General features: G+C 43.9%; 1 protein-coding gene across 1 annotated transcript; it reads left to right on the top strand.

Moving 5' to 3' along the window:
- Nucleotides 1-223: 223 nt before the first annotated feature.
- LOC108924108 (ribosomal protein S6 kinase alpha-5-like) lies at nt 224-19,083 on the top strand. Its single transcript, XM_018735281.2, has 17 exons — nt 224-485; nt 5,236-5,307; nt 5,560-5,778; nt 6,394-6,509; nt 7,027-7,128; nt 7,520-7,603; nt 8,969-9,072; nt 9,201-9,351; nt 9,727-9,888; nt 11,345-11,470; nt 11,999-12,132; nt 12,824-12,917; nt 14,034-14,204; nt 15,500-15,691; nt 16,347-16,506; nt 16,743-16,906; nt 18,105-19,083. Exons 1-17 carry the CDS (start codon nt 428-430, stop codon nt 18,399-18,401), a joined length of 2,406 nt encoding a protein of 801 aa, XP_018590797.1. The 5' UTR covers nt 224-427; the 3' UTR covers nt 18,402-19,083.
- Nucleotides 19,084-60,948: the final 41,865 nt, after the last annotated feature.

Here is a 60,948-nt window from a genome sequence, read left to right as displayed (position 1 = left end):
GAAAAGAGCTGTCAACCTTCTCCTCCACTTCCATTGAGCGCCGACAGCTCCAGTTAGTACGACAATTAACTCAAGTTACAGGTTCAGCCAATAAGAATGAACAAAATCCAGCGACCCGCACTGAGTATGTCCATCAATAGGAGTGACAGCACCATTGTCCAATGATGCGTTAAGTTTGGTCAGCCAAACAACCAATCAGCGCACAGAGAGGGTGTTCGACAGTGCAATGTAGTGGTGTAGCTAGTTGTAGTAGTAGGTTGTACAATAATAGTAACATTAGCAAATAGTTAGTAGTTTATGTAGATGGGGTTCTGGTTTTGTAATGCGTCGTATTGACGCGCTCAAACCAACTACTCGCCCGAGGTGGATTGCCGACGGGGCGGCGTCTCAGATTTCATAATCGAGCGCCGCGATCGTGTCGCCCGCGATGGCAGAGTCGTCCTGGGAAAGCGACCTGTTCACGGTGCAGCACGAGGTCACGAACGGTGAGGCTCCGGCGGAGAACGCGAAGGGAAGCGGGACGCGGCGCGAGGGGGGGGAAAAAAAAAAAAAAAAAAAAAAAAGCCGCACGCGCGCGGTGAGATTCGCCTGTCGCGGCGCGCCCGGCTCCGCGCACGACGCTGCGGGAGCGGCGCGCCCCGCGCGTCTGTCTCCACACGTATGTGGCCAAATTTTGTGGCAGCGTTATTTGTCACGAAAGCGTAGTGTGAGAGTGAAATTGGCGCAGAATTCACACAGTGAATGTATGAAAGCAGAAACGAAACAGAGGCCTAGCTGGCTTTGGCTTGTCTTTTTTTATATATATATATAGTGAGCTACCAGTACTGTACTAAACACAATTTTTTCCTAGGTGTCAGAAGAACAGAGTCATAGCATTTTGAGTGTTGCTGTGTGTTACAGTTTTTAGACACGACTTGTTTTCGAGGTGGCTGTGTATTTGTTGGGGAGGGAAGCCGATGGACTGCTGTGTTGCCAAACTTGTGCGCCGCCTTGTTAAGCACTAACTAGCCGGGCCACTGCGCGCGCACGGCTCGCGACGCGGCGCTGCCCCTGATGGCGCCGCTCGTGCCTTTTCGTCACAGCTAGTTTATTAACAACCTCTTGTTGACCTTAACTGTGCGCTCCGGTGTCCCCCTTCTTTTTTTTTTTTCTTTGGAGGGGATTCATTGCTTCAGATATAACGTGTTTTTACACTTACGGACGCTAATTAATTTCTCTAATCATGAAAAGCGCGGTTGTAAATGGTGGACGGTTAAGAACTTCTGACGCGGTTTTCATGTTTCCTGTGTGTCCTTCTACTGAAAGTGCTGTAAATTTTTTTTTTTTTTTTTTTTTTTTTTTTTTTTTTTTTTTTTTTTTTTTTCCCCCCCCTCCAAAAAAAAAAAAATAAAACCATGACGTTGGATTTAACACACTTTGGGTTATTTCTTATAGCTTTGGGACTCCTCTCAGAACTTGGCAACACTGTATCTCGAACCTGAATTCTGGAGAACAAGTGTTGGCCAAAAAGAGTCTTTCTTGAGGACCTCATTTTGGAGGTTGTTTAGCAGAACTGTTACACAGCTGTCTCTCTTTTTTTTTTTTTTTTTTTTTTTTTGGTTCCCCCTAACATTTTTAAACCAACTAAAGCCATGATGTAGTGCAGTGGTTAGAGATGCTGGAGCCGAAGGTTGCAGGTTTGAATCCTGCCTCCAGCTGTAGTACCCTTGAGCAAAGTGCTGACCCCAAATTGCTCCAGTAAAATTACCCAGCGGTTGTACATGGGTAAATAGTTAGGTAACTTAATGTTTCTAAGTTCCTTTTGTGAAAAATACCAGCGAATTGAATAGCTGTAAACACCCATGGCTGCGTTCACCTCGGGGTGAACTGGAGTGGGAGGGGGAAAAAAATGAGAGGAATCCTGCTGTGCGATGGGAGAATGCGGCTCCTCGGGGGGGACAGCTCCCTGTTTTGTAATTTGACCCCATCAAAATTCCCTTTTTTGCTTTGTTGTGGGGTGGTGTAGTGGATTTGGCTGGGTCCTGCTCTCTGGCGGGTCTGGGGTTCGAGTCCCGCTTGGGGTGCCTTGTGATGGACTGGCGTCCTGTCCTGGTTGTGTCCCCTCCCCCTCCAGCTGTGTGTTGTTGGGTTAAGCTCCGGTTTGTCGCGATCCCACTTGGGACAAGCAGTTTCAGTCAGTGTGTGTGTGTGTAAATTAATTATTCTGATGTTTTCAGGGATTCTCTGACTGTTTTACCCATGGACTCAACCCTTATAGAACAGGTGTTATGAAAAGCTGCTATCATGCCTTATGTAAAGATACACCTGTTTTCACTCAGCAGGATCATTACTCGGTTCAGTGCCATTTTTGCTCGGTTAGCATTCATTTTACTTCCGAAACAGGTATTTTATTCACTGCCTTCCATGTGTGTCACTGCAAAGCACATGGACACTGTGCTTCTTCCATAACAAAAAGTACTGTGTATGCTTCCTACATCTACAGCCTTTGATTAATGTCTGTATGTATTCATTTATCTGACGCTTTTCTCCAGAGCGACTTGCACTGTAGCTGGAGGTGAGATTCAAACCTGTGTTCTCTGAATCATTATAGATAAAAGTTTAAAAAAAAAAAAGGAACTATTAACTAGTTTAAATTTTAGAAAGTGCTGCCAGGCTGTTATGAGTGGATAGTGCACAGGTTGCCCAACCACACCTGGACACAGATAATTCATCAGACAGTACAGTGTCTCCTCGGTTGGACTGAATGCACCAGACCTGGAGCTCAACCTGGAGCTCAACCTGGAGCTGAACCTGGAGCCCAGAGGGTCGAGTCGTAATATTCCCCAGTCTGCTCATGTGCACAGCAGCCAGGAACATCTCTGTACAGCAAGAAATCACCAATAAACATACCTTGATTCTTGCCCTGTTGCATCCCATAGAAGTTTGATACACATATACAGTAAACAGTTTTTTTATAAATGAGTACCTTTACACTATGGTAAATAAAGCCTTAGTCTCAGGATCAGAGGAAGATCATCTAATGGCATAGCGGCCATGTGTTTTGCAAAGTAAAAGATATATTCGGTGCTCTTCTTGACTTCTTTATTCCATAGACATCTTTGAACCAAATTATGACCGCTTCTTTGTCCTTCATGACCAGTGTGTCCAGAATTGGCTCTGCCTTTCTCAAGTCCTGCATTATAGTTATTGATAAAGCATAAATGAGAAATATAACACTAAAATCAACTAGACATAATTTTGTATTACAAATATATTAATGTTATTAACTTGTATGTCTATTTTGCTATTTTAATGAACTCTAAGAAACTTATTTTTCTGTAAGTAACCTATTTTCCCAAACAAAATGGTAATTCAACCTTACTTACAATGGGAATTTGCCTAATAGGTTCACTTCAGAGAATGAATTAACCCGTTATGGGAGGAAAGGGTGTATTTTGAACTGTAATTCATTTGTTTCCTGTAATTTTAGTTTTACAAATGCTTGAACGCTTGAATTTATGAGGTTGCTGCCTGCAGAAAGAAAAGGACTTGCCGGCTGTTATATTTCGCTAGGTAAGATACGTCTGATAAGTGATGTTGCTGTCGTGTCAATATCGTAGTTTATGTTCACTTAGTTAAATTTAACAAGCCATGCTTTCTAAATACTGGGAAAACTGCTCACTTTGTCATAACGCAACATTTTCCCCTGTCAGAAAATGTAGTAGAAGCAGTTTCTAGTGCATCCAAAAAACTATTTTGTTCTGCGACGTGCAGCTTGACTGTGCTTGTTTTTTTTCCTGAAATGTTGAGTGTATGCTTTGACTGTTTTGTCCACTGCTTTGAGTTGTTTTAATGGTGTTAATGCGAGTGCAGTGCTTTACTGTGGATTTAAAATAAATGTTTTATCCTGCTTTCTCTTTTGTGCAGTGTAACTTGCATGTTGGAGTTTGGAGATCAGTTAATGAAGGAGTGGAAGCGAAGCTGGGTAGGATGCTATCACGAGGAACTTGAAGGATGTGGTCTGCTGAACTGAGCTCATGGCGCTGTCCAGTGACAAATGTGACTGCAGAAGCCATGAAGGAAACCATTTGTAGGTTGCAGATGTGAGGCACTGGAGACTTACTGACACTAAATAAAGACTGAGTCTGTAACAGACCACCAGTAATGGCCTGTCGTGACCCATGATTCCATGCAGCTGAGTGCAGCACTTCTTCTTAGTGAATGAACGAGTTCTGAGATGGCATCGTGTGGTTTGCCATGCAGATTGTTGACTTGCAGTGCAACTGTTTCACTGCACCGTGCACCTGTTTTATGCACTTGCTTTGTGTGCGTTGAGAGCTCAACCTCTTTGCTGTGCCCAGGCACGCCCTGCGGTAACTAATCCTCGAAGGGTCCTGGTGCGTTCTCCGCTCACCTGCTGATAGGAATTATCCATTTTGTGCAAAAACGCTGCTGAGCGGAGAGGCCCTGCCAGCAATATATAACCCCATTTCCACCAAACACCGATGTTCTCGTTGTGCAAGGAGTGATCTGCTTAGCTGTATCCCTCTGGGAGAGGCAAGACGGACCACAGGAGTTGTCTCTCATTTCTCACGGCACTCTTGTCCAGGTCCTCCAGGATATATTAAAAGTGTTTTCAAAATATTTGTGCCTGATGGGTAATTGCCCTGTCTATGTATTCTGCAAATACTGTATATATTTGATGTGAAAACCTGTAAGGTGATGGTGTGAAGCTCTAAACCTGAAACAGCCTGTACTTTCCTCCCTAAGACGGTAATGGGATGTACTGTCCTGTATATCTAGGGATCTGTTTCATAGCTATCCTCCCTTCAAAGATAGTAGTGCTTATGGTTCCTCCGGTCAGCTGGATGATGGCGATGTGAACTGGGTGTTCACCAGCTGTTCTGGAATCTTCTGTTTGTCTTCCTGTGTTGCTTGAAGTGCATCTTCATAGTTAATCCTAGGACAAGGCTGTCTCATCTGGAACGGGAAGCGCATAAATCCTGTTTTGGAAAACGGCATTAGAAGAGCTCGCCTGCAGCCTGTCCCTAGGGGGATCTGCTGACATTGCCAGACTGAAAGAGGAAAGACTAGTGGTCTGCCTTGTTCCTTCGTTGTCCGATGTCTGCGTTTTGCCTCCCTGCCGTCGAGCAGTGTGTATTGGGTAAAGAGTATTTGTTGAACACCACTGAGAACGGTACTCGGGGTCCTGCCAACCTTATTAATAATTTCTCCGGCTCTTTTCTGTTCTCTTAGCCAATTTAACAGGTCATGTGGAGAAAGTGGGCATTAAGAACTTCGAGCTGCTGAAGGTCCTTGGAACGGGCGGTGAGTTGTTTTCTGGAGTAGGAACTTGCGGGGATCTAAAGTGAGGTGTTATATTCAGACATTTTTACTTCCACTTGTTTTACTTGTAAATGAAGTGTTGATTCCATTCAATCCATCTGGAGGGGGTCAGTTTCACGCTATAATAACGTAGGCTAAATAGCATGTGAAGGTCCAGCAAGTATAAGAAAACAGCAGTAATGTTTGCACTGTTCACATGCACCACTGTTGCCCCTTCACCCCCAAACTCACCAGCTTATGGCAAGGTGTTCCTGGTGCGCAAGGTGAGCGGGCATGACTCTGGGAAGCTGTACGCCATGAAGGTGCTCAAGAAGGCCACCATCGTGCAGAAGGCCAAGACGGCAGAACACACGCGCACCGAGCGCCAGGTCCTGGAGCACATCCGCCAGTCGCCCTTCCTGGTCACGCTCCACTACGCCTTCCAGACAGACACCCAGCTGCACCTCATCCTGGGTGTGTGCATCTTGCGCCATTTCATGTGCTGCTCTGCAGACATTCTCACCTAGATCCACTTGCATTAATCTTTTTTATAACCTTTTTTTTTTTTTTCTCTTAGCTTGTTTGTCTTAGTGGTTAACTGCAACACACACACACACACACACACTTTCTGATCCGCTTGTCCCATCTGGGGTCGCGGGGAGCCGGAGCCTGAACCGGCAATACAGGGCGAAAGGCTGGAGGGGGAGGGGACACACCCAGGACAGGATGCCAGTCTGTCGCAAGGCACTCCAAGCAGGACTCGAACCCCAGACCCACTCGAAATCAGGACCTGGTCCAACCCGCTGTTAACTGCAACGACCAGTGGTATTTCTTCTCTGGCTTGAACCCGTGACCTTTATCTAAAAGAAGCATCTAGAACCACTGCAGCACTTGCAGTGCTGCTTTTGCTCCCTGTCCCTGTTGTTACCTGTGTGCTTTTAAGGACGAAGTGATGGGGTGCTTGTGCTGCTGTGATGGATTAATGCATATTTCTGTCTCCCCCCCATTCCCCACTGCAGAGGTGTGTCAGTTTGAGTGTTTCTCCTCCCTTACACCTGGTTTGTGCTCAACACCTGTTTGCCTCTACAGATTACGTGAACGGCGGGGAGCTCTTCACACACCTGGTGCAGAGGGTGCGCTTCAAGGAGCAGGAGGTGGTCCTGTACAGCGGAGAGATCACATTGGCACTGGAGCATCTGCACAAGGTTGACCAGCTGTGCTCTCAGCCAGCACAATAAAGTATGGACTAGGGTCCAGGGCACGCTCCTTAACTGAGGTGTCCATGAGCTAAACTTTAAGACGGAAACAAAAACATTTAAGCAAAGCTAATTTTCCTTGTGAAACACGGTTACAGTTTGGAAAGAAGTCATCTAATCAGTCGAATTTTGTTTGCTTATATTTCAACATCTGAGATGCTTGTCTGTTGTCATATACATGTTTTGCCCATGTAATTGTGTTAATGTGGTGTGTGGCTAGAATTTGAAAGGGAGACTTTTGGGGGGGCTTTTAGAGCCAGAGGTTGCAGGTTCGAATCCCACCTCTAGCTCTAGTACCCTTAAACAAGGTACTTATCCAAAGTTGCCACAGTACAGTTACCCAGCTGTATAAATGGGAAAATTGTTGTTAACATCTTATTGTAAGTTGCTTTGGAGAAAAGTATCAGCAAAATGATTAAATGTAAACTTGGAATAAAACTAAATGGAGACCTCTGTCTTGGTGTAGCTAGGTATCGTCTACCGAGATCTGAAGCTGGAAAATATCCTGTTGGACTGCGAAGGACACATTGTCCTCACAGACTTCGGGCTCAGCAAAGAATTTGACGAGGTGAGCTTTGAAGACTGTTCCTCGGACAGTTTCGCAGCTGTCCGAGGCCATCTTTCTGAGTGGGAAAACGTCAGAAGAGAAACAAATCCTCACTTTACATTTCACATTCTCAGAGAAGTCAAAAAACTCTCCACAAGAGGGGGTCAGCAAACACCTAGGTAGGAGCACCCCACAGTCAGCTTGGTCCCAGTCAGTATTGTAATCCCCTGGCTGTGTTGTTGAGTCCTCTAAGGCAGTTTGCCTTAACGCTGCGTTAGCTCACATGCCGAAGAGCGTTTAGAATTCAGGTTATCAGACTTGGGACAGAGTTTTTCTGGTTCCTGCTCCTTTTTTTTTTTTTTTTTTTTTTTTTTGAGCTTATCCGCTCTTGCTGTTTGCCATTGTCTTGTAGGGTGAGAGGGCGTATTCCGTGTGTGGCACCATCGAGTACATGGCCCCCGAGATTGTGGCTGGGGACAACGCAGGACACGACAAAGTGAGTCTCCGCGGTACCTCCGAAGCCCAGTCGCAGCACGTTAGTTACATGTGAAACTTGCTGGTTGGCAGCATGTGTGCCTGCTGGTTGTCACTCATAGCCCTTCATCTCCCTTAAATGTATGAGTTAGTCTTTAGTTGTGTGTCCTGCTTTATAGGCTGAGAATACTTTTCATCCAACACATAGAACAGTTGTCATATTATAACATTCATAATATAACAAATTAACAGTAACCTTTAACTTTAACTCTGTACCCTCGCTTCTCATGTTAGATGTAGAAATTTGTGAGTTTTCAAACATTTTAGATATTTTTACTTGCATATCGTCAATTTGCATGACCGCAACCCACACTTGGCAGTGAAACAGGTGATTGGCATTAAAACTCACTAAAACAGTAGGAAAATTTGGGAGCACCTTAATGTAACTCACTTCCATTTTGTTCACAGCTTGTGGTTGAGTGTTCGTAATCCGTAACAAGGTGAAGAGCTTTGCATGTGTTGATGGGATGAATCTTGTTAGCAGTCGACATTAAATGATATTTTTTTTTCAGTGAATTTAATTAGTTTTCATGTATGTAGAATTATATTACAGACTATGTATATAACTTAAAATGTTGAAAAGTCAGAAGTATATTTTTATATATTACAGCTTTTTGCAGGACTCTTGCAGAACCAAACCTGTAAATAAATTAAGGGATGTCTATATTAATTTTGAAATTGTGCATCTAATTGTATTGAAAGTGGTCAGATGGACATTGCACACACCTTGAATTGCTCAACTGTCAAGATTGGTTAGGAGGTTGTGGAAATGATAGATCTTTTAAATAGTTTTAAATCAGTGTTTCTTTCTAAAAAGACCATTTTTTCTTAACTTTATTAAAGCTTTATCATAGCTGAACATAACCAGCAAATGAATTGAAAAACATGTATTAAGTGTAGGGGGGTGCGGTAGTGCAGCAGGTTTGGCTGGGTCCTGCTCTCTGGTGGGTCTGGGGTTCAAATCCTGCTTGGGGTGCCTTGTGATGGACTGGCGTCCCCGTCCTGGGTGTGTCCCTTCCCCCTCCAGCCTCACGCCCTTTGTTGCCGGGTTAGGCTCTGGCTTGCCGTGACCCCGCTTGGGAGTAGCGGCTTCAACCAGTGTGTATGTGTGTATTAACTGTGTGTTCTGACTGAATTAGTGCTAAAAGTTACTTTGGATGAATTATTTTTTTTGAGGAACCGGTGTATTTATTTTAAAATATGAAAATTAAGTTAATTAGCCATTTAAATGATAAGATGGGGTCAGTCCAAACCTTGCATTGGCATGGCCTCCGGGTTGCTGACTTCTGCTGTGAGCTGAGGATCTCTAACGCGATGTGTATGCCAGGCGGTGGACTGGTGGAGTCTTGGAGTGTTAATGTACGAGTTGCTGACGGGCGGTTCTCCCTTCGCTGTGGACGGAGACGGGAACTCCCACTCGGACATCTCCAGGTAAATGCCCCACCCCCACCCCCCCCAGCACATCGGGAATTAGACCACATGTTCTTGGTGCTGTAATGGGCAGCAGCCTGTGGAAGCCGTCTCTTCTCAGTGAGGTCCTTTCGCTGTCCCCTGTCCAGGAGGATACTGAAGAGTCAGCCTCCATTCCCTAAGGACATTGGACCCCTAGCCAGAGACATCATCCAACGCCTCCTTGTTAAGGACCCTTCGAAAAGGCTCGGCTCTGGGCCCTCAGGGGCCGATGATGTGAAGAAACATCCCTTTTACCAGGTGAGGTGGAGAGAGGGAAAGCAGCTTCTGTACTTTTGCTGCAGTCTTGCAGGTCTTGAGAATTTTTCATTAAATATCAACCTCAGGTAATAGTTATTGTCCGGGTACTTACTACAGTAACACAGTTTAGTTCAAAAAAGCTCCCGTAGTGGCTCTGGAGGCCTGTCTTAACCTGTCGTGTCTCTTTTAATCTATTATGAATTTTTCAGTGCTTTTTTTTTTTTTTTTTTTAAGTGATTGGTTTGTTGGTCTAATATATTTAAAAAACCTTCATTACAGTTTGTGTGGAAAAAGTCTGCAATAACTCTTTTGAACTCTTGTGTTCTTAGATGAAGTGACCTTTTGCGCTCATGTCTTTTGGTTTTCTTTCTTCAGAAGATAAACTGGAAGGACCTAGCCGCTAAAAAGGTCCCGGCACCTTTCAAGCCCGTCATCCGGGGCGAGATGGACGTGAGCAACTTTGCGGAGGAATTCACTGAGATGGACCCCACCTTTTCCCCTGCCGCTCCACCCCAGGACTGCGACCGCATCTTCCAGGTAGGCAGACCTGGTCCTCGGTCCTCAGCATGAACGTACCTGTTAAACAGGTTAATGGTGAAGAGCTGCACCAAGTCAGGGCTGTCGGAACACTATATGTTCTTTGCTGGTGAAAAAAAGTGAAAAGGGAAAAACAATTATGCAAATGAATGGGGAAATCTGACCCTGTTTTTACCCGGGGACAAGAGTGTGCCGAAAATGTGCTGTGTTGCAGCTGTGTTGGGAGTTCTTTGTGACTTCAGCTTATCGAAATGGGATGAACCACTGTGCATTGCCATGCATTTTCTGTACATGAACCTGCAAGTGAAGGGTTGCATGGCTGCATTTGAAGGGATTTTTAATGTGATTTTTATAAGGAAAAGGTGACTTTTTTTTTTTTTCTTTTTTCCCCCCTCCTGTTGATTAGTGGTTATCAGTAATTCAGTGTTATGTCTCAACTTTACCCTCAAGTTGGGTTGTTTTGTTGCCTTTAGCCACGTCACAGGGCAGAATGGAAGAGGTTAAAATGTTCAATGATGTTGACATACGGAGAAAATGGCTGCAAATAACTGCTTTTGATGGTGATTTTCTGTGGTTTTGGGATTTCGCCAGCCAAAGCCAGCAGAATGGTATTTATTTATTTATTTAGATCCCTGTGCTTGCAAAGCATCTGCCAGATCAACAGACCCATTCCAAAGTCGTCTCGAGCAATTGCTGGCGCTCTGCGATGGCGGCCGTTTAGTGTGTCCCCCCCCCCCCCCCCCCACCCCAACTGATCGCAGACCTTTAATTGCCTGCTCTCCGTGTCGCAGCCACCCTTTCAGCAGCCATTGAAATAGATTCTGTACGCATAGCAATTACACCCGCAGCCTCATCCTGCGACTAACTTTTTCTTTTTTTTTTTTTTTTTAAACTGTGTTTTTCTTCTTGGCGGCACAGATGAAATCCCGTCAAGATGGGCTGAGATGGAATATCAAAGCGGGGCAATTGCATTTTTTGAAGACGGGCAATTAGGAGCGTCTGCCGAGGCGGCAGGGCCCGGCTCGCACGCATGGCACAGCTGCTTGTCGAGGGGGAGGCTTGGCGCTTTCCAGACGCGCCTGCTCGCGCGAGTAATGAGAGGCTTCGGAGAGAGCCGCAAAGAAAACTGCTCGAGGGCTGGATAATAACCCCAGATGGACAGCGAATGCTACTTTTTTAGCGCATAATGAAACGCGCTCCGAGAAGACTTTAAAACCCGGTGGCTTTATGAGGCAGGAAGAGCCCGCAGATGAAAGGACAGGATGTATGAAGTCAGAATTAATCCATAGGAGTTCTTAGCCATTTTGTGCAGCTACTGTCCAGTTATGCATATGATTTGTGAGGGGAAGGACCTGTCGTGATTTCTAGGTGTTTAAGTTGTCATTGACTTTGATCCATTTGTGCACTGCTGCAGTCTCTTTTTAACGGCCCAGTCCCGTGTGCTTTGGGTGTCCAGGGATACTCGTTCATGGCACCCTCCATCCTGTTCAAGCCCAACGCGGTAGTGGGAGACCTGTCAGAGCTGAGCAGCGCCTCGGAGCGGCCTGGTGCGGCTGCAGTGGCTCGCAGTGCCATGATGAAGGTGAGACCCTGCGACCCAAGTATACATATGTAGTGGAGTTCGTGATCCAGGCAAGGGTGCTATTTGTGCATTGGAAAAGTTGTTGTTGATTATTATTATAGTATTTTGCACACACTTCTGTCCAAGGTGACTTCCGACATTAGATACACTACACTGGACTCACTGCAGTCATTCACTCATTTACATAGCGGAGCAATATAACCCACTTACACATTTACACACTGTAGGCAGTTTAGACTGTGGGAGGAAAGTACAGCGAGAACATGCAAACTGAGCAAAGTCCAAAGCCACGCCTGACCCCATAGTCAAGCAGCTGCGTGGCATTAGTGGTCTGTATCGTGCGGCCAAGTGTAGTCGTCGAACACAGTTGAATTATACATGTAAACTTTGTAGAGACCTGCACAGTTGAGGTGCTTGGGAAGGCCAGTGGCAGGAAAATGGGTTGTTTATGTTGGTGGTTATAAGTTGTAGAGAGTAAAATGCTTTACTCTGCGTTTGAAATGTTAAAATGTTCACCTGTTTCCCCAGGACTCTCCATTCTACATGAACTATGAGCTGGATCTGAAAGACAGTGCCTTGGGAGAGGGCAGCTTCTCCATCTGCCGGAAGTGCGCCCACAAGAGGACGGGCCAGTCGTATGCAGTGAAGATTGTCAGCAGGAGGTATGGATGGGAGGAGTACCTGTCCCTGTGGCCTCCCGAAGGTTCTAGGTGTTGGCCACGCAATGGATTGAGCTCGTAGGTGTCTGACATAACCCACGCTGCCAAGTTAGTATGGCAGCTCCACCCAGCTGAGTGAACAACGGCAGTGTGTACTTGTTTTCCCTGAAGGACTACAAATGTTCACACGCCAGCAGCTGCTTTGCTTTATACATTATCTAAAAATTTATGGTGATCTTATACTTTCTTCAGACTTGGGTTTGTTTCCTTTCTTAGTCTTCCAAGCGCACCGTATTGGCGGTTCTGCTGAGGTTTGTCACCTGTGAATTATGTAAGAACATGCCCTGTGACTGTCAGCTTCCTTTGAACAGCAGATGAAAACCCAGGAGACACAATCACAAGCAAACTAGCAGGTGGCAGAGGGAAAAGCCCAGCGGTGAATGATCTGTTGAAAGCAGTGATCCAGAATGAAAGCTCAGACCAGAGTATCAGATAAGGCTGCAGATATTGCGTAAACATGGCACAGAGTAGGAAACGGCCATAAAAAGATGCACAAAAACTGCACACCAGTATAACAAGGCAACAGTGTTCACTCTTTTTTTTTTTTATCTCATCAGGATTTAATTGGTTGTAAATAAATTTGAATCTGTCATTTGAGCACAGTAGTTTCTCTGTCCTTCTCTTCCCCCACTAGAATGGAGTCGCAAACACAAAATGAGATCGCAGCCCTTAAACTCTGTGATGGCCACCCCAACATCGTCAAGTGCCACGAGGTTTACCACGACCAGGTGGGAAACGGTCGCGTGTGTTGTTCTTTGTGGTGACATTGTGTACTTCCTCAAGTACATACTGCTGCTGGATCGATGCAATTGCACTTATGCCCCTTAGACCGGAGTATAGATGCATTTTTCACCTCTCTATGTTCACACAAGCAAGGGAAAGCGCTGGCCATCGAGTCAGTAAACTCACCTTAAGTCAGCTGAGCGTCGGGATGACTGAGCATCGTGTCGTAGCAGTGCACTAAGGCACAGGCTTCTCTGTGACACTCAGTGCTCCATCTCAGGCTGGGCAGTGTTTGCACGCTGTGGGTTTGGCCAAGGAAAGTGGTGTCACTGAGTAGGCTGCCATGTACACCATTATGCTCTTGGCATCCAGTGGGAGGCCCCTTCTCCCAAAAACCTCCTTGTCCAGATGAAAGGCCCATGTCTACCCCTCCCTTGCCCTCAACGCCGCAATCCACTTTGTCCCCCATGTTGCCGTGCTAATTAGAGATATTACTTTGCTCGAAGAGCACTCAGCGCTGGTTCGCTGGGCACCAAACAGAGAAGCTGATTGCTTCCTACCCAGGTATTAATGCGGTCGCATTATAACGACAATTTTCCCAAGTTCTGTATCCGTCCCCATTTCTTTGCACTTTTTCTGAACATTTTAAATGTATAGCTGTTCTGAACATGTTAAATTCTATGAGTTAGTGCTTGTGTGTTGAGAAAGGAGTATAAATGACTATCAATAGTGGACACTTTGTTTCACTCCGTCATCCCCCTGACATTTTGTTTCATCCCCAATTTAGCTCTAGAACCCACTGTCGGGCCCTCGGAGAAAGGGTGTTCTAGTGTAGATGGGTGCAGAATGAGATGATGGGATTAGAAAATGCATTGACTCTATATATATATCCTTAGTGCTGCTTAAGTACAGAAATGCTATTATATAGAAGTTAATCTTTTTTGATTGACTTTGTCTTAGTCAGTGGTGGAACCCATGGTGTTAAACCTGGTGCTAATCGATGTGGAACCCCATTAGTATGTTTAACACTTTGAGGTCCAAAAGGTGTATATGGGCAGACAGGCAGGCCTGTGCCAGTTTTGAAAGGTCCACCAGTCTGAGATGGGCTTTCCACCCCACAGCTGCACACATATCTGGTCCTGGAGCTGCTGCAGGGCGGCGAGCTGCTGGACCGCATCCGATGCAAACGCCACTTCAGCGAGACGGAGGCCAGCCGCATTATGCGCAAGCTTGTGTCCGCAGTCAGCCACATGCACGATGTGGGGGTAGTGCACCGCGATCTCAAACCAGAGGTATGCTGCTTAGTCACTTCACCTACATCGCCAGACCCCTCTAAGCCATATTTTAGAGTGCCAAGAAACTATAGAATTTAATCTTAAGCACATGTTCCTGCACAAATAATATCTTCTAATGTTTTAAGTCAGTGAAATGTGTTTATATTTATTCATTTAGCTGATGCTTTTCTGCAAAGCGAGTTGCAATGTTAAACTACTTACAATTGCCCATTTATGTAGCTGGAAAATTCTACTGGGGCGCTTTAGGGTAAATACCTTGCTCAAGGGTACTACAACAGTAGGTGGGATTTGAACTTGCAACCTTTGGGTCCAAAGGCAACATCTCTAACTACAATGTTACCAGCTTCCCCATGCACTATAAATGTACTCTATCCCCTTTTATCGCCTCCTGATAATCCAGTTTTTCCACATATCCCGTCCGCAATTATTAATACCAATAACCGTTAATCAGTTTTTTTTTTTCATACATCTCATCTGTGATATTCGGTCTGTGATGGTTGCATTGAGTCTAACGTGATAAACTGAGCCCTCATTTGCAAGTTGTGCAAAGCACTGGCGTGAGAGAGAGACTGTGACGCACTTTAGTTTTATTTATTTATTTTTGTATACGTGACCCTTCATGAAATTGCTGTGCATAGCTCATAAAACCTAAAAAGCAACTATAAAATAACTCTTTAATTTCTGCATTTATTTTATAGAGTAGAAGAAGAAGAAAGTTTTAATTTAAAATGAATTGTTCCTGCTTCCCCTCTACACGTAGACATAAACTGTAGCATGTTGAGGAAACTTTTTATGCACCGGCACATGGTTGCTAATACAGCTGTATGCGAAATTCAGGAAAAGCTCTCCTCATAGGTGTGCTGTTTAAAAAAGGAAAAAAAAAAAAGCTCAGTGGACACCTGCACTTAAGCTTCATGGACATGATCAGATGAAAAGTTTATAGTATTTGAATGTGTTACACAACTTCCTTATAAGATTGGACATACATTATTGTGGTGTTGGAGTGAGCTTGGGACAAACTGAAATTTTTCCTCCAAGAAATAATGGAATAAATAATTTCATTTTTTTTTTTTTTTTTTTTTTTTTTTTTTTGATATGCTTTTAGGAACAAATTAGAAACTGTTAAAGGTGGAGAGCTGTGTTTCTGTAATTCCTTCTGACGATTTAGAGTCCAGTTATGATTTTGCCATGAATTTTCTCAGCGATATAGTGCAAGTGTTTTAATGGTTTTCATGCATCTGTGCTAATAATGAAGGATAATTTAGTGTGAATTTTAAATGCTTTCTTCTCAGAATCTGTTATTTATGGACGAAAGTGAGGCCTCAGAAATAAAGATCATTGACTTTGGTTTCGCTCGGCTGAAGCCGCCAGACAACCAGCTTCTGAAAACCCCGTGCTTCACGCTGCATTATGCAGCCCCAGAGGTACTCAAGTACGATGGCTACGATGAGTCGTGTGACCTCTGGAGCTTGGGTGTCATATTGGTGAGTGAGTCGGCACCCAGGTACTATCCCGTGTGTGCAGTAGGGCCCTCTTAATGCTTTTGCCAGGCAATTATTTCTTTGTTTGCATAACAGCATTTTTTTTTTTTTTTTTTTTTCCCCCCCTCCAAATATCAAATCAAGTTTAGCCATGAAGTCAAAGTATTTGTATGAGAAAAATTTAACTTCATCTGTCACCAATTGAGTTAGGACCTGTTAACCAGGGAGAGCTGAATTTTTTAATTAATTCATTACAACAGTTTAGATCCCCCCCCCAGTGATTCCAGTTATGTTTTTGCCATGGAGTTTCTCAAAGATATAGCGCTGAATTTACGGACTGAATTTCCCCCTGGGATCAATAAAATACTTGTCTACATAGTTATCTATCTCCGAAGCCTTAATGTGCTACAAGTGTTTCCATCTGTTGCCTCCTAGAAGCACAGGGGAGCGTCACCGTGCTACGTTGCGTCGTGCTGATCTCGGAGGGCTTTTGACGACAAGTTGTGCAAGAAGCTGCTTTACCAAGACATAATATATAATCAGAATGACAATGTTGGCTCTGTGGTGCTGTAAAGGGATCTCCGATTTTGGTAAACAATGAAAGTGCAATTTGAACATTCAGTCCTAAATGGCTTATTGATGTGATCTTTTTTTGCAGTACACCATGCTGTCGGGCCAAGTTCCATTTCAGAGCCAGGAGAAGAGTCTGACCCACACCAGTGCGGAGGAGATCATGAGGAAGATCAAACAGGGAGACTTCTCTTTTGAAGGGGAGGCCTGGAGAAATGTCTCCCAGCAGGCCAAGGATTTAATAAAAGGTGCAGATGAGTGATTTAAAATAGAAACAGGACCAGACTTGCGTTTTAGAAGTACACCAAAAGTTTTTGAATAGCGGGATAATGGCTTTTTTAAGATGTGTGTTAAAGGCACATGAAAGTATAAAGTTTTCCTTTTGAATGTAACACAAATGCAGGGCTGATCTTCAGCCCATAGAGTACATTGCATGTGGTATTTGGCCATGGTGTCATTTGTCTCCATATTTGGGTTCCCACAGAGCTGTTGACAGTGGACCCCAGCAAGCGGATTAAAATGTGTGACCTGCGCTACGATGCTTGGCTGCAGGCCCACAGTCAGCTGTCCTCCAACCCCCTCATGACCCCCGATATCCTGAGCACCTCCACGGCCTCTGTGCACAGCTGTATTAAGGCCACATTTCAAGTAGGACTAATAACATATTCTTAATTTTTCACAAAAAATCCAAAAACTGATTTAGAACTAGTTGCATATAGAATTGGCGATATATTTTAAGTTCTGTATTACATTTTCTTGAGCTGTGTAACTAGGCGTGAGATTGAAATGGTAATCTCAGAGTGGTTTTAATCTGGTGCAGATATTAAATGGGGGAAAATTTTCTCTCCCAAAATAAAGCAGGTAAAGGAAGGAAATGATTTCAACCAAATGTTTATAGTTATTTTATAGAATTGAGGATTTATTCTGAATAAATTGGAGTGTAGGTGAACAAAACAACAAGCGTTTAAAATGATACGAAGATATGCATGGGTACTCGTCACAACATCTTTAGTCCTGAGAATCCTGTCACACAAGTCCTGAACTGTATGTAGTGGAATGCTGCACCATTCTTGAAGAAGAAAAGTCTCCAGCTCTTCAAGGGATGAGGGAAGCTGAAATCTACTCTACATTCTGTGCTTCTGAACTTCCCTTGAACTTCCCAGACTTCATCCTAATGTTTCTCAAACCATTATTGACCTGGAATACTGGAATATCATGAGACAAGTCTTTGCACTATAAGGTGCACCTGGTCCTGTAGAATGGCCTTATATTCCTTGTCTCTAAGAAAACATGCAGAGCAGTCATTTGACCTGACTCCCATGAAATGGCCTCCTGTACGATTTAGCTTCAGACTTTAAAGATCACGACATACTTTCTGTTGAGATTGAGCCACACAGGTGCAGATTTAATTTTATTGGAATTTTTGAGGTTGTACTTTTGTGGCATTGAGCTTCAACTTCCAAGCTGTAGTAATGATGGAACTATGTTGTTATTTTTGAGACTATTCTCCTTGACAAACTGAATAATTTCCTTTTGGTGACTGATGCACCTGCAGTTTGAGCGCAGACTATTTAACCCCTTTAGAATTCAGCTACTTGCCTTGTGTTGCTTTGAAAGCTCACATATCAACGTACTAATTGTTATTCCTCTTTTATAGCTGACACATGCTTCTGAATGTGATAAACCTAATATGATTCACTTTTCAGCTGCATTTGTAATTGTCATTATTTCAAAGCTGAAGCTTTTTTTATGTGGTTTTTCTTTTCTCCACTGCCTTTATGTCCACACAGTGCTGCAGGATCTCAAACGCATTTCTTGTTGTTGTCCCTCTCCCCGATTTCGTCAGGCTTTCGGCAAGTGTAAGCGACAGGGGTTCCGCCTTCAGACGGTCGACAAGGCTCCACTAGCCAAGAGAAGGAAAATGAAGAAGACGAGCACAGGCACCGAGACGCGGAGCAGCTCCGGCTCATCCTCGTCTTCTTGCTCACAGTCGCAGGACAAGACCCCTCCGTCTAGTGACACCCACCCGGCGCCCAGTGACATTTCACCCTCCTTGAACGTGGACAGCGGTGAAGCCCCTGTTCACCGCTCCTCTCCGCCCATCTGCCCCCCAGTGCAGATGAGTGCAGCAAACCTGGATTAGAGGTGGGTTAGAGAAACACCAGGCTGGATAGGTTTGCCAACAGTTGCAAGAGGACACCTGGGAAAGGCCAAATGAATGCACGGCCGGCACACGGCATCCTTCCCAACCACACTAAAACAGCAATAAATGGCCTTCCCTGGGTTTCGAGCGATCAGATGTGCCCATGTGGCACGTCTCTGCGTCACATGCTTAACACCCCTGTGGCCGAGGAATTTCTCCTTGTCTGCAGAAGCTCGTTTCATGGATAAAAAGGAATGGTGTCCTTGTGACGTTTTGGTTGCGCCCACCTGTTTTTCTTTATTGTCTTGTGGTTGTTTTGGCAACTGATTTGGACAAACTATAGGTAAAATATTTATTAATGTTTGACAAAAGTAATATATTTTCAAGGAATTGGATTTTAAAAATGTATTGCAATTGCTGACGTTTTAAGGTGAAGGAGGTTGTCATTATCTCAGTACAGCAAGGCTGTGCAGTGTGCCAGCACACAAGATGAGGACAAATGTTAAAAAATGTGGCTCGGGTTTTTTTTTATAGTTCATTTTTAAAATATTATTTAAAAATGTTTACAAATGTATCATCAGTTTTATTGTGCACAGTTCATATCCATCAGCAAAGCTTTTCTCCATGCAAAATGGTAATGCAATCTAGACTTTTTAAATTTTAAAATTTAAAATAATCGAAATTCAGGACACATTAGGTCACAAAATTTTTCTGGGTGAATGAGATTGTGCTTAAAAGAAGAATATTTTTTCAAATTTTTGACCATACTTTAAACATCGTTATTAATGAGTTTTTGAAGATCTAAACATGGGTGGCATTTTTGCTTTTATGGAGTCCATCCTGTGACAGTTTTGAGCATTGACAGGTCTCAGGTTTGACCCTTCCCAGTTCAAGTTGCCTGTATGTTGTTAATTTCTTAAAGGAGAAATATTTTACTTATCGGTCGAGTAAGAAGTTTCAAATAATAATAATCTTTCATCATTCTTGAAAACATTCTCAGAAGTGGAGAAAATGTTTGGGGATGGACCAGACATTTTATTTATTTTTTTTTTTTTTTTCTTTTTCTTAATTCACACTATTATCCAAAATGACTTACAGTATTTGATCCATTTACACCAGCTTTTTACCACAAAATTCAAGGTAAAAATAAAAAAAGTACATTTTATCCATTTATACCACTGTGTTTTACCACAAAATTCAAAGTACAGACCTTGCTTAAGGGTCCTACAGCAGGAGGGATGAGTAGAGTTTGATCCCGCAACTTCCAGGTTACAGGTCAGGACCTGTAAGTTACGCTGTGTGCCATACTCATTATGCTAACTGATGAGCAATCTTTTTTAATATGGAAAGTGCACAGATGGAATGTACCTTAATGTGAAACTGAATTGGACTCCTAACATTAAGTTATGTTTCTGCAATCTGTGCATCTTCAGTGGACTGACATCTCCCCCAGGGTGTAGCCTGAGCAGTCTAGTGCACTGTGTACCTGGTATAAGCTCTAGACCACTTTAAACCAGACTTGGACAAGTGGTTAAGGACACTGAGTGAGTGACATTGAGCAATCTGTGCATTCAAATGGACATATTTTTGATTCTGCAGTATAGCTGTGGAAACAAACATTCAGGAGACCAGAGAGGGGGATTTTCACAAAGGTGTTACCATGGTGGCTGACTAGCAGATGTGCAAAAAGCGGAACGCCTGATTTAGTAACTGAGTGAAGTTGCGTTGCGGCCAGTTCAGCCTCAGCGTCCCGTGGAACTTGGGCAATTCAGTAGGTCCTAAACATGTCCTTGGGTCAAAAACCCGGTTTCTTGTTAAGCGAGACGGTCTTTATCTTTAAAACCGAACGAGACGGTTTCCTGATGTTTTTTTGACCTGAAAGAAATGCTAAACCCCCCTCGCAGTGATTGGATGCTCCTGTGACCATTTTTGATGCGATAATTACCTCTGTGGTGAGATGGGAAAGCTTTTTTTTTTTTTTTTTTTTTTTTTTTTTTAAATAAATAAATTGTGAGAACCTTAAGTGGAAGAATTTTTTTTTTTAGGATTATAATTGGCATAATTTTCCAGCAATTACCATCTTAAGGGCTTGCGCAGCACCCCTCCTTGGAGGGGGTTGTGGAGGCCCTTACAGCAGTGACCTAATCAGAACTACCACTCCAGACCCAATGGGGGAGACATTAACATACATGCAATAAGGAGCGTTAGGAGAACATTTTGTACCTTACTCTACACCTTATATTTTTACCTCCTTTTCAAGTAGCTGGCTGTGGAGACGATGCTGGTAGCCGCAGTAACCAGGCGGTGAGAAGTGAACCATTGGCCAAGGAAGCCAAGCGGTACGGATTGCATCTGACATGTCTAAGGCAGCTTTTCTGAATGTACGCCCTATGCACTCATGTATGGCAGTACTGTTGTAACAGTTATCAGTTGTGGGTGGTCATGGGTAAACACTGAATTTTACAAAAAGAAATAAGAATATTTTATTTATAGGCCTTTTGAGGGTTTTTTTTTTTTTTTTTTTTTTTAAATTCAGCCAGTCTTTGGTGGTTTCCCAGCTCTGCCTGTAACCTTTATGATGTAACTGTGTGTCTTATCCTTGTTGGCATCAGTTTAGACTGAACATAAAAGTCAAGTGTGTCCTGCATGACCCCCTGTGCTGGATGGTAAGGCCTTTGGACCCTTGGTCTAAACAGCATTTTTTAGTGTAGTCGTGATGGCGGTGAGAGTCCCCTGTGCCTGTGAGACCTACTGTTTTTTGGGACATTTTCCTACAAGGATTTTACGCCTTGGACCTGTTTTAAAAATTATTTAACGCACATAAATGAATGCTAATGAATTGTGCGCTTTAAGGAATAGGAGCGTCGGGTGCGAGAAACCGTTTTTCGAAGTTGCACTTTTTCTTTTCTTTTGAGAGTTTCAGATTTCACTCTGTGAAATTGGCAGCCAATACTGGCGAAATGGAAAATGTTCGGAATTTTATTGGGGTTGATGTTTTCTTGCCTGTGGGAATTGTCTTGGTATTTCTTGACTTTTTGAATATTTTACTACTTAAAATGTGGACAATGAATTTGCTTTTAGTCATTCTTTCTACTTGGAGACATCTGACTGTTATAAGGTGACCAGTGGGGAGTTGGTGATGTAGCGAGCTGTTAATGAGTTTGGGGCGATGACTGATATTTCTTCATTTCACACTCCTTGTTATCAGTCGAGTCCTTGATGTGATGGTTATTTGTCGGTTTGTGCGTCTGAGTGCAAAAGCAGTTAATTTGCTGTAGAATTTTTACTGTGTTGAACTGAAGAATCCAACACTTGATATTTTTCTAAAGACATTACTGTAACTAAGTTGAGAGAGAATCCCCCCCCCCCCATTTAATTGGAAAGACACGCCTGTGTAAAGACTCCATCGAACTGTGTCTGGTTAAGCTGTTTGGGTGTGGTTTGGTTGTCAAGGTAGCATGAATACAGTGCTACACAGGGTAGCAGTGTATTACAGTGACTCAGCCATCCATTCAGATGAAAGTTCTTAATTTTGCATTGTAACGGAAGTGGCGGTCCATCTCTCCAGATGGCCTCAATAATGGGATGGAGGCCTCCTGACTGGAGGCTCATGAAAGACTGTTAATAACATCAGTGTATGCTCCTCTAACCATTTGCATGGGTGTGGGTAATCTGGAGAACTTTACAGCAATGATTGGAGAACATGCTTAAAACATACCGAAAAATGTTTTATTTGTCTGGACGGATGAGTTTCGGCACGAAGCCTTCTTCAAAAGGAATGCTATATAAACACTTCTGAAGTCATTAAAAATGTGAAATGACGTCAGACTCAATGGACCTACAAATATATAACATTAGTACGGGGACTGATACAAGGAAACTTAAATACGTCACTAAATACAGAGTCGGTAAGTAGAGAATGAGTAAAAGATATAGATGCAGGACAGATCGATCACTGTAAGTTAAAGGGTTACCAGAAAGGAACTTGAAAAGCCATACAAATATGAAAGGAGGTGACAGGACAACCGACTAATACGGCTGCAAAAAACAGGATTGCGAGAAATAGTGCGAAGATAGTTCTTCGTCGAGACCATTTGGGTGGAGTATTTTGAAAAGTGAATACACAAAGCCACTCCCTGTAGCAGGTGTGTGTCCCTGTCCCCAACCCTTCTTGACAGTTTGACTGTCTCAAAGCCCATAAAGCAAAGGGCTCCGATCTCACATCCAGCAGCGCTGAAGAGTCCATAAATCCTTGTTCCTAATAGTGCACTTTTGCTCCGTAATCCTTGTTTTTAACTTGACACAAATTGCAGGGGCAACATATAAAATACTGCATGGACAATCAAACAATCCCACCTTTTACTTTTATAGTACCCCCCCAACATGTCGATGTCTGAGTAAGTCACCTGTAGTAATGGTAGTACAACATATGCAGCTACAACATTTAAAGTTGCCATCACGGACAGGTACTGTATGAACCGGAGGTGGTTCAGAGTCTCCAGACAGCAGTGAAGGTGGGGCTCTGTATAGCTCCGTGCTTTAAAATGGCAAAGAAGTTCTCAAGATTGGCCTTCAAAGCTGAAGTCAGTATCACAAATACGTCGATGTTGCAGGAACAGGCTGTAAGGGAGATTATGAACCAGAGCACTGGAGATAATTTGAAGAACTGCCATTACAGAAGACGGCAGTGCCAATAGTAAGGGAGGGTTGCATCTTGGGGTGGAACATGTGCTGTTTTATACGGTTTTCTTACGGAATGAGTGGGGAAAATTGCAGCATCGCCCTCAAGAGCCTCCCAGAGGTATTGCCTTTCCACATTCCTCAGGAATGTCTTGGAGAATGATTCTTCTCTGAGCCTCCTCTGCTCATACTGCACCTCTTCAGGGCTCTTGTTGGGTGCTGCCAAACATCAAACATCACTGGGAGGTGTTTTTTTTTGTGCTTTTGTTGTGTGCAGAAGCTCTGCTGGAGCACCCAGGTATCCCGTGCCAGTTGTGCAACATCTGCTGTGCTCTCTTCAGTCTGCGCTCTTGCGTAGCCTGTGAGACGTGGAGTTGTTGTCCTGTTCCATGTATGCACACGTGCATTTCATCACATATTTAAGGGGGCCAACACTGATATGTGTGTTTTTTGTACTTGTCGGGTTTTCTGGGATCAGTAATGAACAGCCAAAAAGTTTGTTTTTAATGGAATTGCAAAGATGATGCACTTTCTGCTATGCTGTTTGTTTTGCCAAAGGGAAGAGGGTAACTGCATTGACAAACCAGCAAAGCCATTAAACTAATTTGTTCAAGCTGTTCTAGGTGAATACTATGGAAATTCAGTATTGTCAGAAGAATTCAGTCCATTATTATTTACATAAAGTTTTGACGTTGATAGTCGGACAGTTTAGAACAACTTTAAAGTGTAATATTTTGTTATTTTATAAAACATACTTGATTTGTCAGAATGATTGGAAACTGCATTTACTTTAAGAAGTTTGGTTGGTGTTATAGAATATATTGGCCAATCTTTTCAGCATGTTGGTTTCATTTCTCAGCGCTTTGAAAATGTCTAATTGTTAATCACTGGGCAGAGTTTGTTGTTCATGACTGTCTTGGGTTACTAAAAACGGGTTTTTAGATGTTAGTTGCCTGGGACGTGGAATGGAATGTTTATAAGGGTTTAAACCTTTTTTTTTTTTTTTTTTTTTTTTTTAAATAAATAAATTGAATAAATTTTGCCAAAGGGAGTGCTTAAAACATGATCTGTTTTACAGGAACCCAAGAGTATTTTTTTGTTGGTCGTAACACAGCTGAGCTCATTTTTGAATCTGGAGTACTTGATTTGGCCTCGGATGGCCAGTTTTCGTTATTTTTTTCTAGAAACAGCCTTGAGCATGCTGTGGAACATCTGGCAGTTAAGCAGAGGAACCCATAGTAAAAAGGACTGAAATGATTTCCAAGTTATACAAATCATGGTTTTTGGCATTCTAGCAGGACTAGAAAATGACTCACTGACATCAAATCTTAGATCTGCAAAATCTGATTTGAATTTGGACGCAGAGTATATGATACCAATAAATACCAATGACTGCAGAACCAGTTGAAAAAATACCTTGAGTACTCTAAATTTGCTGCGGATAGTTTGGTGGAAAAAGTGTGATGATGATCCTAATTTAAGAAAATCTGTCCTTTATTTCAATTTTAATGTTTAACACATTTAAATTGATGGCAGAAAAGTGCAGGAACAATATGAGGGACAGAAGGAACGAAGACCAGTGTTTTTTAAGTGAGTTGAATCAACTCCTTTTCTTGGTGATGAAAAAAAATGTCCTGAATGCATGTTTTTGTAAATGAGTCTTGTCAGAATGTTTATGCTTACAGATTTGTCGCTTACCTCGTCTGTTCAGGAACAAGACCATATTTATATATTTTCTTCTTGTGACTTGGATATTAGTGTGTTAATGATCATGTTAAGGGTTGAAATGTTTTGGAACATTTTTGAAGAAATAACAATGGTACTGTATCTTATCATGGTTAATAAAATTTCACACTTGCAGCATTAATCTTTTTTTTTCTTTTTTTGTGTGCAAGAACATTTTTGTCTTCCAGAAAATGTGACACACTTTGTTATTGGCACATCTGAAGAATGCAATAGATCCCCCCCCCCCCCCCCCCCCCCCGTTTGCTCTGAAGCTTTCTTGACTTTCCTGTGTGGAGTTTCCCCTCCTGACCAGTAGGGGGCAACACCACTCCATCCAGTCATCTATCCAGTCATCCATTCATTCAACCAATTCATGGGAGAAAGTGATTTGTACATGGAGCATAACCACTCGCCTTCCCTTTAATTTCTGACATTTCTGTAAATCAGGGCCCCCACACTCATTCCAAGGGGCTTTTTGTATGCAGTTTTTCAGTCTAATCAGTTCTTTGCAGTTCATTGGTTAAAAATCAGTAATGTTGTGTACAGAAGTTTTAAAAAAAAAAAAAAATCAGTGCATTAGGTACATGGTGCAGGGAAGCAGTGATATGCAAATATACAGCAGTACTTGAAAGTTTGTGAACCCTTTAGAATTTTCTGTTTCTGCATAAATGTGTGGGCAGCATGGTGGCACAGCCAGTAGCCTTGCTGTCTCATAGCATATGGGTGGTGCGAGAGGACATGGGTTCAATCCCCGCTTAGTCTGTGTGGAGTTTGCATGTTCTCCCCGTGTCTCCGTGGGTTTCCTCCCATAAGTCCAAAGAGATGCTGTTCAGGTCCCCCATAGTGTGTGTGAGTGGCACAGAGGGAGTGTGTTCCACTCATGTATGGATGAGTGACCCATTGTAAGTAGTGTATCTAGCAGTGTAAGTCACGTTGGTGGATAAGGTGTGTGGGCTGATAACACTACATAGACTTCACTGGAAGTTGCTTTGGAGAAAAGCATCTGCTAAATGGTAAATGCACTATGAAGTTTAACTCATGTATCAAGGAGGCACAATTTTACCAAGTGGACATTGTCCTATAACCTCTATGTAAACATTTCTCTGTATCTCTTAGTGACACACAGTTCTGCTGGAACCCGTATGCTTTACTGCATCTGAACTATGGCGCAAGTGATAATGATAAAATATCAGCAGGGTTAAGTATCTGGTTACCATGACAATGGAGCGTTGCAGGGGTATTCAGAATGAGTAGGATGCAAAGGGAAACAAAAATAGGCATAACCCTCAGAGAGAATTACATATGTTTTTCCTTTTCTCCTGCTATTAATAAGGATGGGGAGGACTTTGTATTAATATCTTCGAAAGGAAATGGGCTTCCAGGAAAGCTTCACGATGTCATCTTCTAAGAATTTCACTGAGGTGAGCATAACTTCAAGTCTGTCTTCCCTTCCATGTGCATCTTCTACACAAGCATTTTGCAAACATTTGTAAGGACTGTAGCTTGTATCCTTCCTTACCTCAGGCCATGTGATGCCACGATAGGCTCCGGACCACCGCAGCCCTGATAAGGACAAGGAGTTAATGAAACCGAGTGAGAACAATGCATGAAGAAATCCTTTCAGGCCGCACAGAAATTAAAAGGAACACGTGGTCAATGCAAGGCCTGCTCACACGGTAAAAAGAGAAAGGTTATAAAAATCTGGTGGTTCAGATCAATAGAAGTGCACAAGTACAACCTCCTCTGCACAGCATCACCCAGCAGAAGTGGGTTCACAAAAGGATATTCCAGTACTTTGTCCTCAAGTGAAGGTGGACATGTTCATATAGGAGTGAAGGGTCATTCAAGCCACCTTGGGTAATGGATGGAAATAGAAAGGAAGGGAAGACATAACGGAAGAGATCGAGATCGATATTGTAGACGCAAGAGTTGCAAAGGTGGCCCGGTTTGCACCAGTCGTGCTGGTTCGTAACGGTGCCGGAAGCATTTGCGTAGAAACTCTGTGTCAGTTTTAAAGGAGAGTGCCTTAAGAGCATATCCTCGATATGTCGACGCATATCAACCGGGATCCACGATGAGTGATGCAGGGAATTGGCCTGAGACCTGAAGAGGAAAGAAATTAATGATATCCACATGTAGTCCACTATAACTGAGTCTTGTTGAAAATACCCAAGATGCTTTTGCAGCCCCTGAGGAGAGGGAACTTGGCTTGTCTTGGTTCCCAAAATCAGCCAGTACAGGTAACTGCAGTTGGGCCCCTGGCAAGAGGCATCTGGTTGGACGAAAAATCTTCCTCTGTGAAAGAATCGTGATTCGCATGACGACGACACGTTCCTCCTGATCTCCCGCATGAGATAGCAGACGCGGTAAACTCTTGTAACTCTTGTCCTTGGTCTTCCACGTGGCAGGAGTACTGTAACCTCTTGCCCTTGACCTCAAGATGGTTGGATGCTATGGAGCAATGAACACATGAATTACCAGAGGAAAAAGGCAGAAAGTGGTCCATCGCTTCTCCATACAGGTCCTTCTCCTGGCCTGAAAAACCCCATTTTACAGGTCACACCCCCCCCGGTGTTGAGGAAGCTCTGGGTTGTGTCCCTCCGCTGGCAGCGAAGAACAAAATTTTAATTTCTCAACTCATGTCCTCAGGAAACAGCCTACGCAGAACAGGACTGCGATGTGCCGATTATCTTCCGGTCTTGTGTGAGCTCCAGCTCTTGAACGCAATGTTAACTGAGCTCACTGGTCAAAGAGCAGGATGCAAAGGGAGACATAAATAGCCATGACCCTCAGAGAGCAGCAAACGCGGTGGGGTGGGGTGTTCGTTGTATAGAGCAACAAAGCCCTTTGAAAAAAACCGCAGGCCAGCGATGGAAAACCAGCGTATGAATTTAACGACGTGCTTAAACAAAGATTCCGTATATAGTGGCGTATTGAAAGACCATTCATGAAGTCATATTCATGTTAATATACAGCATATGAATTCAGTTACTGCAGCCTTGTATGGCACTCATCGCTGGCCTGTGTGTTCCTCTATTAGTGAAAAACGCACCACAGCTGAGCTTAGTGAAATGGACTAACGTGTTATATGTTATATGTACATTCGCTTTGTAATAACTGGCTGCATTTTTTAATACGCACCGTTTCCCGGAGCGGAACTGAGAAGTAAAACAACCCAGTGTTAAAAGAGCATCCACTCTGGGTCCAGCTATTAGCAAGATTGTATTCTTTTAAAATGTCTCTTTTTATACGATGAGAGAAGGCGGCCAGACTATTAATTTCTTAAGATACCAAAACGTTTGTGGAATGAATGCGATAGAATATTCGTTTCTTCCTATAGCTGAATGCATCAGATTCAAGATTCTGATCACATCCTATAAGACCATCTGCTTGATCCGCTCCCCGTCATCAAGACCTCATCATTTGATGCACCTCAACCAGACAGCTGTGCTCCACCTCTGGCCACTTGGTGGTCCTGCAGTCTCCTCCTAGATCTCTCCAGCTGTTGACGTAATGCACTGTTGCATTGTTTCCTGAGATGAATGTCACTTTGGAGAAAAGCGTCTACTAAATGCACACACACACTGACTGAAAGCTCTTGTCCCAAGCAGGGGTCACAGCAAGCCGGAGCCTAACCCAGCAACACAGGGCACAAGGCCGGAGGGGGAGGGGACACACCCAGGACGGGACGCCAGTCCATCACAAGACACCCCAAGCGGGATTCGAACTCCAGACCCACCAGAAAGCATGCCCTGGCCAAACCCCGCTGTGCCACCTCTACTAAATGTTGAATATTGGAAAAAAAATTACAAGTATTTTTTATGGCCAAATTCTTCTCCTGTCCCACAGACTCTCCCAGATGTGCACTTTTCTATGCACAATGACTGCAACCTGCACAGTTTTCCAAGCCATATTTTCAGCAACTCCACATGATCAGCCGAAAAGCGAACGAGTGACTGTTTTGGCCCCTCTGTCCAAATGTACATGATGGCAGCTCTCACTGCCATATAACAACAGTAACACTTTATGGGAGGACCACGAAGCACTGGAACAGCCTCCAGCGAATCCACTCCACTCCTGTTATTATCAAACACACCTGAGGGTGCATATGTTGCTCTTATAATATGAAGGACAAATCGGTGATTGTCAGGCTCATGCCCTTAGAGCTCAAACCATGATGCTAATTGTGTGCTATAGACAAGATGGGTGCAGGGCAATGGGGCTGTCAGTGGGGGTGGGGGGCATGCAAATTCCCACCCCACCCTGGCCTTTGTCTTCTGCCGCTCTTCCGTGATGCAGGTCACGGCCCTCATGGTGGGCTCTCAAGGAGACATGGATTGCTGCTGCGCAAGGGATTATGGTAATTAAGTTTAATGGACTAAATGCTTCTGCCCCCCCCCCCCCCCCCCAAGCTTATTTGATCAGAATGTTACAGCTCTGTTTTAGTCAGACTTTATTTCTTTACAGTCTGAAGGATTTGTTTTGAAACCTGAAATTACTTTGCTGGCATGTGTGACCCAAGGGGTTCAGCATGTCCTCCAGTACTCACTTTTTGCTGTAAGTATTAAGTGTTTCAGATGTGCCCTTTTCCCATTGCTTTTGCCTAACTTCAGCTCTAGAGTTCCAGAGGTTATACAAGGTAGGATTATGGTATATACACACACACACACACACCGACTGAAATTGCTTGTCCTGTGCGGGGTTGCTGCGAACCGGAGCCCAACCCGGCAGCACAGGGCGCAAGGCCGGAGGGGGAGGGGACACACCCAGGATGGGACGCCAGTCTATAGCAAGGCACCCCAAGCAGCACTCGAACCCCAGATACACTGGAAAGCAAGACCCGGCCAAACCCGCTGCACCACCGCACCTCCCACAGTATATAGAGCGATGTAAAAAAAAAAAAGAACATCCTCTTTCAGTTCTCTGGACATCAGTAACCCTCATGTAGTCCTCACCAAGTCCTGAGAGTACGATCCTATTCCAACAACAACATTCAGAATCTAGGTGCGAAAAACTAAGTGCACCCCATGGTTCAGTAGCTTGTAGGGCCCTGTTTGGAAATTATAATTCCAAGTACTTGCTTTAACTATGAGGGGGTGTGGTGGCACACTGGGTTTGGCCAGGTCCTGCTCTCCAGTGGGTCTGGGGTTCGAGTCCTGCTTGGAGTGCCTTGCGGTGGACTGGTATCCTGTCCTGGGTGTCCCCCCTCCCCCTCCAGCCTTGCGCCCTGTGTTGCTGGGTTAGGCTCCGGTTTGCCGCGACCCCGCTTGGAACAAGTGGTTTCAGTCAGTGTGTGTGTGTGCGCTTCCAGTGTGACTTCACCTCTCCTACATTACAACAGAAGTATTCTCTCCCACTCGTCCTTACAAAGCTGATAAACTGCAAAACCGCATGTATACAGGGTGCCCTTTTGTGTCAGTGTTAATTGAACTTTTATTCCTGGAACTTACCCTGTTATGTGCTGGTAAGGGAACAATAACATGTGTCAGATCAGCAGTTGTCTCCATGGTAATGAAGGAAGGCAGAATTCAAGGGCGATGCCAGCTCTTCTAGGTCACCTACGAGTGTCGATTTTTTTCCTCACGTGATATTTTGCATCCTCTTCGTTATATTTTAAGACCGTAACACCCAAATAGTGTAATTGTTATGCAAATGTGATTTATTTTTATCATGTACTATGTATTCAATTATGCAGATGTCAATGTAAATCGGTCGAAAACAATAACCCTCTGATATAGATCTCTGGAAATATTCCGGAGTTTTTTTAGGACTAGGACCAGGTTCAGCAGCAAAATCCCCAAAATAGGTGAAGTACAAATCCTTCTCATTTAATCGGGCCAGTGATTGGCCCTCGGAGCCCACGACAGGGAGCGCCCTGCCGTTTCCCCCGCGTCCTTCCACGCTTTTTCCGATCATGGTTTCTCCAGCTGTGCATCCCGCAGGATCAGAGGCTCACTTTATTAGCCAAACCCATTTGCGGGCAGATTGAATTAGCCCTGACACATGCCCTCCGCCTCCGTGCCCCCACGCCTGCATCTCTTTCGTTTTTACCAGACGACGTCTTTCTCCGCATCTAACAAACGCGCACTTCAGAGCCATGTGCACACGTCTTCTGCCGGATTAAGTGGCCTCCTCTTTACCTTCCCCTTTTGTTTATCTCGCTTTCATGTCGAAGGCGCTTTCAATCTCCTTTCAAAAGATCTGCTGACTGACAAAATAAATAATGAGCGCTTGGAACTGATACTGATTTCCCTCCAATTTCCAGTGTTTTCAGCGCAGCAGCTGTTGCGCGCCCGTGTGACCGCACACGTTCGCGGTCAGAGATGGACAGTGCGAGCGCAGGTGCTCACAGGACCGCGGTATATTTCTAAGAGCAATCGAATGCGGTGCTGCTGGAGAACAAATGAGGACATTATCACGAATTAAGTGACATTTTTGTTATACAGTATTACTGGTATTGTACAGTATTACTCTATCCAAAGGTTGGCTGATCCTTCTTTTACCCCAGTAGATGGCATAATTGCACAGTGTTGCTGAAGAAGAAGAAGAACTCAGTGTCACTGGGTAAATTCCTCTCCATTGAACTTTGGTATCTCGGTCTTCCTCTCAGCTGAAAGGGAATCATTGCGGACACAGTCACTCCTCGCCCGGAGGTGCGGGGCGAAAATCCGAGATCCAAGTGAAAAAAAGGGAGGTATGCATCTGTAGCAAACGGATCGCGTTTATTTCTGCACGCTTTTCGCTGCAAGGACGTTCACTTTCATGTTTTTAAAACAGTCCAAAATATTATTGTGACTCTTTTCAGAACACGGTAATACTCTCTAAATATATTTAAAAAAAAAAAAAAAAAAAAAAACTGTTGCTGCTTGTAGGAATATTTTCCTGCAGCTCTGCCATGTAGTCCTGTGTTCTCCCACAGTTTACCCCAGTCATACTTGAGACACGTGCACAGGCAACGACAAATCTGCCAGCGGACCTTAGCTGAAGTACTCATGCACTTGACCCCTGTGAATGATTATTAAAAAACAAACTTAAAGCGCATTATAGGTTCTTAGTAAACAAAGTAAATGCCAAGATCGCTGACCTGCGCTTGATAAAAAGCACTCAGGCTAACAGGTTTGAAAAAGGTGGCTTTCCCTTTGTGGCGCTACCTTTGGCAGCACGTCGGCCCTGAGGCCGAGGGAGAACCCTCAAATACGGTGTACGCTGCTTGAGATTGTCCGGACCCCCGATGATCACATCTATGTTTTTAATAACTATGGCCCCCCCCTCACATTAAGGGACTGCCAAGTGACAGGTGGCATGTGGTGCCAAGGGCTTCAGTCACCTGTGATAACACAACAAAGCTTTCGGGACACACCTACATTTGCACTGCGTTTACACTCGTTCAGCCAGCAGATGCTTTCCTCCGAAGCGACTTACGGGGAATACGAGCTGTACAGCATTTAGCTGATGCCTTTTATCCAAGGTGACTGACGGTGTCAAATACACTGCAGTGCGGTACCTGCAGTCAATCACAGAGCCGCACACTCTGTGTGGGATGAAGCCAGAGCACCTGGAGAAAACTCGCGTGAACACAGAGAGAACATGCAAAGTCCACACAGACCAAGTAGAGATCGAACCCATGCCTCTTGCACCTTCCCAGTGCTGTGAGGCCACAGTGTGGCTCACCATCCCCCCATGCCACCCATACCTACGTGCATGCATGGTGGCACGGTGAGTAACGCTGCTGTCTCACAGCACCTGGGTGATGTGAGAGGACGTGGGTTTGAGCCCCGCTCAGTCTGTGTGGCGTTTGCATGTTCTCCCCATGTCTGCATGGGTTTCCTTTGGGTGCTCTGGTTTCCTCCCACAGTCCAAAGACATGCTATTCAGGTTCCCCCATAATGCGTGAGTGACACAGAGAGAGTGTGTTTCACTGATGTATGGATGAGTGGCCCAGTGTAAGTGGTGTATCTAGCAGTGTAGGTCACCTTGGTGAATAAGGTGTGTGGGCTGATAACACTACATAGAGTTCATTGGAGAAAAGTGTCTGCTAAGTGAATAAATGTAAATGTTTTGAGGACACCGGAGCAGTATTGAACAGATGTACCTGCCAGCAGGAAGCTGGCCAGTAGCTGCCTCCATGCAGTAATTGTGAAGCTCCTCTGATCCTCCTGCCAGTGCACGTTCATGAAGTCTTATTAGAATATAGAACTGTAAAGCATTTCCTGTCCTTGAGGAGACATCATGCAATTTCAAGGCCCCGAACAATAAGAGCATGCGAGTGTTAATAGCCCCCCTCCTTTTTTGGGTTTACAAAGGCAAAATATGAAAAACTTTTCAGCTAATATTCTGAAAGTGCATTTTCATTTGAAACATTGCCTCCCCTTCCACCAGCCGCTCGTTTTGTCCTCTAATTACATTCCCATTCAGGCCAAGTGTCTGAGGCAACGACCACCATGGTCCAGAAGAACCGACCATCGATTTCTAAAAATGGAGCGTGCAGATCGGCCACCTCCACTGTAAATGATGTGAATTAAAATGCCATTGTCTCACAAGAAGGCTGATAATACTGGTTTCAAGCAATTTTCATAATTCCAATAATTAAAATTACTGCATATTCATTCATTCATTCATTTGGTGAACAGGGTAAGAGCGACCACTAATGAAATGCAATCATTATTATCTAAACAAAGTAATTGGGAAGTCCTTTATCTCCAGGGATAGGTGATAAGGCATCATCACCCTCCTCCATCGACGTGCAAAAACAAGCAATTAAACCATAGACAAAGATGAGCCCCGTGTGTGGATCAAGCATCAGCCTTGTTTGACAACAGGGCTGATTGCCTTGATTATAGACCTTAGTGCATTCAGCTGATTTGTTTATGCAACAGTTCAGGGGATTCACTTTCAAGGAAAGCAGCGATTACGCTATGTCTAAACCAACGGCCCTTTTGTTATTCAGAAGAAATTAGGACCCTAAGGAGGAAGAATGTCAAGGAGTCTGATTTTCATCTTAATTTTGAAGACATCTTTTAATTTCCTTTGTGAGAAATCAGGGCTCTTTGCACTGATGTCTAAAATAATTAATATTCCTTTTAATTGCTGAGGTGGCTGGTGTCCCATTCAAGGTGCAACCTGCCCTCAACCTTGAGCCTCTCTTTCTGGGATAGGCTCTGGGTCACTGCGACTCTGCTCAGGAAAAGCGGTTATTGAAATTGGGTGGATGGATTGCTGAAGTGATCTGTGCACCCATATACACTCAGTGCTCGTTTTAACAAGCACACCAACCGAGAGCTTGGCAGATCCGCACTTTGCCTCCTGAACAGCCTGAGATCCTCATGGACTCAATAAGATCGTGAAGATATTTCTTGTGTATTGTTGTCTTTCCTGATTGAGTTTCATCGTGCAGTACCTGCAGATTTTTCAGCCACACATTCCCGCTGCAAACTTCCCGTTCCACCTCATCCCAAAGGTTATTGACTGGATTGAGATCTGAGGACTCTGCCGGTCATTGGAGTGAACTGAACTCACTGTCCTGCTCCTGGAACCACCTTGAGATGATGTGTGCTTTGCGAGATGGTACATTATCCTGCTGGGACAATTTATTTGAAAAATGGTGAACTGTGGCTACAAAGCAATGTGCAGAAATCAAGATTCTAAATGACATTTTTCCACTTTACACTCAACCAGTTTTGGTATTTATGTGCCGAATGTAACCTCCTCTTCTTACTCTTAGATAACAGGAGTGGAACCTGACGTGATCTTCTGCTACTCCACAAAGTTCCACGAGTTTTGCTTTCAGAGACATCTTTCCACACAGCACTGTTGTACTGAGATATTATTTTTGCACTTTTGGTCTTGGGGTTAGTTTTTCTTAAAGAGTACTGCCATTCTTCTCTGACTGCTCTCGTTAGCAAGATCTTTAGATCCACGGACGTCCCACTGAGCAGATGTTTTTTGTTCTACCATTTCTGTTAAGTATAGACACTGTGTTATGCGAAAACCTTGAAGTTTGGCTGCTTCTGAGATACTGGAAACCCCATGTCTGGCACTTGCGTAAAATCGCTTAGCTCAAGTGTCTTTTTCGTTTTAATGCTCAGCTTAACTGTAACTGAACTACTCAACCCAGTCTGCATGCGTTATACTCAGCCACATGACTCACTAGTGTGGAGGAGGAGGCTGTCAGAGATTATGAGCAGGGGTACTGTACTGTTCTCCCTGCGTGTTGTGCACACCCAGTACATTAACGCAGTTTAACAGCAAGCCAAACTCGATTCTCACGAGCCAGGATTGTGAGCGTCTTGCTCCTTTATTGTCTCCAAATGCGAAAATGCGAGTGAAAAGTTATTGCTTCCACGGGCGTAGGAAAAGCACACAGAACTCAAGACGCTTCCACTATGCCTATCCCGACAGTAGTGCATCATGAAAATAGCGCACGTACACAAATTGCGTATAACTTGCGGAAATAAAGGTTCCGCTCAACAAAGCAATTAATCACGTGAACTAAACAAATCTGCGGGCAGAACACTCCCCGTCTGGCATGACTAATGCCACTAAATTTAAGCTGTTTCCTCTCTGTCCCTTTCAATCCCGTTCTTCCCAGTCATTTTCCAGCAGAAGGACGACGTCGGAGATGGGCCGCAGGTAAGTCTTCGAGGTGCCCTGAGATGATGTCCGCACTTCAACTGTGCGGACCTTTCCATCGCTACTTGGAGAGGTTGACGTGACCAGAGCCATTGGCCACTCATTCCTAGGTGCTTGACTTTGGTGTAACAGCACAATGTCCTCAGGTCGCAGGTTGCGATGCGTTCTGTGCCACTTGCGTCTTGAATGGAGAGTGCTTAGGTATTCGTTTCTCCAACGGCCCCAGAATTCATTCGCAAGCGCTTGCACTTGTCTCCACTGGCCTTTCAGGAGATCTTTTCCAGTGAAGACTCCTGGTGGAGCATGTAGGCCTGGCTTTTGAGTTAGGAGCATGGCAGGGGATAGCAGAATTGGTGAGGAGGGATCCGATGAGATGGGGACCAACGGCCTTGCGTTGATTATTGCTGAGGTCTCTGCCATCAGAGTACACAGAACCTCATGTGTCAGGTGAGTGCGTTTGTTTTGTAAAAGCATAGAGTCTAATATTCTGCGTGTCACCCCAATCATACGCTCCCACACTCCTCCCATGTGGGAGGCGTGTGGGGGATTGAACTTCCATGTGCAGCCGTTGCTGTGGAGATACTTCAGGATGCTGGTCTGCCTCTCATCAAGACACCCCATGCCCAGTTCCGCACTGGCAGCGACGAAGTTAGTCCCCGTCTGACCTAAGCTGCTTTGCGGGACCTCTAACCGCAAAGAATCTCCGCAATGCATTGATACAGCTGGTGGCATCCATAGACTCTATAACTTCGATGTGGACTCCCCTGGTACTCATACATGTGAACAGAATGGCCCACCTTTTGCTTTGCGCTGCACCTCCACGAGTGCGTCGAGTGACCACCGACCATGGTCCAAATATGTCCAGCCCCACGTACGTGAAGGGTGGAGATGTGTTGAGCCGCTCCGGAGGGAGGTCAGCCATCTTTTGCACTTCTACCTTCCCCCTGAGCTTTCGGCATTTTACACAGCGATGAAGGATAGAACTCACCAGCCTCTTGCCAGCAACAATCCACAGTCCAGTCGCTCTGATGGCCCCTTCTGTGAACTGACGCCCCTGGTGTTTCACTTCCATGCGATGGTGTTTCACAAGCAGCTTAGTAACATGGCTATTCTTTGAGAGGATGATTGGGTTTTTTACCTCTGATTCAAGGGAAGCATGTCTGAGACGCCCTCCGACCCTCAGGAGGCCATCACTGATGTAGGGGTCAAGGGTCAGGATTGGACTTGAATTAGGAACTTCTGTGTTTGCTTGTAGAGCAGCATATTCGTTCGGATATGTGTCTCTTTGAACAGACTCTAGTATGAGCCTCCTGGCTGCTTCGAGTTCTCCAGGAGTGCGAGGCCTGCTACATTGATGCCATCCTTTACACATGTGCTGCGATGTGTCGGTGGACCCTGACTTGTGGGAACGTGCCTGATGTATCAAGAGGGAAACAGCCCTCAACAAGGAGTTCCATGTGGAAAAATGCTGGAATCTTTCAGAGCCAAGTCGCTTAGCTTCAATGTGGGTAGCGAGAGCCGTTACTTGCGGTCTGACGTTCACGTCCATTTCAGGGTCTATCAGTTCAAAGTGCTCGTGCTTCTCTGGCTTTGGAGGCTTATAGAAGTCAGGTCCCTTGAACCACATTGTGTTCATGAGCTGTGATGCAGCCACAGATCTGGTGGCTAAGTCGGCTGGGTTCTCTTCTGAAGGGACGTAATGCCACTGCTCAGGGGACGTTGACTGGCGTATGCGATTCACGCGATTGTGTACGTAGACAAAGAATCGCTTTGAGTCATTACAGATGTATCCGAGGACCACCCTGCTGTCGCAGTAGAATTGTACAGCGTCCGGCTTGTGGTCCAGTTCGTCTAAGATCAGCTCTGCTATCTCAACCGCCAGGACGGCTCCACAAAGCTCAAGGCGTGGGATTGTGGGCTCCGGCTGCGGTGATAGTTTTGCCTTTCCCAGGAGATATCCAACTTCACAACGGCCATCTTCAGTGACAGCTCTTAGATAAGCTACTGCCCCTATGGCCCAGTTTGAGGCATCAGAAAAAAGACACAGTTCCGTGTACATAGGTCTTGAGAGTGACTTGGGTATATAGCAGCAAGGCACGTGGAGGCTGCTTAGCTCCTCGAGTGACGATTTCCACACTTCCCATTTGCTCATCTTTTCATCTGGCAGAGGAGCATCCCAATCCTGAACTCCACTGGACAGCTCCCGCAACAGCAATCTGCCTCTGATCGTCACTGGTGCTGCCAGACCCAAGGGGTCAAAGATGCTGTTGACGACTGATGGCACCCCACGACAGGTGTAAGGCTTGTCAGTGACAGCTACTTTAAAGGTGAACATATCTGTGCTGATGTCCCAGCATAGGCCTAGGCTCCTTTGGGCAGGCAGAGTCTCATCATCTAGACCCAGGTCTTGGATGCCTGAGGCCAGTTCTTCTGGTTTGAAGGGTTTCATCACAGTGACGCTGTTTGATGCGATTTTGTGCAGCTTCAGGTTAGACTCTGCAAGTGATGCACAAGTACGCTTCAGTAGGTCTATAGCTGTAGACTCTGTAGGAAGGGATATGAGCCCATCGTCCACGTAGAAGTGTCTTTCAACAAAGTGCCTTGTGTCAGCTCCATACTTTGGTTCTCCTTTCTGAGCAGCTCGCCGCAGACCGTAGATGGCAACCGCCGGGGATGGGCTATTGCCAAAGACATGCACTCGCATGCGATATTCTTCTATCTCTTTGGATAGGTCATTGTCTTTATGCCACAGGAATCTCAGGTAGTCTCTGTGGTCGTGCTTCACCAGGAATCCATAAAACATCTGTTGGATATCAGCAGTGACTGCGATGAGACCCTTCCTAAACCGTAACAGCACACCCAGGAGAGTATTGTTCAGATCAGGGCCTGTAAGCAGCACTGAGTTGAGGGAGACACCGTGTTGTTGGGCGCTTGAGTCAAACACGACTCGTATCTGCCCTGGCTTCTGGGGATGGTACACCCCGAAAATGGGCAGGTACCAACATTCTTGCTTCTCATGGATGGGCGGTGCCTTCTCTGCATGTTTGTTCTTGAAGAGCTTTTCCATGAAGGAGGAAAACTGCTGCTTCATCTCTGCGTTTTTGCTCAGAGTGCGTCTTAAAGACCTGAGGCGGGACAGTGCTTGCTCTCTGTTGTTTGGGAGTGGGGGACGAGGTGACTTGAACGGTAAGGGAGTCACCCAATTGTTCTTTTCATCCTGATGGACTTCTTTCTCCATAATCTTTAGAAAGATCTCATCCTCGAAGGACATGGCACACTTGTTGTCATTGTCTGTATGCTGAAAGACCATAAGCCCGAGCTTGTCTTCAGGTTGCATAGGTTTTGACGTGGATGTAGAGAGACCATACCTGCGCTCCCCGCCGTAGCACGGTTTTTCCTTTACCCTGATGCTGTTATGGCAAGGAGTGAGGAGAGACGGCGTCCGTTCTGTAGGATGTGGGTTCTGAAGACACTCAGAGTTGGTTTATGAGCATTGTCAATACACACGTCACCTACAATTACCCAGCCTAAGTCTAGACGCTGAGCAAAGGGTGCATTATGCGGTCCATTGAGTTGCTCTCGCACCTTGTGCACACGTATCATGTCTCTCCCTAGCAGGATCATCATCTGCGCGTCAGGATCTAGCTTGGGAATGTGGGGAGCAATGTGCCTTAGGTGAGCGTGAGCGAAAGCGACCTCTGGAGTTGGAATCTCAGATCTATTGGTCATTATCTCATTGCACTCAATGAGTGGTGGAAGGTCCATGCACACACCTCCATTCACTGCTTCAATTTGAAAGCCTACCGCCTTTCTTCCAGTCATCTCCGTGGTGCCTGCGCATGTCTTCATCAGGTCTGGTGACAGGTGGAAAAATTCAGAGCGGGCCAGTGAGCGGTTACTCTGATCGTCAATGATGACATACATTTTGATGGAGTGCTTCGGTTGACCCTGGGGGAAGACACGCACCAGGCACACCTTTGAGCAGGACCGCGTGAGGCTGCCCTTTCCACAGACCTTGGTGCATCGTGATGTCACCTCGAGTGGAGGACTGCCTCGTGCTTCTGCGTCTGGTTCTAGAGTGGTCAGTGAAGCAGGAGGTTGGGAGGTGAGAGGGTGCATTGCAGAGCAGTGTCTTTCGTTCTCACACTCGCGCCGCATTTCAACGTCGCTTGACAATCCTTGGCTTGGTGCCTTGGAGAGCAGCACTTAAAACAGCGTTTGTGTTCCTTTAGGATGCTTTTTCATTCCTGCAATGTTTTCATTCTGAATAACCTACATTTTTCCAAAGGATGAGTTTTCTTGTGCACAGGACAGTATCGGGCTAGATCATTGTCTCTTCTCTCAGCCTCTGTAGTACTTGTGGAGTCTGCGTCAACTGTGGCAGACACATCTGTCTTTTGCACAGATATAGCAGTCTTGAATCCGCTGTGCTTTGATTGAGTTCTCTCACCTTTGTTGTAAGACTGACCGCTGCCAGACATGGTGAAACTTGGGTCATTCCTGGCCTTAGCCTGGTCATAGACAAAGTCAACAAAAAATGAAAAAGGAGGAAAAGTTACTCTGTGCTGTTCCTTGTATAGTGAGCCGGTGAAGAGCCATTTGTCTTGCAGGGCTGGAGGCAACTTTTCCACTATGGGCTTTATCCCACGAGGAGTATCGAGGTAGGCCAGGCCAGGAAGATAGCCATCATTTTTAGCTGCGAGCAGCTCCATGAGAAGATCGCTGAGCTCTCTCAGTTTTGTGTTGTCCTTAGCCGACAGACGGGGGAAGCTATCCAATCTTTTAAATAGGGCATTTTCCACTATTTCTGGTGTAGCATAGCATTCCTGAAATCTTTCCCAGCACAGATGGAGGGCAGCTCTGGGGTCAGTAACGTAAACAGCGCGGATCCTTTTCACATGCTCAGATGACTCTTTACCCAGCCATTTCACGAGGAGGTCCAACTCTTCACTATATGTGAGCCCCAAGCCCTGTGTCGTGTTGAGGAATGAGGACTGCCATGCTCTGAAGTTCTCTGGCGTGTCATCGAATTTGGAGAGACCAGTGGTCACTAATTCTCTGCGCGCTAGGAACTTGGCAAAGTCTAACATGGTTGGAGTGTTAGCATGAGAAGGATGCTGACCATGTTCTCTGCGTGGGTAATCCGATGGTCGTGAAGTAAGTATGCGTTCAGTTGCACATGCGTGCTGATTTGCTGAGGGTCTGAAGAGATTGAGTGGAGGCTTCTCCTCTGCAGCTACAGGTGTTTGCTGAGTATCATCGTTCGCAGCGTGCCGGCTTTCATCGTGATGCGATAAAGCAGGAGTCTGAGTACTGACCTGTGACCGGCACCGCGCATATTCTTCCGTGCACTGCTGAATCACTTGTGGCGGGACAGCGCTCCTCACACTTTGCATGTCACCATTTTCCATAGCTGCAGCTGCTTCTAAGATTTCAGCGTTTACTCGCGCAGCTTCCGCTTCCTTTTCAATCTCCAATGCTTCTAATTCTAGATCTAGCCTAGCTCTCTGCTTTTTTATTTCTAGCTGTCTTTTAGCATAAGCCACCTTGGTAAGAGCTGCTTCAGCTGAGGCTCTAGCCTTGGCAGCAGCCTCCATGATAGATGACTTGGAAGAAGATGAGCGCTTAGAGCTCGCTCTTGATGCTGCATGAACTGAAGAGTTGGGTGAAGATGGACGCTGCATGCTTGCGTTCCTGTATTTTTTCCTTGCACCCACTGCTGGTATAACTTTTCACTGTACTGTTCTCTCTGCGTGTTGTGCACACCCAGTACGTTAACGCAGTTTAACAGCAAGCCAAACTCGATTCTCACGAGCCAGGATTGTGAGCGTCTTGCTCCTTTATTGTCTCCAAATGCGAAAATGCGAGTGAAAAGTTATTGCTTCCACGGGCGTAGGAAAAGCACACAGAACTCAAGACGCTTCCACTATGCCTATCCCGACAGTAGTGCATCATGAAAATAGCGCACGTACACAAATTGCGTATAACTTGCGGAAATAAAGGTTCCGCTCAACAAAGCAATTAATCACGTGAACTAAACAAATCTGCGGGCAGAACAGGTACTTAATAAAGTGGCCACTCAGTATATGTGTCTGTGTATATATAGTTTTAATCTTTTTCTATTTACAACTCTTTGTTAGGGTTGCACTTTGAAAGAAATGACTTTCATCTGTTTAATGTGTCCATGAGCCAAATAACACCATAGGCAACGTAGAGAATTGTGTACAAAATCTGTATTCGGACAAACTGGCAACAGATGGTTCAGCAGATGATGTCAATAACGAAGAAGTATTCTGTTAATATTTTAATAATGAATAAACAAGTGGTAGCTTGGTAGCTGGTAATCAGTAAAAAAATAGAACTGGGGAAGTTCATGACTCTTTCTCTAAGGAAGCAGGCACCTTTTACAAAGTACGATACATGTCCTGTTAAATAGGGAACGTGCGAGTTGTGGGCAACGGGCAGAGTAGCAGTTACTGAGATGGCCTTCTAATCCAAAGGTTTCTGGTGCAAACCTTACTACCTGCTGTTGCCGAAATGTCCTTGAGCAAAGAATTTACCCTTGAATTGCTCAAATGAAAATACCCAGCTGTATAAATAGGTCCAATGCTGTGCTTTAAGTTGCTTTGAATGAAAGCATCAGCTAAGCAGCAAATTAACAGCTTTATGTTTGACCGGGAAGACCTACACAAACTATCCTAATTTAAAAAATAAATGTAGCCCACAGAGCAATACTTTTTTATGTTATTTGATATTTCATCACACTAGCAATGCAGATCATCCAGTCCATTTTTACAATATTTTGGTATTCACCAAAAATGTTTCGCTTTTACTGTCATGCACTTCATTGTTTATAACTGGAAGCTAATAAAAGCTTTGCCAAAGCTTTGCCAATTACAATCTTATAATATTATTGTCATAATAATAAGCAGCAGTTGACTAAAACCTTTCTCATTCTGTTTTTCTCACTTTTTCAGTTACTCAGTGATTTGTTGATCTTTTCATTTTTTTATGTTTTCATTTTTTTTTTACACTGTTTTCCGGCTTTGGAATTTATTCTGAATGCATGTTTATGGATACAAGTGAGCTATTTTTTTCATGGGTTCTGGCCCACACTTTTTGAAATTTTGGAATGTCTTGAAAATCAGGATATATCGTACAATTGAAGGCATCTTAGAATTGCTGATGTAACCACATACGTGTCGCTCCATTTATCGCTTCCGTCGAGTTACGTTCATTGCTAGTACAGCATGTGCTGAATGTAACCTTAATTTTAAGCTTCTAAGTGCCGTTTAAAACGTCTTCAAAAAAATTGCCCTACTCAACATTGAAATGCAAAGTTATCTTTTACGCAGATCTGCTTGGAAACACAGCCTTGGCACATAAATTTTTAATAAGTGAAGCAAATGTGTTGTTGGGGGAATGACCAAAAGAGAATGCTTTTTTGTATAACAACCACGTGCTTGATGCTGTGTTACTGAGGCATGTGCAAAAGGGTAGCCTGTCACAGACCAAGTTATGCAGCTGAAAGCAAGAAAAATTGCCACATCTCTTAGGATTGATGGAAGAACATTCAAAGCAGAGAGAGGCTGATGTGACCGATTCATGCGTCACAAAGGACTATCATCAAGATATGTCAAAAACTCGTGACTGACTGAACAGAAACTGCTCAACTTCCAGTAGTCCTTGATTCAATTAAGGAAAAAGTGAAACTATGAGTTTAGCCAAATAGGAGTTGCAGATGAAATCCTTGTGTTCTTCGACATGCTTCCAAATTATACTGTCAGTCCTAAAGGCACTAAAGACATCAAGATCAAGACAGCGGGTTTCAGACAGCAGCGCATCACCATGATGTTATGCATAATTGCCAGTGGCTGAAAGTTTCCACCACATTTAGGTTTAAACAGCAAAATGATGCAGAAGAATGAAATCTTTTCCAAAGATGTAACTGTGAGGTCACAAAAATGGATGGATGACTGCTGGACTGATTGAAGGATGAGTCCAGTTTGTCAAGAATTGGTGTCCAGGAGCTCTGTGTAACACGTCTAATATGTTACCTGATATTTTTTGTGTATATTTGGATTTGCTAGAAAGGACTGGAACTTGGTTCTTGTTCCTGGTGACATGAGAAGCAAACTTTAATCCATGATGTTTAAGTTAACAAAGCATTTAACAAAGCATGTGAGGAAGGTTTTGCGAGTTTCAGTTTTCTGAATAACGTCCTTTGACACTTTTGGAAACATTAAGAGAAAATCTGCATTGAAAATTTGCAGGCTGACAGTGAAGAGGAAAAAGACATGTAAACTGATGAGTAATGATTTTTTTTTTGTTAATTTATTTTTGTGTTCCATCTTTTGTTACTGTTGCATTTAAAAAACTTAACTAAGGATTTTAAGTTTCACGATTTGCTTGAGTTTTTCGTTTTTTTGCAAAGATGCATCTCTAAAAAACGGGGGGCGCAGTGGTGCAGCGGGCTTGGCCGGGTCCTGCTTTCTGGTGGGTCTGCGGTTCTAGTCCTGCTTGGGGTGCCTGTGATGGACTGGTGTCCCGTCCTGGGTGTGTCCCCTCCCCCTCCAGCCTCACGCCCTGTATTGCCGGGTTAGGCTCTGGTTTGCCGCGACCCCGCTCGGGACAAGCGGTTTCAGACAGTGTGTGTGTGTGCGCGCGCACGCACATCTTTAAATTCAGTGTACCTCTTACAGTCAGTAGCATTTTAGAATCAGATAAATGCAGTACATATGTTGTGTGCATTCTAACAGTATATTATGAGTATTCCTACCAAATATAGATCCATAATCACTGATGCTTATTCTCAAAAATAAACTTCTTTAAAAAACTAGTTTCAGCACATGCTAAGTACTAAGTAAAAAATATTATGTACTGTAGGTCTGTTAAAGAAATCAGACTTTTAAAAATATCATTAGCTGATTAAATTACTTTAGCGTGCAATAGGAGATGCATTTATTAGGCATTGAAAGGTTGTATTAAAAGCAGTTCTTACTGAGATTTACCGCTCAACGATCACAGCAGTTTAGGTGATGAAGAAGCATATCCTTCATCTAGGCTCTGTGCCACTAATATGTTTTATTCAGTCACGGACCTTGGACTGGTCTCTGCTATGTTTTTTAGGGATTTCAAGGCTTCTTGTGACCATTCAGGCTAGTTAGTAATTTTTTTATACAGTATATTATTTCTAGAACTTTTCTAATGCCTTTAATTTTATGTCAGCTAGCATGGTAACATGATGTCAGGATAACATGAAAAGCTATTGTATTAGTAGGTATATGTAATGAAAACAGAAATGTGCATTATGCAGTATTTCATGTTTGAGGATTGTCCCTGCAGTTCGCTGTGATTACGGTAAGTTTATTTGTTGCTAGCGTTATATCCCGACGCACATTCTCATCATGTAGTTGTGCGGTTAGATAGAAGCAATCGGTTGTGTGTTGGTGCAGTTGACGGTTATATTTATTTATTTATTTATTTACTTACTTACTTACTTACTTACTTAAGTGAATTTATGGTTTGTTAGGTTGTGTGTCAAGGTAAAAATACTGTGTCCCGTTTGGTGGAGTGGGCGTGTCTCTGTCGACTCAATTAAAATGGCATCTGTTTGTTCTGGCTTCCATTGTGGGAGTATTGTCGATTTCGATTAGGACTCAGCTGATGTGAATTTGCCTGGTTGAAATAGCAGCTGGTGACCCGTAGCGGCAGTCTCTTGGTGCAAAGATACGGGTGGAAATACAAGGGAGTCTACTTGCGGGAATCCACTGAGGGAGGTCACCGCCACTACATGAAGTCCACCATCACCATCGTGTTCCGCGAGGGATCATGTGTCACACGTCGAACATCAAAGTTGTCTATGGCAACGGGACTGTGTGACAACACCACGACCAGAGACTCAGACGTTCCCGCTGTTACAGTAACCTGGTTTATCCTTGTCTGTCAAATCCTCCATCCTGCTTTAATTTCTCCATGGGACTCTGGAACTGCAAATCTGCAGTGAAAAAGGCTGACTTCATACCAGCCTACGTCTCCCATCTCTCATTGGATCTCCTGGCCCTAACTGAAACCTGGATCACCCCAGACAACACAGCCACACCTGCAGCTCTCTCCACTAACTACTACTCCTCTCACACCCATCGTCCCTCCGGCAGAGGTTGAGGGACAGGCCTGCTCATCTCTCCCCGGTGGGAATATTCTGTTCTCCCTCTCCACCTGCATGATCTGTCCTCCTTTGAATGGCATGTCGTCTCTATCACTGCCCCAGTCACTCTTGTTGTGGATGTTCTTTATTGCTCTTCTGGCCCTCTTGGCTGCTTCTTGGATGACCTTGACATCTTGTTGAGCTCTCTCTCCCAGGGGACGATGCTCCGTTGATTCTCCTGGGTGACTTCAGCCTGCATGTTGATGACATTCATGCAAGCGGCCTTCTCTCCCTGTCCCAATCCCCTATTACTCACAAAGCAGACAATTGCCTTGACCTTGTTTTCTCCCGTAACTGTGGCTGTCCTGTCCTCTCTGTTACCCCGCTCCATCTCTCTGATCATTTCTTCATCTCCTTCCAACCGTGCCTCACCAGTAATCCCTCTTCTTCTTCTGCACCCATTGTTAGCTTCCCCCATAACTTAAAATCTCTCTCACCTTCCTGCTTTGCCTCTGCCATGCTGTCCGCTCTCCCATCTGCTGCACAATTCTCAGATCTATCAACAGACGATGCCACTAACATTTTCCTCTCTGCCCTATCTTCCTCTCTTGACTCTCTCTGTCCACTGTCTTTTAGACCAGCTCGCCCCACTACAGCCCCATGGCTGACTGACACATTACATACTAACAGGACCAACCTCCGGGCTGCAGAGAGCAGATGGCATAAATCCAAGACTCGCACGGACCTGGATGTCTACAGACAACTCTTAGCTATTTTTCACTCTGCTGTATCCTCAGCTAAAACAACCTTCTTCCACAACAAAATACAGTCTGCAACTAAAAAAACCACACAGACTCTTCGCCACCTTCTTATCCCTTCTGTGTCCTCCGGCACCCCCTCCTCCTTCTTTTCTCACTGCTGATGATTTTGCTTTGTTTTTCAGAGACAAAGTCAACGCAATCACGGGCAAGTTCTCAGCATCATCCTGCCCTGTTCGTGCTGGACTTCCCTGCGAAGACATGCTCCCTGAATTCAAGCCATTCTCTAAATCTAAAGTCTCTCACCTCCTGATATCACACAGACCCACCACCTGCTCGCTAGATCCGATCCCATCCTTACTTCTACAGACCATCTCCCTGCAACTCTCCACCTGCACTGCTAAGATTATCAACTCCTCGCTCTCCTCTGGCTGCTTCCTATCTGCCTTCAAAACTGCTCTAATTTCACCTCTGGTAAAAAAATTCTCTCTGGATCCTAACTTGGTCCAAAACTACAGGCCAGTCTCCCTCCTCTCCTTCCTGTCTAAAACTCTACAACGGGAAGCCTGTGATCAACTTTCTGAATTCCTCACCCAGAACCATCTCCTCGATGAATATCAGTCTGGATTCAAAGTTGATCACTCCACGAAGACAGTGCTCCTGGCAGTGTCTGATGCTTTCCAATCGGCCAGAGCTGCCTCCCACTCCTCAGTCCTCATCCTCCTTGACCTGTCTGCAGCATTTGACACAGTCAAATACCAGATTCTACTCTCCTCTCTTAGCTTGGGATCAAAGGAACAGCACTAAGATGGTTTGAGTCCTACCTATCTGACAGATCTTATCAAGTGGTCTGGCGGAGCTCCCGTTCTTCTCCTCTGCCTCTCTTAACCGGTGTCCCGCAGGGCTTGGTACTTGGTCCTATGCCCTTCTCGATCTACACTTCCTCCCTTGGCCCTGTTATTGCCTCCCATGGATTCAACTACCACTGCTACGCTGATGACACCCAGCTCCTTCTCTCCTTTCCACGTAGAGCACCAGACATTTCTAGGTGCATTGCTGCTTGCCTGTCAGATTTCTCTGCATGGATGTCTGATCACCACCTAGAACTCAACGTCTTCAAAACAGAGATCCTACACCTCCCAGCTGGCTTGTCTTCCTGTCACGATCTCTCGATCAAACTGGACAACTCACTCATTTTGCCTACCTCCTCGGCTAAGAGTCTGGGAGGGATGATTGACTCAAGTCTATCTTTCTCTCAGCACATTGAAGCCACAACCCGGGCCTGCAGATACATCTTGCATAACATCTGCAGGATCTGTCCTTGCCTCACAACCGACTCTGTGCAAGTACTTGTCCAGGTCATGGTGACATCCCATCCAGGCTACTGCAATTCTCTCTTATCTGGCCTTCCTGCTATTGCCATCAAACCTCTGAAGCTGATACAGAATGATGCTGCCCAAGTTGTCTTTGACTTGCCGAAGCGTTCGGATATATCTCCTCTACTTGTTTCTCTGCACTTGCTTCCCATAGCTGACCGGATCAAATTTAAGGCCCTGGTTATGGCCTACAAATGCATCAGTAGAACTGATCCCAGCTATCTACAAGACTTGATCATTTGCTATATGCCAATCAGACAGCTATGCTTTCCCACATCTGCCCGCTTGGTGGTCCCACACATGAAAGGTAAAGCACGGAGGTTCTCGGTTCTGGCTCTGTTGTGGTGGAACAACTTCCCCCTCTCACTCAGAACTGCTGAATCTTTGTCCACATTTAAAAAGAGTTTTAAAACTCATCTCTTCCGGACTCACTTTGCCCATGATCACTTAATTTCACATAAGGTAAAATGTTCATGCTCGTAAGGTATACATGTTCACGATCGTGCTCGGATCAGTCCTTTATAGAGCCACTCCTGCAATGCAATGTAAATGTTTATATGTATCTCAAAAAAAAAACTACTAGGAAGGTGTAGCATGCCGAGGCGGCGGGGGGCGGAGACGGGGACAAAGCAGCTGCAGCTGGGGCTAATCATGTACCCTATTTCTTCCCCGCGCATGGCAATGAGAGATAAAACCGGCAGAGGAGAACCGATGCCGAGAGAACCGAGAGTGAACGACCATGACCATGACCACGACGAACACGACCCCAAGCATGACCACGATCCCGAGCACGAGCCAAGTCTCCATCGTACCTGTTCCCTGTTCCCCTTTTCCCCTCTCCTTCCTTCTTCCTGACGAGGGCATAAATAAACCCGAGTCGAATAGACGAGCATCCTACCTGGCGTCCCGTCTCCTCTGTTACAGAAGGTGATTAGGAATCAATGATATTCTGGAAAAGTTTTATGCAGCTACTTGTGTGATGAAAGCTGGTGCATACGGTGAAGGAAACAAACTAACTGTACTTAAGAGTCACACATCAGCAGCTACAGTATGTCTCTTTCTCCTTAGGTAACGCACAAATTGTATATTCTATGAGATATACGTTGCTTTGGAGAAAACCGTCTGCTAAATGAATAAATGTAAATGTAAATGTAAATCATTATCACATGCCCCAAATCAGCAGGTTTAAGAAATTCTGTTTTTTTTCTTCCCACAGGTAAACTAATCACAAATCCAAATTTTATCTTTCTGTTCCCTCTTATTTCAGGCCAAATCAATAGCTTCTTACATTTTTATTGAAGAGTCACTGGGGATTTCTTGGGAAATGCATGACTACATATTGCATGACAACACACTGAATAGCATTTACTAGTAGGTAATTTACTAGTAGGTATCACACATAAAATGCTTTGACAAATAATTTAATAAACAATTGCCCTTCTCTTTCCTTTCTTACAGGAAAACTAATTTAAGCCAGTTCTTATTATACAAATGCTTGCAAACATGCACATTTTTGCTAATCAGATTTTTGCTGATGTCTCCTGATTAACAGCTAATATTATGTGGTGTAAATATCAAATTTATTTGCAGATTGAACTGTTGTAAGTTTCAAGCATCTAAGAGATAGCTTTGGTGTATGTAATAGTCACTCATGTTAACCAGTGCCCAAGTCAGGGTCTAGTAGTCTCGTAAACTCATGTTTTCCCCATTATTTGTTATGAGACTGACATTGATCGGCCATTTGTGGTTGGCTTGCAATCGGGCAAGCATCTACCACTCCCCTAATCGGGGTTAAGAGATGTTTGAAATTTTACCCAGTCACAAACAGCAAAGCTTTTAGTAGTCTAAAATCTATCCCAGAAACACTGGGGACCAAGTTAGTCAGGGTACACCCTGGGCAGGATGGCAGTCCACTGCAAGGTAGCCACACACAGAGACATATTTACTGACACTACAGGCAGTTTTGAATCACCAATTAACCCAAAACATGTCTTTTCGTTGTGGAAGGGAATCAGAGCACTTGGAGAAAACTCACACGAACACAGAGAGTTTGCACACTCCACTGCTGGCTCCAAAAAGGCTGAGCTGGACTCGAACCTATGCCCGAACACCATAGGTGCTTTGAGATGGCAGCACTGTCAGGTGCACCATAATGCTGCTCCCGATTTAATAATGATTTCTAGAAATACGTAAATGTCAGAAATTTTATTGCAGGCATCGTAAAAGAGAATACATTATGATCACGAAAAACAGCTAATCTATCTAGGCAGTTCCAGGGGTGCGATCTCTGTACTATGTGCTGTTTGAACAAGTATTGGTAAATCTTCTTATGATGCACAGAGGGACACATGGGAGCCCGACGTTGCCTTTTAGTGATGATACACGGTGATCTCTACGTGCCTCTCTAAACCTCCCCTGGCTGCACCTCCCTCAGCATTCAGGAACAAAACTTTAGGTTCATTCACAGATCTTGCTTTCCTCCTGTACATTTTTACTGAAATGCATCTTGTGTTTACTGGGGCGTTTCAGCTGTGCTTTAAATGCAAGGCCACTCTGGGCATTTCAGACATTTATTCTGGAAAAGTGGTATGATACAAGTTACTGGAACCGTGTTCATTCAACTATACAAAAGATCTTTAACAAAATGTTTGATTTTCCCCTCTGATTTTTTCCAGTTTAACTATAACCCAAATTCTTTTTCTGATGGTGTTAGAGCTTAGGTTCATTACTCTTACACATTTTACAAGGAAATGTGTTCTGTTGCTATGGTCTGTATCAGAAGCTCCTGCTACAAATATATGGTTGACTCAAATGCATAACTTTTTTCTACTGGAAAAGTTAACATTTGAACTACATGATAATTTCAGTGATGTCTCTAATGTCTGGTCATCCCTTTGGAACTTCTCAGAAGGTGTTATATGACAACCTCTGCTTGATTTTTCAATATTTTGTATTGTGTCATGTATCTTTTTGTATTATGTGTTGGTGTCTCCCAATTCTGTTCTGTTGTTATAAAACAATAGACTATCTACTGTCTATCAACAGTAAAGACGTTTCAGTATTACAGTTGAAAAATGGGAGAAAAAACATTCCTGTGAAACATAGAAATCCGCCTGTTGAACAAAAACTTAGGAGAAGGATTCCCATGGAAAGATGGTAGCGCTTTGGAGAGCTGGAGGAAAAAAGACCAGCAACCAGATGGATGGATGCATTACCATCAAACATATGGATACAAGTGGGGGACTGGAAGTGAAACACTCTTTAGGGACTCTACAGTGCTCCTTGAAAGTATGTGAACATATAGGGATGGTCATTACTCTATAAAACTTAAATATTAATTCTTAAATCTTAAGATAAACTTATAAAATGAATGAATGACTATGATTTATTTACCTGATTGATTCTTCTTACCAACTTGGTTTAACCAATGCAACTTGGTGTTCACTTATTTTTACACCAGTATTACTTCTGTGTTTCTGCTACACATATTATTTCCTTTAAAGCAACATATGGAACTGGTCATTACACACCTATTATGTCAGATACACTGCTTCACATTAATGAACGATTTTTTGATAAAACTAAAGGGCACTGGGGCTTCACATATTTTCAAGCACCACTGTATATATATACCTTACAGTATATATGCTCTCTCTCTCATATATATGAGCTAATGTGTGCAACCTGCTGAGTGAATACATCTCATCTGTCTGACTCCCAAGCTGGTGGTGTGACTTGATGCCCAATGACCACTAATGTAAAATATCTTTCTTCATTTCTTTAGTGACTGACACAGTAGGCCAACATTACCACAGTATTTCTTGTATCACCTTTTGATGAAAAGACCTATGCATTTTTAGTGTTGATCAAGAGGAAGGATTGGGAAGTAAGGGAATTGTGGGAGAAAAGGACTTGCATGGGCTTTGCATCTTTTGCTGACCTTACCCCTTTGACACCCCCATGGTGAAAACACAAATTTCACGATCTGATAATTTCAGACCTGCATGACTGCTCTCTTCCATGTCACCGTAGCCAGACTGTGAAGAGGGGCTGGGTCCACCTGTTATTAAAAGCTGCTAGAGGGGAGTCAAAAAACACAATGCCAGGATCTCATGGTGGGGAACCCAGCCTCTCCTTTCCATTCATTAACACACCCAAAGACACCTTCTAGGTCGCCTTCAATTATTTTCACGTTCTTATCCTCCTTCTTCAAGGAAGAATCTGTGCCCCCCTCACCCCAGTCCAAAAAAAGCCTTTTCACTCTTTGGAAATGACACCCAGCCAGGCTCTCTGCTGTCAGTGTGGAAATGGCTGATGAAGACAGTGGATGACAAAAGACCAAGGTGATGCACCTTTCCCGTGGTTTTAAAAGAGAATGAAGTGCCTTTTTTGCCAGCTGAGACCCTGAAGCTTCTGTCGCATTTTGCATCCTGCATGTAACGCAGTTTCGGTTAGTCATTTTTTACCCCTCTCTTCTAATCGCTCTTTTTCCTTTCTCGTGTATGTATTGATCATGTTCTCCAAAAGTCTTGCTCTCTCTTATATGTACCTCCATTCAAAATGAAGAGTTGGCCTTAGTACTGAAAGGAATCAATTTTCATCTAACCCTGTGACAAGAATTTGATTTATTTTATCTGCAAGGAAAAAAGACATCTTTACGTTTCCTGATATAACTGAGGTTTAAGGAAGGGGATCAAGAAACAGAAATATTTCCTTTGAAATGCTCTAGGGGCTTGTATTGTTGCTTCAATACAAAGAGCCTTCCATCCACCACCCACTCACCCCGATGGCCATGAGAACTTATGCTACCCTTGTTTTTCTCATCCATACATAAATTGCAGTTAAAACACTTATTTACTTCTTCTGCAGGTGGTCCTAAACAAATTGGTGCAATAATTAGGCTCAAGCTCTTCTTGTGCATTATCAGTTCTGACAGCATTTCACTGTGATACGAATGCTCTGTACATGCCAGGTAGTAACTAGTCAAATACAAGGATTCAAAAGGAATTTAGGCATTGTCACAGTACCGTTTGCTTCACTTTTTCCAGTATTTTGCTCATAAACTGTTGTTACATGTATGTCTGATAAACTATAAACTACTCTTCATTTCTTGTTCTGAGAAAGGTTAGGGCACAAACTGTCACTGAATGCGATGACGATGAAGTTTTGCACATGTTACTGAAAAATGAAAGTCAATCTAAAGTTTTATCGTGGCAACGAATAGGGAAAAAAGGGAGCTGGTCCTTAGTATCTTGCTTTTTTAATTAAATAAGGCTATCTGTCTGAATGCATTTTCATTACAGCAAGGTTTCCAGTTCCACTGATGAGCCAAGCCTGATAGGACAAGGGAGAAAGAGAAAAAGAAGAATGTATTTGATTAGCAAGGGTTTCCAGGAGTGTTTAGGATGAAGGCCCGTGCAACATACAGTCACAAAAGAAAAGAGAAGAAGGAAAGAAGCGGATGCCATAATCATATGCAGCAATCAAGAGACAGCCAAACAACATTACAGCCATTTACTACTCCTTTTAATTTATAATCAAAAATACAGAGAAGAAAGCATAGGTCCTTATATCTCCCTTTACTGCCCTGATGAGTGCAATAAAGAATTAATCAGAGGCCATTAGGCTGTATTTACTCACTGAGACCAAGATGGCAGGAGGCCATTCTGCCTGCCTGTTATTGCCCAGCGTGGGGCCTGATGCAGACACAAGAGCAGAATCTGATATGGCCATTTCCCATTAGCCCCTCGCTAGTAGCACTGCAAAATTATAGAAAGGCGTTGTTTCTGAACGGGTGAATAGGGAGAATGGAGGCTGGACGGACGGAGAGAGGGAGGGAGGGAGGGCGGGCGGAATTTCACAATGAGTGCGATTTTTGGGCCTTTTTCTCCTGGGATGTCTTGCGCTACCAAATCCTATCTGTAAAGGACACATGGGAATGGGAACTGAGGAATCTGAGAGTTTGCAGAGGCAGAGGAGTCACCCCACAAGCTCCCTGAGAGGGTCATGTTTGGGAGAATGGCTGGAAGACTGCCACGACTATGTGTATGTTTTACGCTCGACTTGTGTGCTCTCATTTCGGCAGACTGCCGGAGACAGGACGACACACACTCTTAAATCAGACCCTGTAATCCCTAGAAGAGACTTGTCCGGCTGCTCTCTGTTGACTCTGGCTAACACAAGACAAACCGTGCCCCTGCTAATGCACCTCTCCCCATATTTCAGCTGCACCTGGCATGAGAACCTGTGGAGGTGGATCCTTCTGAAGCCAGTGGTGTACAAATGCTTTCTGCAGTTTCAGTATTTCCCCTCAGCTATTGAGCATTAACAATATGTACGTGAATACTGACGTACAGAAAATATTTTGAATGTTTTGTTACTTAACTGTAACTTAAAGTGGAGCAATTATGGTTGGATAAGTACCTTGCCCACAAGAAAAAAACAGCATTAAACCTCTCCTGGGACCTGCACCAACAACCTTCAGGTATCAAGTCCATGATCATGTTATGTGCTGAACTTTATGACATTTCTCACAATGAAATTCAACCCCTGAACACTGGTGTCTTCCATTAATGCATGTTATGACCATATGGTGTGCGCATGGTAAAAGCCACCCGACTAGTATTTGTGCCACAGCATTTGCACTGTGTGAGTTACAGAGGGGATTCGGCCGGGTGAGGCGGCTCCCTCAAAGGTCTGGCACCAGCCATCCCACAGTTATCACAGAAACAGCCTCTTTAAACATCTGATAAGAGAATAAAAGATGCCTTGACATAGTTTCTGTGGGCGATGTGGACAAACAGTAAATGATGTTTACTCAAGATTAGTTGCTCTTTCAGGCTTTTTGGGGAGTGAGCGCAAAAGAAAGGGGAAGCAGAGTTGTGTTCACTATATTGTCAAGGTGTGCTGGGCATGATAGCAGCAGAGGTTTGCTTTCTTTTTATTTCAGATTTTGAAACAAAGTAATGCGACCTGAATTCTGAAAGGTTTCCAGCCTTCCTGAAAGGGTTAGATTGAATATAACGTTCCCTGTTTCCTCACTCGTCGTAATCCATGTAACTCTTTTATGATCATTTTTTCTTGTTGTAAGTAGTGATGGGGTACTTGGAGAAGGATCATGGAGACATCAACCTATTGATGGGGTCTGCTGAAAATGTTTCTGTTATCAGCATCTCTTCAGGAGATAAGATGGACTAAGGAATGTTTCTACCAGCTAGATGGTCATCAAGAAGGCTGGAACAGAGAAAGTCCCACCCACTGCCTGGAATTTTGTCCCACACTAGGAGTCAGTGGGCCACAAGTTACACTAGAAGGTCAAGCATCACACAAGTACCATAAGCTTTTGAAAGTGGGGTAAGGAGGTAAGGTTTGTTCAAGTAATGGTTACATGTGAATTTGAGGGAAGTACCTTCAATGAAATAAGAGATGAATGACAACAAATGTCAAAATGAAGGTAGTTTTCATAGTTATGATGTGGACTTTGAGGGCTCAGTTGCTCTCTATTTAAAATACAAGCATTTACTGAGAAAACTAGTCTTCTCCTATTCATTTGTGAACCCCCGAGTTTTGTGGAAATGTACAGTGCTCACAGAAGATGCCAAGGACCAACTGTAAGACCAGGGCTGTTTTGTAAATGACAAGCAGAAGGAAAGCATCTCTCTGCCTTTGTTCTTCCTTGAGACCTGTTGTCTTGGCAACCCACAATTGGCAGGAGAAGGAAACTGGGGCTCTGCTGGGTTTTGACACGGTTCCCAGGTGGAACAGAAGATACAGCATAACAGTTACATTGATCGTTTAAGTACAAAAATTTATTTGGACAGAAAGGTCCTGGCTTTCTCATGATCCACGCTTAAGGTTTCTCCTCTTGTCAATCAAGACATAACATGATCACAAAGCATGTGCTCAGCAACAGTGTATCTAACATTAATTTAACAATGAATTGTAATCATTAATTAGTATAAGTAAATTTGAGTAGTGTCAGTTTCAGCACTGCATTCTCTGTAATTGTTTTCCGTCATTGGTTCTGGTGGCTGGATGATGCCTTTTACTGCAAAAGCTACCGGAGGCTGTTTAGAACCTGAGACAAAAAATTCATTTTTATTTATATTTCCTACGTCCTTGTACTGCTAAATCTATTCATAAGTACAGGAACTGATTAGTTTCGCAATTTTTTTGGGAAAATACCGCTTTAATTTCAATTTTAAATTTTTCCTTGAAGCCTTACAGACATACGAATACTAACAAATACACTTTTTAATTCGGAAACGTTAAAGTTATAAGTAAGAAGTTTAGCAGAAGCAGGGGATTTAGGCAATGGAATTATGCTTGTCATTTTGAGACCAAGTTTACTATGTTTAAATCATCAGCAACACTTTCCCCAGTCATTACTGTTGTTGCTCAGGTACCTGTGTGCTCCTACAACAAATTAGTATTTTAATGAGTGAGTGAATGGGCGGTGAATGCCTTGAACAAACAGCACTGCCTTTGTTTGAAATGGATGACTAACCAAAAATGCTGATGACGTTAATAGCTTGGAAAGCAGGAGGCCAAGGTGTAAGCATGGCTTTTGTTTTTGTTTCTTGAATTGTGTTTGTGTGATGCATGCGCATTGTCTAATGGGTCTGACCCGGTGACTCCCCCGTCCCGGTGGATCTCACGAAACTGAACCTGCTGGACGGCTGAGTGGAGGGAGTCAGTTTGCAAACTGCTGTGTGTGCGCACCAAGGCCAAGAATCACACGGTCACTCACTGGATTTTGTTATTTCACCAGGTCCTGCAGAAGAAATTGTTTCTGTTCCCCACAAATAGTCCAGTATCCTTGCTTTTTTTGCACTGTTAAAAAGTTATGTTTTCTCTGTTTTTAATGTATTCTTGTGTCCCGTTTTAACAAACGTACAGCTTATCACAGCATTGCAGTCTGACTAAATGAACTCAGCCTGGACAAAATCAGGGGAAGCAAAAGAGAAATCTAAATTTAATATTTTTGCAGTCTTTTTATTGGAAAATTCATTATTTACACCAAAATGATTCAAGTAGATGTCCAACTGAAAAATACTAAAAGGTTATTGCAATCGTCCATAGTTCGAGATCAGAATCAGAATCAGAATGAGCTTTATTGCCAAGTATGTTCACATATACAAGGAATTTGTCTTGGTGACAGGAACTTCCACAGCACAGACAGAATGACAGTGACAAGACACAGATGAGAAGATAGAACATGTGAATGAAGGATAAAAAATATAGAAAAATATAAAATACCCAATATACAAAAATAGTCACTAGACATTGTATGTATGTACAGGTATGTTCTATACAAATGCAAGGGAATGTGAGTAAGAGATATGATGTGATAAATAGATATAAATATAATGACTAAATCAACTCAGCCTGGACAAAACCAGGGGAAGCAAAAGAGAAATCTTAATTAATATTTTTGCAGTCTTTTTTTGGGAAAATTCATTATTTACACCAAAATGATTCATATAGATGTCCAACTGAAAAATACTAAAAGGCTCTTGCAATCGTCCATAGTCCGAGATGTGGGCCTTTACTCCACGTACTTTCATCAGTTATCAATAACCACTTGTCCAATGCAGTGGAGGTCTGGAGCTTATCATGGAAGCACAGGGCTGAGGTAGGGTGCACTGTGGCTGGACTGCAAATCCAGTGGAGGTCAATTTTACATTCATGCAACTGTGACAGATAACTGTAGCTCTAATCCAATCCCTGCTCAGTCTATATGGAGTTTGCATGTTCTCCCCATGTCTGTGTGGGTTTCTTTCCACAGTCCAAAGACATGCTGTTGAGGTGGATCGGTGACTCTAAGTCACCCTTGTGCATGTGTGTGTGTGTGTGTGTGTGTCTGAGACAGTGAGTGTGTTCCATTGATGTATGGATAGTGACCCGTTGTAAGTAATGTATCACACAGTGTAAGTCACCTTGGTGAATAAGGTGGGCTGATAACACTATGTGGTGTTCTTTGGAGAAAAGTGTCTGCTAAATGAAGTAACATTAAATTTTGCTGCATTGGAATTGTTTCTGATATATATCAAGTTTTAATATTATGTCAGAATGCACTAGTTTCATGTTTTGTATAGACTCTCACTTAAATGAGTAAAAAAAAAAATGATTAGTTTTTTTCTTCAAAGGACTAGAAAAAAGCCTAATGTGGCTCAGAATCTTAATATTTAATTTGGTTCCTAATCTTCACACACACACATTTTCAGAACCGCTTGTCCCTTACGGGGTCACGGAGCCTAACCCGGCAACACAGGGCGTAAGGCCAGAGGGGGAGGGGACACACCCAGGACGGGACGCCAGTCCGCCGCAAGGCACCCCAAGCGGGACTCGAACCCCAGACCCACTGGAGAGTAGGACTGTGGTCCAACCCACTGCGCCACCGCACCCCCTTCCTAATCTTCATTACAATTTAAATTGTGTTCAGATAAAAATGAACTGGTGATAAACATACACTCACATTCAGTTGTAATGATCATATTTCTGTGTGTAGTTTTTTTGACATTTTGTCTCTGATTTTAAATCCAACCTCTAATGAAAACATGCGGACTCTCCTTTCTGTATATGACTGATACTGTCCATAATCTGCCTGACTGAGGCTTTAAAGAATAAACTACTAAAATTCAGTGTCCCTTTTTTGTTCTTGGGTGTTTTTTGTTGGTCTGATTACTACCTAAGTGAACAAGACTTTTTACATCATGTGGCCTGTACCACTAAAAAGCTTGAGTCAAAATCTTGGTTTCTTCTCTGACGATAGCTGTCCAAGACTGTGAAGCAACACCTCCTCCGTCCAGATGGGGGCTCAGCAGCCTCGGACTGATGCAGAACGGTCTTCGCCAGAGTGCATTAAGACTGCAGCACTGAGTCCATTGTTATTTCCATCACAGTCTGGTTAAGAAGATCAAAAGTCAAGCTGCAGCAAAATCCCATTCTGGCTCATTTTTCCTGTGCCTCAAAATCAAGCTGCTTATTCAACAGCCACTTTATTATTCAGTTGCTTAGCTGATGCTTTCATGCAAAGCACCTTAACATTTTACACAGTTGGATATTTACAGAAAGATACCCTGGTGGAAGCCACTTGCAGACACACACACACGTACACACACACCCTCCTGTCCGGTCCTTGGCCTTGAACCAAAAAGCCTGTAGGTCTCAGTCTTGGCTGACCATTGTTTGCCAGGGACCACTTTTTAACAGCTAAAAAATAAATTGCGATTCGCATTAGAGGTGAGTAGCAGAATGACAGCCGTACAAGGTGAGCTGCGGGATGAACTTCTTAATATCGTCTTTGGGAATGTGAGAGTCTTTCTGTAAAACTGCAGTGAGACAACAAAATTACAGCCTCTCCTTTCATACTTTGTTAACTTGCTTTTATTAATTTTTTTTTTTTTTTTACAAATCTTTAATTACAATAATACAAGAGACTGTCATATGACTATGGCTTGTTGGCCAATTCTTTATTTAAAAGTCTGTAATTAAACATGGCAAAATTCAGTGGTGTAATAACTTGTCAGATGTTTATGGGTGAAAAGTATTAGTAAAAGTACTCACAGGAGTTACGCACAAATCTTGGGGTGGCACATTACACTTGTTTAAACACTGAGGTGACACTTCCCCCATAACCCCCTTGTTATGCCTATGATATTATTAGTCGTCAGTTTACTTTCAGAACTGTGGGTTAACATGTAGTCTTCAATGAGGAGTTTGTGTCCGTGGTCCTTTGAATGACCAATTAAGAATACGCAATATTTTTGAGTTGAAAGAAACTCTTTCTCTTGCATTTTGTTACTTACCGCTGAGCACTGACATATTACACTGGTGTGATAACGTTCAAAGTCAATACCTCAGTATCCATGTAATCTTAACTGTACTTTTTAAACTTGTTAATCCCTTTGTTTACAGAAGGTAGGGTTCAGTTTTGCTAAATGCTATAATTAAATTTGTAATTTCTGTTTTTTACGGTCAATTAGTTTATCTGGTACGGAGGGTTGAAATAATATTACCATAAGGATGGGATAGACAATGGCAGCATGATTCTGGGTGCAGAAGCGGGCAGCTCCCAGCCTCCCCTCTCATTGCTAAGAAACAGGCCTTCCTCCCCTCCGTAATCAGAGCCAAGCCACTCATCCCCCGGCCGCTCGAGAGCTGCTCTAATTAACCATCACGCTGCAGATGGGATCAATTTTTCCCTCCATCTCTCTGTGACTCTCTTTCTCTCCTGTGTGCTCTCCTATGTACCCCTCTACCTTCTCTTTCTGTAAATCCCCCTCCCTCACCCTCTAACACCCACCTCCCCACCAAAGCAAATCTTCTCTCTATAACCCCTATCTCCCACAGCCGCCCCATGGCTCAGTACCCTCTTTCCTGCACTCCACTGTTGTTGTGCACCACAAGCTGTATAATTTCACTGGAGAGCCCCTGTTCCCCCCTGTTTGCAGGTGTTTTCTTCCCACCCCCCTCACCGACGCATGCTTCCTTGCATTGCTCTGCCTCACCTGCCTCCGCTGAATGCCTTATTAGTGTCAGGGGTTCTGGAGTGCTGTCCCGGATTAACTGAGGAGACACAAGCTTGATTTCTGCCCTGCTGATGAATTCAAGGGTTCAAACACACGCAACACATCAGCAGTCCAGGTTAATCATCCACGCTGGCAATTAAAGCCCCCAAATCTGAGTTAAGTCGCCCTTCCCTCTTTCCTAGAACAAATACGTTTTTCCATTGATGGGGAAATGGTTTTGTTGTGTGATGGCCTCACTGCTCTCCACAGCCTTCTGGAGAAAAGATGTCGTTTTGCATTCTAATCTCATGAAAACAATTGTCCAAAATTGCCCCTCCAGCAGCCTGCGGACGGCCGCCATTCCGCTTAACAGCGCCGCATTCATTATTCATGGGCTCCGGTGCCTTGTCGGAACATCGGCCATCAGCTTTGCAAATGCAACCTGCACCCACTTCTGTGAGAAATTAACATAAATGTCAGCAAGGTGCTCTTTGGAACAAGTAAGCCTGTTTGGACAAGATGTGTTTGTCCGAGTGTCCGATTTAGAAAGAGTTCCTGTTTTTTTTCTCTCTTTGTAAATGGTCAAACAGATGTCATCCAGTCAGTCTATGAATTTCACAAGTGATATGCAGGACTGTCAGTCTTAACCATAATGCTTTCTGCAGTGAGGATCAGCTCTTACACTCTTCTTGTCTAAGCCTGCCCTGTGGTATAATAAGC

This window comes from Scleropages formosus, chromosome 1 (genome assembly GCF_900964775.1).
Source record: "Scleropages formosus chromosome 1, fSclFor1.1, whole genome shotgun sequence".
NCBI lineage: Eukaryota > Metazoa > Chordata > Actinopteri > Osteoglossiformes > Osteoglossidae > Scleropages > Scleropages formosus.
Note: the sequence above shows the minus strand (reverse complement) of the source record. Positions and strands in the feature narration are given on the sequence as shown.

Excerpts from the sequence above, each read along its gene's own strand:
- LOC108924108 (XM_018735281.2), top strand. The coding sequence starts at position 428 with ATGGCAGAGTCGTCCTGGGAAAGCGACCTGTTCACGGTGCAGCACGAG. Across the intron at positions 5,779-6,393 it reads CCAGCTGCACCTCATCCTGG|ATTACGTGAACGGCGGGGAG; the intron begins GTGTGTGCATCT and ends TTGCCTCTACAG. Across the intron at positions 16,507-16,742 it reads GGCCAAGGATTTAATAAAAG|AGCTGTTGACAGTGGACCCC; the intron begins GTGCAGATGAGT and ends GGGTTCCCACAG.